This window comes from Heptranchias perlo, chromosome 13, assembly GCF_035084215.1.
Source record: "Heptranchias perlo isolate sHepPer1 chromosome 13, sHepPer1.hap1, whole genome shotgun sequence".
In the NCBI taxonomy this organism is placed as follows: domain Eukaryota; kingdom Metazoa; phylum Chordata; class Chondrichthyes; order Hexanchiformes; family Hexanchidae; genus Heptranchias; species Heptranchias perlo.
The window spans coordinates 68,569,121-68,641,209 of record NC_090337.1 but is presented as its reverse complement, the minus strand read 5'-3'; positions in this window follow the sequence as shown (position 1 = coordinate 68,641,209).

The window sequence follows — 72,089 nt, the reverse complement described above, 5'->3', positions numbered from 1 at the left end:
CTGCCTCTCTCTCTCACTCGTTGTCTTTCTCTGCCTCTCTCTCTCACTCGTTGTCTTTCTCTGCCTCTCTCTCTCACTCTTTGTCTTTCTCTGCCTCTCTCTCTCTCACTCTTTGTCTTTCTCTGCCTCTCTCTCTCGCTCATTGTATTTCTCTGCCGCTCTCTCTCTCACTCTTTGTCTTTCTCTGCCTCTCTCTCTTTCTCGTTGTCTTTCTCTGCCTCTCTCTCTCGCTCGCTCTTTTTCTTTCTCTGCCTCTCTCTCTCACTCTTTGTCTTTCTCTGCCTCTCTCTCTTTCTCGTTGTCTTTCTCTGCCTCTCTCTCATCTCTCGCTCTTTTTCTTTCTCTGCCTCTCTCTCTCGCTCGTTGTCTTTCTCTGCCTCTCTCTCTCACACTTTGTCTTTCTCTGCCTCTCCCTCTCTCACTCTTTGTCTTTCTCTGCCTCTCTCTCTCTCACTCTTTGTCTTTCTCTGCCTCTCTCTCTCGCTCATTGTCTTTTTCTGCCTTGCTCTCTCTCACTCTTTGTCTTTCTCTGCCTCTCTCTCTCGCTCGTTGTCTTTCTCTGCCTCTCTCTCTCGCTCGTTGTCTTTCTCTGCCTCTCTCTCGCTCTCTCTTTGTCTTTCTCTGCCACTCTCTCTCGCTCGTTGTCTCTCTCTGCCTCTCCCTCTCTCACTCTTTGTCTTTCTCTGCCTCTCTCTTTCACTCATTGACTTTATCTGCCTCTCTCTCTCACTCGTTGTCTTTCTTTGCCTCTCTTTCTCGCTCTTTGTCTTTCTCTGCCTCACTCTCTCACTCGTTGTCTTTCTCTGCCTCTCTCTCTCGCTCATTATCTTTCTCTGCCTCTCTCTCTCTCTCACTCTTTGTATTTTTCTCTGCCTCTCCCTCTCTCGCTCGTTGTCTTTCTCTGCCTCTCTCTCTCTCTTTGTCTTTCTCTGCCTCTCTCTCGCTAGTTGTCTTTCTCTGCCTCTCTCTCTCACTCGTTGTATTTCTCTGCCTCTCTCTCTCACTCTTTGTCTTTCTCTGCCTCTCTCTCTCTCTCACTCTTTGTATTTTTCTCTGCCTCTCCCTCTCTCGCTCGTTGTCTTTCTCTGCCTCTCTCTCTCTCTTTGTCTTTCTCTGCCTCTCTCTCGCTAGTTGTCTTTCTCTGCCTCTCTCTCTCTCACTCTTTGTCTTTCTCTGCCTCTCTCTCTCAATCGTTGTCTTTCTCTGCCTCTCTCTCTCACTCATTGTCTTTCTCTGCCTCTCTCTCTCTCACTCTTTGTCCTTCTCTGCCTCTCTCTCTCGCTCATTGTATTTCTCTGCCGCTCTCTCTCTCACTCTTTGTCTTTCTCTGCCTCTCTCTCTTTCTCGTTGTCTTTCTCTGCCTCTCTCTCTCGCTCGTTGTCTTTCTCTGCCTCTCTCTCTCTCGCTATTTTTCTTTCTCTGCCTCTCTCTCTCACACTTTGTCTTTCTCTGCCTCTCCCTCTCTCACTCTTTGTCTTTCTCTGCCTCTCTCTCTCACTCATTGTCTTTTTCTGCCTCTCTCTCTCTCACTCTTTGTCTTTCTCTGCCTCCCTCTCTCAATCTTTATCTTTCTCTGCCTCTCTCTCTCGCTCGTTGTCTCTCTCTGCCTCTCCCTCTCTCACTCTTTGTCTTTCTCTGCCTCTCACTCTCACTCGTTGTGTTTCTCTGCCTCTCTCTCTCGCTCGTTGTCTTTCTTTGCCTCTCTTTCTCGCTCTTTGTCTTTCTCTGCCTCTCTCTCTCACTCGTTGTCTTTCTCTGCCTCTCTCTCTCTCTCTTTGTCTTTCTCTGCCTCTCTCTCTCACTCTTTGTCTTTCTCTGCCTCTCTCTCTCGCTCATTGTCTTTCTCTGCCTCTCATTCACTCACTCTTTGTCTTTCTCTGCCTCTCCCTCTCTCACTCGTTGTCTTTCTCTGCCTCTCTCTCTTTCTCGTTGTCTTTCTCTGCCTCTCTCTCTCGCTCGTTGTCTTTCTCTGCCTCTCTCTCTCTCGCTCTTTTTCTTTCTCTGCCTCTCTCTCTCTCACTCTTTGTCTTTCTCTGCCTCTCTCTCTCGCTCATTGTATTTCTCTGCCGCTCTCTCTCTCACTCGTTGTCTTTCTCTGCCTCTCTCTCTTTCTCGTTGTCTTTCTCTGCCTCTCTCTCTCGCTCGTTGTCTTTCTCTGCCTCTCTCTCTCTCGCTCTTTTTCTTTCTCTGCCTCTCTCTCTCACTCGTTGTCTTTCTCTGCCTCTCTCTCTCTCTCTTTGTCTTTCTCTGCCTCTCTCTCTCACTCTTTGTCTTTCTCTGCCTCTCTCTCTCGCTCATTGTCTTTTTCTGCCTCGCTCTCTCTCACTCTTTGTCTTTCTCTGCCTCCCTCTCTCTCTTTGTCTTTCTCTGCCTCTCTCTCTCGCTCGTTGTCTTTCTATGCCTCTCTCTCTCGCTCGTTGTCTTTCTCTGCCACTCTCTCTCGCTCGTTGTCTCTCTCTGCCTCTCCCTCTCTCACTCTTTGTCTTTCTCTGCCTCTCTCTCTCACTCGTTGACTTTATCTGCCTCTCTCTCTCACTCGTTGTCTTTCTTTGCCTCTCTTTCTCGCTCTTTGTCTTTCTCTGCCTCTCTCTCTCGCTCGTTGTCTTTCTCTGCCTCTCTCTCGCTCTCTCTTTGTCTTTCTCTGCCTCTCTCTCTCGCTCGTTGTCTCTCTCTGCCTCTCCCTCTCTCACTCTTTGTCTTTCTCTGCCTCTCTCTCTCACTCGTTGACTTTATCTGCCTCTCTCTCTCACTCGTTGTCTTTCTTTGCCTCTCTTTCTCGCTCATTGTCTTTCTCTGCCTCTCTCTCTCACTCGTTGTCTTTCTTTGCCTCTCTTTCTCGCTCATTGTCTTTCTCTGCCTCTCTCTCTCACTCTTTGTCTTTCTCTGCCTCTCCCTCTCTCGCTCGTTGTCTTTCTCTGCCTCTCTGTCTCTCTCTTTGTCTTTCTCTGCCTCTCTCTCTCGCTTGTTGTCTTTCTCTGCCTCTCTCTCTCTCACTCTTTGTCTTTCTCTGCCTCTATCTCGCTAGTTGTCTTTCTCTTCCTCTCTCTCTCGCTCATTGTATTTCTCTGCCTCTCTCTCTCGCTCTTTGTCTTTCTCTGCCTCCCTCTCTCGCCCTTTGTCTTTCTCTGCCTCCCTCTCTCGCTCTTTGTCTTTCTCAGCCCCCCTCTCTCGCTCTTTGTTTTTCTCTTCCTCTCTCTCTCTCACTCGTTGTCTTTCTCTGCCTCTCTCTCTCACTCGTTGTCTTTCTCTGCCTCTCTCTCTCGCTCGTTGTTTTTCTCTGCATCTCGCTCTCGCTCGTTGTCTTTCTCTGCCTCTCCCTTTCTCTCTTTGTCTTTCTCTGCCTCTCTGTCTCGCTCGTTGTTTTTCTCAGCCTCTCTCTCTCTCACTCTTTGTCATTCTCTGCCTCTCTCTCTCACTCGTTGACTTTCTCTGCCTCTCTCTCTCACTCGTTGTCTTTCTCTGCCTCTCTCTCTCTCACTCTTTGTCTTTCTCTGCCTCTCTCTCTCACTCTTTGTCTTTCTCTGCCTCTCTCTCTCACTCATTGTCTTTCTCTGCCTCTCTCTCTCTCACTATTTGTCTTTCTCTGCCTCTCTCTCTCGCTCATTGTATTTCTCTGCCGCTCCCTCTCTCACTCTTTGTCTTTCTCTGCCTCTCTCTCTTTCTCGTTGTCTTTCTCTGCCTCTCTCTCTCGCTCGTTGTCTTTCTCTGCCTCTCTCTCTCTCTCGCTCTTTGTCTTTCTCTGCCTCTCTCTCTCGCTCGTTGTCTTTCTCTGCCTCTCTCTCTCACACTTTGTCTTTCTCTGCCTCTACCTCTCTCACTCTTTGTCTTTCTCTGCCTCTCTCTCTCACTCTTTGTCTTTCTCTGCCTCTCTCTCTCTCACTCTTTGTCTTTCTCTGCCTCTCTCTCTCTCACACTTTGTCTTTCTCTGCCTCTACCTCTCTCACTCTTTGTCTTTCTCTGCCTCTCTCTCTCACTCTTTGTCTTTCTCTGCCTCTCTCTCTCTCACTCTTTGTCTTTCTCTGCCTCTCTCTCTCACTCTTTGTCTTTCTCTGCCTCTCTCTCTCGCTCATTGTCTTTTTCTGCCTCTCTCTCTCTCACTCTTTATCTTTCTCAGCCTCACTCTCTCTCTTTGTCTTTCTCTGCCTCTCTCTCTCACTCTTTGTCTTTCTCTGCCTCTCTCTCTCTCACTCTTTGTCTTTCTCTGCCTCTCTCTCTCGCTCGTTGTCTTTCTCTGCCTCTCTCTCTCGCTCGTTGTCTTTCTCTGCCTCTCTCTCTCGCTCGTTGTCTTTCTCTGCCTCTCACTCGCTCTCTCTTTGTCTTTCTCTGCCACTCTCTCTCGCTCGTTGTCTCTCTCTGCCTCTCCCTCTCTCACTCTTTGTCTTTCTCTGCCTCTCTCTCTCACTCGTTGACTTTATCTGCCTCTCTCTCTCACTCGTTGTCTTTCTTTGCCTCTCTCTCTCACTCTTTGTATTTTTCTCTGCCTCTCCCTCTCTCGCTCGTTGTCTTTCTCTGCCTCTCTCTCTCTCTCTTTGTCTTTCTCTGCCTCTATCTCTCGCTTGTTGTCTTTCTCTGCCTCTCTCTCTCTCACTATTTGTCTTTCTCTGCCTCTCTCTCGCTAGTTGTCTTTCTCTGCCTCTCTCTCTCGCTCATTGTCTTTCTCTGCCTCTCTCTCTCTCATTCTTTGTATTTTTCTCTGCCTCTCCCTCTCTCGCTCGTTGTCTTTCTCTGCCTCTCTCTCTCTCTCTTTGTCTTTCTCTGCCTCTCTCTCTCACTCTTTGTCTTTCCCTGCCTCTCTCTCTCTCACTCTTTGTCTTTCTCTGCCTCTCTCTCTCACTCGTTGTCTTTCTCTGCCTCTCTCTCTCACTCTTTGTCTTTCTCTGCCTCTCTCTCACTCATTGTCTTTCTCTGCCTCTCTCTCTCTCACTCTTTGTCCTTCTCTGCCTCTCTCTCTCGCTCATTGTATTTCTCTGCCGCTCTCTCTCTCACTCTTTGTCTTTCTCTGCCTCTCTCTCTTTCTCGTTGTCTTTCTCTGCCTCTCTCTCTCGCTCGTTGTCTTTCTCTGCCTCTCTCTCGCTCATTGTCTTTTTCTGCCTCTCTCTCTCTCACTCTTTGTCTTTCTCTGCCTCCCTCTCTCAATCTTTGTCTTTCTCTGCCTCTCTCTCTCGCTCGTTGTCTCTCTCTGCCTCTCCCTCTCTCACTCTTTGTCTTTCTCTGCCTCTCTCTCTCACTCGTTGACTTTATCTGCCTCTCTCTCTCACTCGTTGTCTTTCTTTGCCTCTCTTTCTCGCTCTTTGTCTTTCTCTGCCTCTCTCTCTCACTCGTTGTCTTTCTCTGCCTCTCTCTCTCTCACTCTTTGTCTTTCTCTGCCTCTCCCTCTCTCGCTCGTTGTCTTTCTGTGCCTCCCTCTCTCTCTCTTTGTCTTTCTCTGTCTCTCTCTCGCGAGTTGTCTTTCTCTGCCTCTCTCTGTTGCTCGTTGTATTTCTCTGCCTCTCTCTCTCACTCTTTGTCTTTCCCTGCCTCTCTCTCTCTCACTCTTTGTTTTTCTCTGCCTCTCTCTCTCACTCGTTGTCTTTCTCTGCCTCTCTCTCTCTCGCTGATTGTCTTTCTCTGCCTCTCTCTCTCTCTCTCACTCTTTGTCTTTCTCTGCCTCTCTCTCTCGCTCGTTGTCTTTCTCTGCCTCTCTCTCTCTCACTCTTTGTCTTTCTCTGCCTCTCCCTCTCTCGCTCGTTGTCTTTCTCTGCCTCTCTCTCTTTGTCTTTCTCTGCCTCTCTCTCTCGCTTGTTGTCTTTCTCTGCCTCTCTCCCTCTCACTCTTTGTCTTTCTCTGCCTCTCTCTCGCTAGTTGTCTTTCTCTGCCTCTCTCTCTCGCTCTTTGTCTTTCCCTGCCTCTCTCTCTCACTCTTTGTTTTTCTCTGCCTCTCTCTCTCACTCGTTGTCTTTCTCTGCCTCTCTCTCTCGCTCATTGTCTTTCTCTGCCTCTCTCTCTCTCACTCTTTTTCTTTCTCTGCCTCTCTCTCTCGCTCGTTGTCTTTCTCTGCCTCTCTCTCTCGCTAGTTGTCTTTCTCTGCCTCTCTCTCTCTCGCTCGTTGTCTTTCTCTGCCTCTCTCTCTCTCACTCTTTGTCTTTCTCTGCCTCTCTCTCGCTAGTTGTCTTTCTCTGCCTCTCTCTCTCGCTCGTTGTATTTCTCTGCCTCTCTCTCTCGCTCGTTGTATTTCTCTGCCTCTCTCTCTCACTCTTTGTCTTTCTCTGCCTCCCTCTCTCACTCTTTGTCTTTCTGTGCCTCTCTCTCTCTCACTGTTTGTCTTTCTCTGCCTCTCTCTCTCGCTTGTTGTCTTTCTCTGCCTCTCTCTCTCGCTCGTTGTCTTTCTCTGCCTCTCTCTCGCTAGTTGTCTTTCTCTGCCTGTCTCTCTCTCACTCTTTGTCTTTCTCTTCCTCTCTCTCTCTCGCTCGTTGTCTTTCTCTGCCTCTCTCTCTCGCTCGTTGTCTTTCTCTGCCTCTCTCTCTCGCTCGTTGTCTTTCTCTGCCTGTCTCTCTCTCACTCTTTGTCTTTCTCTTCCTCTCTCTCTCTCTCTCTCGTTGTCTTTCTCTGCCTCTCTCTCTCTCACTCTTTGTCTTTCTCTGCCTCTCCCTCTCTCACTCTTTGTCTTTCTCTCCCTCCCTCTCTCTCACTCTTTGTCTTTCTCTGCCTATCTCTCTCGCTAGTTGTCTTTCTCTGCCTCTCTCTCTCGTTAGTTGTCTTTCTCTGCATCTGTCTCTTGCTCGTTGTCTTTTTTTCTTTTCAAAATTCCTATTTGAAATTGGCTTGGGGCAGTCTGAATTCCAGTACCTTGTGGACACTGGTCCACAGCACTAAGCTTCCCACAATTCAATACTAATTTGCTTTCTCGCTCGATGAAGTCATGAGAATGACTTGTGGGAGAGGGTAATGTTGCACTGATGCAGTCGGGGTTATTATTCTTGGCAGAAGCTAAAACACATTGTTGGGAGCTTTTGCCTGCATTGAAAAGTGCAAACAGAGCACTGTGGTTCATTTCTGCAGGAACAGAATTCAAATATAGTTATGTTAAACTTATATAGAACTTTGGTTAGACCACACTTGGATTACTGGGCACAGTTCTTGTCTCCATGTTACAAAAAGGATATAGAGGCACTGGACAAAGTGCAAAAAAGATATAAAGGAGGATACCAGAACTGAAAGGGTATAACTATCACAAAGGACTGAACAGACTGAGACTCCTCTGGAAAAGAGAAGTCTGAGGGTTACCAATTAGAGGTCTTTAAAATTATGAAGGGGTTTGATAGGGTAGACATAGAGATGTTTCCACTCATGCAGGAGTCCTAAACTAAGGGCCACAAATATAAGATAGTCACCAATAAATCCAATGAAGAATTCCGGAGAAACTTCTTTACCCAGGGAGAAGGTGGAACTCACTACCACATGGAATAGTTGAGGCGAATAGCAGAGATGCATTTCAGGCAAAGCTAGATAAATACATGAGGGAGAAATGAATAGAAAGAGATGGTGAATGGGTCGGAGAAGGCTCGTGTGGAGCATAAACACCGACATAGACCTGTCGGGCCGAATGGCCTGTTTCTGTGCTGTAAGATTCTATGCCATTGCTGTGCTAAGATTGCCCTGGGATCTCTTGATGCTGATGCAGTGTAAAAAGTGGATTAATATTCCATTTCCCAACGCTGAACTCAATTCACAGCATTTCACACTTCTATTTTTAATGGGGAAAAAAAGGAGCTGAGCCTAATTAAAAGAGACTGTACTACCTACCAACCTATTCCCTCACATCCAGTCCGGACCTCCCCCATAGCCTGGCAATTACACTGTACAATATCATCACCTGAATACCTAATGCATTGGCTTCAAATTCCTTCAAGTGCAATTTTTAATTGAAGCGTCAGCCTGCCAAAATAATGGACAAGTTGCTTGCTCTCCTCTCCCATGGCATCCCAGATCTTTCTCACTGCCATCTATCCCCACTGCTCCCCAATCTCCCACATGAGCTCACTTGCTGCTCGATACCTTATCATTCATCAGCAGCCACTCTATACCTTCTCAGCACGGATTTCTGAGACATCAGGAAAGAAAGAAAGGAGGGGGTGGCAGAAACTATTGTAGCATTGGAAAAGGATGATGTAGTTGAGGGGTCAAAGACAGAATCTATTTGATTAGAATTAAGGAACAGTAGAAGAACTATTACTTTACTGGATTTATACTATGGGCCACCAAATAGTGGGAAGGAGATAGAGGAGCAAATTAGCAGGCAAATTACAGAAAGGTGCAAGAACTATAGAGTAGTGATAATGAGGGATGTCAGTGATCCCAGTATAGACTGGGACAGTAACAGTGTAAAGGGCAAAGAGGGGGAGGAATTTCTGAAATGTAAACAAGGGAACTTTCTTGATCAGTGTGTTTCCAGCCCAACGAGGAAGGAAGCAGTGCTGGATCTAGTTCTGGGGAATGAAGTGGGGCAGATGGAGCATGTTTCAGTTACTTTTAGTGTAAACAATTTTACAACACCAAGTTATAGTCCAGCAATTTTATTTTAAATTCACAAGCTTTCGGAGGCTTCCTCCTTCGTCAGGTGAACGATGTGAAAAATGACGAAGGAGGAAGCCTCCGAAAGCTTGTGAATTTAAAATAAAATTGCTGGACTATAACTTGGTGTTGTAAAATTGTTTACAATTGTCAACCCCAGTCCATCACCGGCATCTCCACATCATTACTTTTCGTGATTTGTGTAGCTGTACCCCTCAATCTCTTTGAAAGAAAGTCTTGCATTTATATAGCGCCTTTCACAACGTCCCAAAGCACTTTACAGCCAATGAAGTACTTTGGAAGTCCAGTTGCTGTTGTAATGTAGGAAAAGTGGCAGCCAATTTGCCACAACAGCGATGAGATAAATGACCCAATAACCTGTTTTTTTTAGTGATGTTGGTTGAGGGAAAAAAATATATTGATCACGACACCGGGGAGAACTCCCCTGCTCTTCGAAATAGTGCCATGGGATCTTTTACATCCATCTGAGAGGGCAGGCAGGGAGTCAGTTTAACATCTCATCCGAAAGATTGCACCTCCAACAGTGCAGCACTCCCTCAGTACTAGATTATGTGCTCAAGTCTGTGGAATGGGACTTGAACCCACAAACTTCTGACTCGGTGGCAAAAATGCTCGTCTATCCCATTCTCCTTATTCTTCCTACCAAAACGCACCGCCTCACACTTATTTATATTGAAATTCATTTGCCGATTACACGCCCATTCTGCAAATTTATTAATATCCTCTTGCATTTTGACACATTCTTCCTTTGTATTAACTACACCACCCCCCCCCACCACAATTTGGTGTCGTCCGCAAATTTTGAAATTGTACTTTCAATTCCCAAATCATTGATGTAAATGGTGAACAACAGTGGTCCCAGCACCGATCCTTGTGGAACACCACTTCCCACCTTTTGCCAGTCTGAGTAACTACCTTTAACCCCTACGCTCTGTTTTCTGTTTTGTAGCCAGTTTGCTATCCATTCTGCTACTTGTCCTCTGACTCCACACGCTCTGACCATGGTCATGAGTCTGCTATGAGGTACCTTATGGAAGGTCTTTTGAAACTCCAAATATATTACATCTACTACATTATCCTTGTCTACTCTTTCTGTTACTTCTTCAAAGAATTCAATAGGTTCGTCAAGCATGACCTTCCCTTTTGAAATCCATGCTGACTATTCTTTATTTTTTTTTATTTTCTAGATGTTTTTCTATTACATCTTTGAGTAAAGATTCCAGTATCTTTCCTACCACCAACATTAAGCTAATCGATTTATAGTTTTTCTTTTATTCATTCATGGGATGTGGGCGTCGCTGGCAAGGCCAGTATTTATTGCCCATCCCTAATTGCCCTTGAGAAGGTGGTGGTGAGCCGCCTTCTTGAACCGCTGCAGTCCGTGTGGTGACGGTTCTCCCACAGTGCTGTTAGGTAGGGAGTTCCAGGATTTTGACCCAGCGACGATGAAGGAACGGCGATATATTTCCAAGTCGGGATGGTGCGTGACTTGGAGGGGAACGTGCAGGGGGTGTTGTTCCCATGTATCTGCTGCCCTTGTCCTTCTAGGTGGTGGAGGTCGCAGGTTTGGGAGGTGCTGTCGAAGAAGTCTTAGCGAGTTGCTGCAGTGCATCCTGCGGATGGTACACACTGCAGCCACGGTGTGCCGGTGGTGAAGGGAGTGAATGTTTAGGCTGGAGGATGGGGTTCCCTGGACTTGTTCTAGCTCCCTTTTTGAATCGGAATAACATTAGCTGCCCACCAGTCCTCTGGCACTATTCCCTTTACTAATGATTTTTTATATATATGTAATAACGCCTCTCCTATCTCTTCCCTAACTTCTTTTAATAGTCATGGATGCAATCCATCCAGACCAGGGGTTTTATCCTCCCTAAGTTTGATGAGTTTATCAATTATCTCCCCCCTTTTCTATCCTAAATGTTTTTATATTTTTTTTTAATCTCTCCTTCTAATGTCATGCCCACCTTGTTACTTTCCCTAGTAAATACTGAGGGAAAGTAACTATTCAATATTTCTGCCATTTCACTGACATTACCTGTGAGTTTATCTCGTGCATCCCTTAGTGGCCCTATCCCTATTGTCATTTTTCTTTTGTTATTTATATGTCTGTAGAATACTTCACTATTTATTATTATATTCCTTGATAATTCATGGTCTTTCATTATTGGCATTATTCATTATTCCTCCATTCTTTTTAGGGGAATATATTTCTCCTGAACTTCATTGATCACTATTTTAAATATTTCTGAATGCTGTTCGATCTCTTTCTCTGTCAAAATATTTTCCCCGTTTATGTTCCCTAGTTCCATTCTCATCCCCTCAAAATTAGTTTCTTTCCAATCTATTATTTTGCTCTTTGTCTTAATTATGACTATCCTATTCACTATTTTAAACCTCATTATGTTATGATCGCTATTGCCTAAATGTTCCCCTACGCTTACTTCTCTTATCTGCTCTGGTTCATTTCCCATTACTAGATCCAGCAGTGATTCCTCTCTTGTTGGGCTTCTCACATACTGGGTAGGAAAGGAGTCCTGTATCAACTGTAAAGACTCTATTCCCTTTCCCCTTTCCATATCTTTTCTTGTCAGTTTATTTGGGGGTAATTGAAATCTCCCATGATTATTATTTGATGTTTTTTATAGATTTATACATTTCATAGATTTGTCTATATACCACCCTTCCACTATAAGGTGGTCTGTGGAATACCCCTATTAACGTGATCGATCCCTTCTTATCCTTTGTCTCAATCCATATGGATTCTGTTTCTATCTTATTACTTATGTCCCTTTTTCTACTGTCTTTATGTTGTCTATAATTAGTACAGCTGCCCCATCCATCCCCCTTCTTCCTTCCCTATCCTTTCTAAATACATTATATCCTGAAACATTTAACTGCCAGTCCTGTCCTTTATGTAGCCATGTTTCAGTTATCCCTACCACATCTGGCTCCTTGCCATGAATTATTGCCTCCAGTTGCCCCGTTTTTTTTCAGGGGAACAGGAACAGAGAGTCCGGGGGGTAAATGTACGCAAACCTTTGAAGGTGGCAGGACAAGTTGAGAAGGCTGTTAAAATAGCATATGGGATCCTCGGCTTTATTAATAGAGGCATGGGGTAAATTTTAACCCCGAAGAACGGGTGGGTTGGGGACGGGCGGGGGCAGTAAAAATTTTAAAAGCTTGGAGCGGGAACAAATCCAGGTTCCAACCCGCCGAATTCCATGTTCCAGCCAAACGCATCCGGGTGCTCGCGCGCCTCTGAAACCCAAAAGTCCCACCGGCACTTAAACCCGGTGGGATGACATTTAAAGGGGCAATTAAGGTGTTTGAGGTAATTAAGGAAATTAAATTTCAGGGTATTGAGGCAGACAAACGATTTTAACTCTACCTGAACGTGTCTCCCGTGGCCTTTGAAACATACCATGGAAACGGAGGCGAGTTGCAGCCGGCCCATTTGAACCTTTAAACCAGTGATTGACATGAGAAGAAAAGGTGAGTTTCTGCAGCAGGACAATCAGTTCTCTCAGACAAACCTTTGGCTGGGAGTTCTTTCTGTTTAGACTGAGATTTCTTTGTTCACACTCAGAATTCTTGTATTCACACATATTCACTTACATTTTGGACCCCCTCAAACTGACACCATCACGATGTGGGGTGCAATGGACTTATTCTACAGTACATCTGAGGAGGAGGCACATCACCGTCTGTGGCAGGCACGGTGTGCAATTCTGGGAGTTGCAGCTCCACAAGATAGAGGTGCATCACAAGGACCTGGAGGAGAGCAGAGAGGGGACCAACAGTCGCAGGAGCTAGTATCCATGTGAGAGGGTCTACAGGCAGAGGCAGAGCTGCCTGGACCTTTCTAAGGAGCAGTGCCTACAAAGGCACAGATTGAGTCACCAAGTGGTCGCAGACATCTGCAGGCTCCTTCATGCAGAGCTGCTCCCGAATGGGCCTGGTGGCCATGCATTGCCCGTCTCAGTTAAAGTCACCACTGCCCTCAATTTCATCGCCTCCGGGTCCTTCCAGGGCACCACCGGTGACATCTCCAGGGTCTCTCAGTCATCTGTACATAAGTGTATACGACAGATCACAGATGGCTTGTTTGCCAGAGCATCCGACTACGTCAACTTCCCATTGATGACATCAGCCAGACTGAAAGGGCAGTGGGTTTCCAGTCTCTGGCTGGCTTCCCACAATTACAGGGCACAATTAATTGCACATACGTAGCAATCCGAGGACCTCCACATGAGCCAGGACTGTTCATTAACCAAAAAGGATATCACTCCATCAATGCGCAGCTGGTTTGCGACCACCAGAAGAGGTTTCTGCAGGTGTGTGCCAGAGTCCTCGGCAGCTGCCATGATGCGTTCATTCTGCGCAAATCCAACATCCCGGGCCTCTTCCACACACAAGACACACTTAAGGGCTGGTTCCTTGGAGATAAGGGAGACCCCCTGCAAACGCGGCTCATGACACCTGTGAGAAACCACACCAACGAGGAACAGCAGCGATACGACAGTCACATCCCCACCAGGTCTGTCATTGAAGAAGCCATTGGAATGTTGAAGATGAGCTTCAGGTGCCTGGATCGAACTGGGGAAGCCCTTCAGTACTCACCAGCGATGGTGTTTTTTTCTATTATTCGTGCATGGGGTGAGGGCATCGCTGGCGAGGCTGGCCTTTATTGCCCATCCCTAATTGCCCTTGAGAAGGAGGTGGTGAGCCGCCTTCTTGAACCACTGCAGTCCGAGTGGTGAAGGTTCTCCCACAGTGGTGTTAGGAAGGGAGTTCCAGAAATTTGACACAGCAACGATGAAGGAACGGCGATATATTTCCAAGTCGGGATGGTGTGTGACTTGGAGGGGAACATGCAGGTGGTGTTGTTCCCATCTGCCTGCTGCTCTTGTCCTTCTAGGTGGTGGAGGTCGCGGGTTTGGGAGGTGCTGTCAAAGAAGCCTTGGCGACTTGCTGCAGTGCATCCTGTGGATGGTACACACTGCAGCCACTGTGCGCCGGTGGTGAAGGGAGTGAATGTTTAGGGAGGTGGATGGGGTGCCAATCAAGGGCTGCTTTGTCCTGGATGGTATCGAGCTTCTTGAGTGTTGTTGGAGCTACACTCTCGAGGCAAGTGGAGAATATTCCAACACACTCCTGAATTGTGCCTTGTAGATGGTGGAAAGGCTTTGGGGAATCAGGAGGTGAGTCACTCGCCGCAGAATACCCAGCCTCTGACCTGCTTTTATAGCCACAATATTTATGTGGCTGGTCCAGTTAAGTTTCTGGTCAATGGTGACCCCCAGGACGTTGATGGTGGGAGATTTGGTGATGGTAATGCCGTTGAATGTAAAGGGGAGGTGGTTAGACTCTCTCTTGTTGGAGATGATGTGGAGATGCCGGTGATGGACTGGGGTTGACAATTGTAAACAATTTTACAACACCAAGTTATAGTCCAGCAATTTTATTTTAAATTCACAAGCTTTCGGAGGCTACCTCCTTCCTCAGGTGAACGATGTTCCACATCGTTCCACATCGTCCTGCATGTTGCTTTCGCTGTTTAGCGTGCATGTCGTCCTGAGTTGTAGCTTCACCAGGTTGGCACCTCATTTTTAGGTCCGCCTGGTGCTGCTCCTGGCATGCTCTTCTACACTCCTCATTGAACCAGGGTTGATCCCCTGGCTTGTTGGTAATGGTAGAGTGAGGAATATGCCGGGCCATGAGGTTACAGATTGTGCTGGAATACAATTCTGCTGCTGCTGATGACCCACAGCACCTCATGGATGCCCAGTTTTGAGCTGCTAATTCTGTTCTGAATCTATCCCATTTAGCAGGGTGGTAGTGCCACACAACACGTTGGATGGTGTCCTCAGTGCGAAGTCGGGACTTCGTCTCCACGAGGACTGTGCAGTGGTCACTCCTACCAATACTGTCGTGGACAGATGCATTTGCGACAGGTAGATTGGTGAGGACGAGGTCAAGTAGGTTTTTCCCTCGTGTTGGTTCACTCACCACCTGCCGCAGGCCCAGTCTGGCAGCTTCAGGACTCGGTCAGCTCGGTCAGTAGTGGTGCTACCGAGCCACTCTTGGTGATGGACATTGAAGTCCCCCACCCAGAGTAAATTCTGTGCCCTTGCTACCCTCAGTTGCTTCCTCCAAGTGGTGTTCAACATGGAGGAGGACTGATTCATCAGCTGAGGGAGGACGGTAGGTGGTAATCAGCAGGAGGTTTCCTTGCCCATGTTTGACCTGATGCCATGAGATTTCATGGGGTCCAGAGTCAACGTTGAGGACTCCCAGGGCCACTCCCTCCTGACTGTATATCACTGTACCGCCACCTCTGGTCGGTCTGTCCTGCCGGTGGGACAGGACATACCCAGGGATGGTGATGGAAGAGTCTGGGACATTGGCTGAAAGGTATGATTCTGTGAGTATGGCTTTGTCAGGCTGTTGCTTGACTAGTCTGTGGGACAGCTCTCCCAATTTTGGCACAATTCCCCAGATGTTAGTGAGGAGGACTTTGCAGGGTCGACTGGGCTTGGTTTGCCTTTGTCGTGTCCGGTTTTATTCTTATTATGACTTTTTTTAGTGAGATTTTACAACTGAGTTGCTTGCTCGGCCATTTCAGAGGGCAATTAAGAATCAACCACTTTGCTGTGGGTCTGGAGTCACATGTCGGCCAGACCGGGTAAGGACGGCAGGTTTTCCTAAAGGGCATTAGTGAACCAGATGGGTTTTTACGACAATACAGTAGTTTCATGGCCACAATTATTGACACTAGTATTTTAATTCCAGATTTTTTTATTTAATTAATTGAATTTAAATTTCCAGCTGCCATGGCGGGATTTGAACTCATGACTCCGGATTATTAGTCCAGGCCTCTGGATTACTAGTCCAGCAACATCACCACTATACTACCGTACCCGATGTACAGAGTAATAATCGTGTGTTATGTCCTGCACAACATCGCTCAACAGAGAGGGTTACAGGCAAATGAGGTCCCATGTGCTCATGAAGCATCCACACCTGCCATCAACATTGAAGAAGACGAGGGAGATGAGGAGGAGGAGGAGGAGGAGGATGGGTAACCCATCAGCAGAGCAGCCTTTCACCTGGCTGCTCATGATGCTAGGGAGTCACTCTCATCTGATAGGTTCTCATAGGGAGATCTGCAAAGTGAGGAGTCAAGTACTCAGACCACCTGGATCGAGCACCACCAGCACCACCCCCCACCAACCCTCCATTTGCACAAAACAGACCTACAAACACATACACCCATTGTAAACGCGCCCAATGGGTGGCATCAAGTCTCGCCGTTCATGATGAAACACATGAAAGGACACTTTCATAAAAGGGACTTAAGAATGGGCAAGATGTGACAGTGGTGGTGAGAATCATAACATTTAATGTGCATTTAATAAAAAAACAAATATAAATGAAAAACTTAACAGTCTGACAGACACCCTTGTACATATCCTTCGTGATCACAAAACCTTTACCTTTCTCTTCCTACCGCTTCTACGTGGTGCATCCCCTGTGGCTGCAGCAGAGGTCGTGGCAGGCTGCTCTTGTTCATGCCCTGACCAATTAGATGCTTTGGGCCTACGCCCTCTGGGTTTTGGAGCCCGTGAGGGCCCCTCCAAAGACTGCTCCACCTGCACCTGTGAAGGGGCAAACTCGGCCATTGGGAGAGGAGGCAGCATTGTGGGTACCGGTTGAGGCGGGGCACAGGTTGAGACGGGGCAGCACTTTGAGTGGAATCCCCATTTCCATGTCCCCTTTCACCATCATCCCTCCCCTGGACCAGGCCCACATCACTCCTACCACTCTGTAGGACGACAGTTTGGAGGACATGTGTGATGCCTTGTCGGCCACTTCTAATGTATCTGTCAACCTGTCTAAGGTGGCAGAATGTTGTTCACCCTGAGTCCACACGGATGTTGCCAGGGTCAGAATGGACTAATTTGTGAGCCGTGCTTCAAACGCAATGGAGGCGCCACCAGTCGACTAATGCTGCAGGTGGACGCCTCCGTCCTCTGCGTCAATGTGGAGACTGAGTATGGCAAGTCTTTCGCAAAGGTGCGTCTGTACCTCGATCGTTCTCCTTTTCAAGGATGGTCCCCCCCGAGGTTCAGCATCTGTGTCCAGCTGAGCAGAGCCTGGAGAGGAGTGCGCCCACTGACGCAGACTCTCCACAGCTGCCCCTGCCACCAGTGTCTGCTCGTGCTCACTCGTGAGTGGTGAATCACCAGGTGACAACCCAACTACCCCTTTAATAGGACCCACCAAGGTGTGAGTATCTGCACTGGTGCATAGCCCACTAAGATGTGACACTGCGCCCTCAGAGGCAGGGAGCTCCTCTGAGGAATCGCCCTTGTCCATGACCTCACTCCTTGAAGGCCCTGGAAGAGAACATACAGCAATATTAAGAATCATTGCAGAAGTGATGTTGCGATGAGCATACTGAGGTGTGCAATAGGTCAATCATTGATAACATCAGTTCATGTCATGTGTGAAGGATGTTAAAGTTCTGTCACCAGATATTTGAGGGGTGCCAGTCCCGGCATCCCCGACAACCAGGGACTCCTCCGTTCGGCTAATTTCCAAAGCCTACTCCTCCACCTCTGTCAGGGCTACAATTTGTTGAGGCCCCCCTTCCAGTCTGACTCCTCTCCCTTGTATTTTGCAAGGGGAGAAATTACAGACATGTGAGTGAGCGAGGGTGATGGTTGCCCGATGGATGTATTGCTCTGGGTTAGGCTGATGATGAAAGATGCATCAGAGGGTGAGTATCAGACAGACTGATCACATTGGATCGGGATTGGGGTGAGTGGGAGAGGTGGGTGCACAAATGGGGGTTGAGGAAGTGCACAGAAAGTGAAGGTAAATTGACACTGAGCCTCAGGTGGGTGTGAGGAGTGATGTGATGGAGGAGGCTTCGCAGGGCAGTGTGAGGGGGAGGGGGGTAATGTTCACCATAGAATGCAGGTGAATCAGTAACTGTACTTACTTTTCCTGACCTGGTTAGGTCATTAAATCGCTTCCTGCACTGTAGCCAAGACCTGGTCACCGTGCTCCTGCTGCTGACCTGTTCTGCCACCTCCAGCCACGCCTTCTTGGTGGCAGAACCAGGTTTCTTCCTCCTGTCACCTGGATATGACACCTCTGTCCTGCTTCTCACAGCAGTCAGCAGAATCTCCAGGCAGCGTCCGAGAACCTGGATGCAGGCTTTGCTTTAGGACGTTCCATTCTGATTTTTCCTCCTTTCGCCTTCAAAATCCATTGCTGCATTGGCCCTTTAAATAGTGGGGTTTAAATCGCATCACGCGGGTGCACAGTACGTCCACTGCGCAGCTTGGAGACGCGAAACCCAGAAGTTGAATTAACTGACTTCAATTGAGTCACAATCACTCGAGAACACACACACACACACAAAAAAATTTCTGTTTCCCACCCACTTATTGAGCCCCCCACTGAGGACCCGCCTCATTCTTAAAATTTACCCCATAGAATACAAAAGCAGGGAAGTTATTCTAAACCTTTATAAAACACTGGTTAGGCCTCAGCTGGAGTATTGTGTTCAATTCTGGGCACCACACTTTAGGAAGGATGTCAAGGCCTTAGAGAGGGTGCAGAAAAGATTTACTAGAATGGTGCCAGGGATGAGGGACTTCAGTTATGTGGAGAGACTGGAGAAGCTGGGATTGTTCTCCTTAGAACAGGGAAGGTCAAGAGGAAATTGATAGAGGTGTTCAAAATCATGAATGGTTTTGATAGAGTAAATAAGGAGAAACTGTTTCCAATGGCAGAAGGGTCAGTAACCAGAGGTCACAGATTTAAGGTGATTGGCAAAAGAACCAGAGGCAACATGAGGAAACATTTTTTGACACAGCGAGTTGTGATGATCTGGAATGCGCTGCCTGAAAGGGCGATGGAAGCAGATTCAACAGTAACTTTCAAAAAGGAATTGAATAAATACTTGAAGGGAAAAAATTTACAGGGCTATGAGTAAAGAGCAGGGGATGGGACTAATCAGATAGCTCTTTCAAAGAGCCGACACAGGCATGATGGGCCGAATGGCCTCCTTCTTTGTTGTATCATTCTATGATTCTATTTGCTGCATCAGTGTGACATAACTATTTCCCACAAGTCATTGTTATGTCTTCTACGAATGGAAAAGCCAATTAGTGTACTGAAAGACTGAACAGGCTGGGGGCTTTTTTCTCCAGAAATTAGAAGGCTGACGGGTGACCTGATGGAGGTCTATAAAGTTATGTAGGGGTTCGATAGAATAGACATAGAGATGTTTCCACTTGTGGGGGAGTCCAAATCTAATTGTACAATAGTCGCTAATAAATCTAATCGGGAATTCAGGAGAAACTTGTTTTCCCCAGAGAGTGATTAGAATGTGGAACTCGCTCCCACAAGGAGTAGTTGAGGTGAATAGCATTGATGCATTTAAGGGGAAACTGGATATTCACACGAGGGAGAAAGGAATAGAAGGATATGCTGATTGGGTGAGATGAAGTAGGGTGAGAGGAGGCTCGTGTGGAACATAAACACAGGCATAGACTAGTTGGGCCGAATGGCCTGTTTCTGTGCTGTACATTTGATATAATTCTATGTAACAGTAGTGTAGTGTTTTAATAATCCAGAGAAAAACATTTCAAATCCCACCCGGCAGTTTGAGAATTTGAATTTAGTTTTAAAGATCTGGGGGGGAGAGGAAGTTGGTATCAGGCAAAATCACCATGAAACTATCGGATTGTCGTAAAAACCCAACTGGTTCACTAGTGTCCTTTAGGGAAGGAAACCTGCCCTCCTTACTCGGTCTGGGTCCATATGTGATTCCAGTCCCACATTAAGGTGCCTTAATGTCTTAACTGCCCTCTGAAGTGGCCTAGCAAGCCCCTCAGTTGTATCACGGAGAAGGCCCACCACCTCAGGGCAACTAGGGATGGGCAATAAATGACAGCCTTGCCAATGGATGCCACGTCCTGGGAATGATTTTCTAAAACTGAAGAACTGAGACAGTTGCAATGTCTGAGTTTCTTCCAAAGCTGGTTCACTTGAAACCATGTCACGAGAAAGATCAGCTCCCTCTCCTGAGTAAGTTCCAGTTTCCCACTGTCGTGGCTGCACCAGATGGAGCTGAATTGTGTGTCAGTCAGCTAAAGTTAACTGCACATTCTGCTTTTACTGCAGACCCCTGTTGTTCTGGGAACTGCAATCCCAAATTGCGCGGCTGTCATTTGTGATTTCTTTTTCAAATTTTGCTTTCTACATCACTGAAAAGAAAAATAAGTTTCTTAATGAAGATGTGCCCTGAAACTGTTCCAACACCATCAACCATGGGCTGGATCTTTCATACGACAACAGGACCTGGGTGAGCGGATCAGCATTGGTTTGACAGACACAGAGCAATCAACGTGTCCAATAGTGCTGGACGGGGTTTTTAGTTAAACTATTATTATAATTAAGCTGGATTCGAGGGCCATTGCACTAAGGCAGAAAACAGAGCCAGATTAACACTGCAGAGGCTAGAACATAGGGATCACCAGGAACGATTTGACATTAAAGTTTCCTGTCTGAAGTGTCATGATTTGCTGCAATGTTCAGCCTGCCCATTAACTGGATGGTTCCGTTTTTCTATGGTGCAGGAATGGGGAGGGGAATGATCACACTGAAACAGATGTGCTCCATTTGGCCCATCGAGCCTGCTCAGTCATTTTGCCCTGTGGCAGTTCTTTAGTTTTTTAAATCCCCATTCCCCATTGTTTCTACACAACCCATAATACTCATATTCACAAGTTAGTCTCGAACTCCCTTTTATATCCCGATGTTGAAAATTCATGTAATTTGTCTGAAAATTCATTTTTAACCCATCTAGCTTGAATTCTAAAATTCTGTCCTCTTGTTCTGGATTCCTTTATGAGAGGGAGGAGTCATTTCTTATCGAGCCTGTCAATTGCCGTCTTTATTTTAAACAACTCCATCAGATCACTCCTTAATTTCATCATCTTCAGCGAATTTACTCCAAGATTTTTTTTTATTCGTTCATGGGATGTGGGCGTCGCTGGCAAGGCCAGCATTTATTGCCCATCACTAATGGCCCTTGAGAATCATAGAATCATAGAACCATAGAAGTTACAACATGGAAACAGGCCCTTCGGCCCAACATGTCCATGTCGCCCAGTTTATACCACTAAGCTAGTCCCAATTGCCTGCACTTGGCCCATATCCCTCTATACCCATCTTACCCATGTAACTGTCCAAATGCTTTTTAAAAGACAAAATTGTACCCGCCTCCACTACTGCCTCTGGCAGCTCGTTCCAGACACTCACCACCCTTTGACTGAAAAAATTGCCCCTCTGGACCCTTTTGTATCTCTCCCCTCTCACCTTAAATCTATGTCCCCTCGTTATAGACTCCCCTACCTTTGGGAAAAGATTTTGACTATCTACCTTATCTATGCCCCTCATTATTTTATAGACTTCTATAAGATCACCCCTTAACCTCCTACTCTCCAGGGAAAAAAGTCCCAGTCTGTCTAACCTCTCCCTGTAAGTCAAACCATCAAGTCCCGGTAGCATCCTAGTAAATCTTTTCTGCACTCTTTCTGGTTTAATAATATCCTTTCTATAATAGGGTGACCAGAACTGTACACAGTATTCCAAGTGTGGCCTTACTAATGTCTTGTACAACTTCAACAAGACATCCCAACTCCTGTATTCAATGTTCTGACCAATGAAACCAAGCATGCCGAATGCCTTCTTCACCACCCTATCCACCTGTGACTCCACTTTCAAGGAGCTATGAACCTGTACTCCTAGATCTCATTGCTCTATAACTCTCCCCAATGCCCTACCATTAACGGAGTAGGTCCTGGCCCGATTCGATCTACCAAAATGCATCACCTCACATTTATCTAAATTAAACTCCATCTGCCATTCATCGGCCCACTGGCCCAATTTATCAAGATCCCGTTGCAATCCTAGATAAGCTTCTTAACTGTCCACAATGCCAGCAATCTTGGTGTCATCTGCAAACTTACTAACCAGGCCTCCTAAATTCTCATCCAAATCATTAATATAAATAACAAATAACAGCGGACCCAGCACCGATCCCTGAGGCACACCGCTGGACACAGGCCTCCAGTTTGAAAAACAACCCTCTACACCCACCCTCTGTCTCCTGTCGTCAAGCCAATTTTGTATCCAATTGGCTACCTCACCTTGGATCCCGTGAGATTTAACCTTATGTAACAACCTACCATGCAGTACCTTGTCAAAGGCTTTGCTAAAGTCCATGTCGACTACGTCTACTGCACAGCCCTCATCTATCTTCTTGGTTACCCCTTCAAAAAACTCAATCAAATTCGTGAGACATGATTTTCCTCTCACAAAACCATGCTGACTGTTCCTAATCAGTCCCTGCCTCTCCAAATGCCTGTATATCCTGTCCCTCAGAATACCCTCTAACAACTTACCCACTACAGATGTCAGGCTCACTGGTCTGTAGTTCCCAGGCTTTTCCCTGCCGCCCTTCTTAAACAAAGGCACAACATTTGCTACCCTCCAATCTTCAGGCACCTCACCTGTAGCTGTCAATGATTCAAATATCTCTGCTAGGGGACCTGCAATTTCCTCCCTAACCTCCCATAACGTCCTGGGATACATTTCATCAGGTCCCGGAGATTTATCTACCTTGATGCGCGTTAAGACTTCCAGCACCTCCCTCTCTGTAATATGTACACTCCTCAAGACATTACTATTTATTTCCCCAAGTTCCCTAACATCCATGCCTTTCTCAACCGTAAATATCGATGTGAAATATTCATTCAGGATCTCACCCATCTCTTGTGGTTCCGCACATAGATGACCTTGTTGATCCTTAAGAGGCCCTACTCTCTCCCTAGTTACTCTTTTGCCCTTTATGTATTTGTAGAAGCTCTTTGGATTCTCCTTTGCCTTATCTGCCAAAGCAATCTCATGTCCCCTTTTTGCCCTCCTGATTTCTCTCTTAACTCTACTCCGGCAATCTCTATACTCTTCAAGGGATCCACTTGATCCCAGCTGCCTGAAGGTGGTGGTGAGCCGCCTTCTTGAACCGCTGCAGTCCGTGTGGTGAAGGTTCTCCCACAGTGCTGTTAGGAAGGGAGTTCCAGGATTTTGACCCAGCGGCGATGAAGGAACGGCGATATATTTCCAAGTCAGGATGGTGTGTGACTTGGAGGGGAACGTGCAGGTGGTGTTGTTCCCATGTGCCTGCTGCTCTTGTCCTTCTAGGTGGTAGAGGTCACGGGTTTGGGAGGTGCTGTTGAAGAAGCCTTGGTGAGTTGCTGCAGTGAATCCTGTGGATGGTTCACACTACAGCCAAGTGGACAGTATTCCATCACACTCCTGTCTTGTGCCTTGTAGATGGTGGAAAGGCTTTGGGGAGTCAGGAGGTGAGTCACTCGCCGCAGAATACCCAGTCTCTCACCTGCTCTTGTAGCCACAGTATTTATATGGCTGGTCCAGTTAAGTTTCTGGTCAATGGTGACCCCCTGGATGTTGATGGTGGGGTTTTGGCGATGGTAATGCCGTTGAATGTCAAGGGGAGGTGGTTAGATTCTCTCTTGTTGGAGATGGTCATTGCTTGGCACTTATCTGGCATGAATGTTACTTGCCACTTATGAGCCCAAGCCTGGATGTTGTCCAGGTCTTGCTGCATGCGGGCACGGACTGCTTCATTATCTGAGGGGTTCTGAATGGAACAGAACACTGTGCAGTCATCAGCGAACATCCCAATTTCTGACCTTATCCTCCTTATCGCACCTCGTCCAATCTACACGCCAGACCTCACCAATCTGCTGATCTGAGTTTGTACCAGGCCTACAAGAGTGCATGCACCAAGATTCTCTGCTGATGCACCAGAGGCCTTGGTGCAAGAGGTGGACAGAAGGAGGCACATCCTATATCTGCGATCTGAGGGGTCAGGGGGGGTGGTGGCAAGAGGCCCTCCAGACATATATCCAAAAGGCAGTGGGAGGCAGTGGGGGATGAAGTCAATACCAGGAGCACAGCATCATGAACATGGATGCAGTGCAGGAAGAAGTTCAATGCTTTGACATGAGTGGTCAAGGTGAGTGAGGTCAACTGTCAAGTGGCATCTCCCACCAACTGCTCCACACACTACACCCCCATCACCCACATACCAGCAAACTCTTTCCATCAGTACTCAACTCTTCCAACCAGATGCTTCCTCTCACCCTTACAAATTACCACTGTTGCAAGCCGCCCACCCACAACTCACAGGCCACACACACTGGCAGCTATTCAACCATAACAGGCACATCACCCAGACATACATCGCCCTTTCTTGCAGGAGAAGGTGGCGCATATCAGGAGGCGGCAAGTGGCAGTGGCATTTAGCCCCTCAAGCCTGTTCCGCCATTCAATGAGATCATGGTGGACCTGTGACCTAACTCCATATACCTGTCTTAGTCCCATATCCCTTAATACCCTTGGTTCACAGAAATCTATTCAATCTCAGATTTAGAATTTACAATTGAGCTAGCATCAATTGCTGTCTGCAGAAGAGCTTTCCAAACTTCTCACACCCTTTGCTTGTAGAAGCATTTCCTAACTTCACTCCTGCACATCCTGGCTCTAAATGTTAGGCTATGTCCCCATGTCCTAGTATTGAAGTATAGGAGACCTCCAAAAACAGTTACAAATGTCTCAGCAGCCAGAAGCAATAATCCAGCCAATAACCTGTAAGTCCTGCATGGTCCCTTTAAATAGCGCTGGTGGGGGGTCCTCCAGGTACCCTAAGACACGTTCAGATGGTCGGGGTTAAGACTGTCCGTTGAGTTGAGCGTTAGACACCATTTTGGGACTTATCACTTTAAATCAGTGTTGCACACTGATTGTATCCATTTTCTCCCCACTTTACATGCTTCCAGCGTTCCTTATCTGCGCCTGCGCTAACTCCTATACCAAGATGGCGTCTGGCACACATCACACTGGAAACATGTGTGCACAGCCAAGGTGCCATTTTGGATGTTCGAGACGCCGTGTAGCGTCTTCACCAGATACCACTGTTGCTCTGTAGATTTACCAGTTTTGCCCTACCTTATTTTAGTCAATTCCATTCTCAAACCTTCAAAGTTGAGTCCTGCTTTAGTCGAAATCTTGGTGTGTGAACCTTCCCTTCAGATATAGGCCAGGATTCCACCCAAAGATGTGGGCAGTGAGGCCAACCACCACCTCACCAGCCAACATGCATTTCCCTCCCCTCTCCTCCGCTGGAATTGCTGCTGGCCCTTCCTTCCCTCCATGTGGATGTTTGTGGGGTGCAAGGCCCGGGTCTCCAGGGAATTTCCCCCTCATTTGCTTGCCTTACTCTCGAGGAAAGTGGCTGTCATCTTTGGGGAGTAGCAGTGAAGGTCCGGAGGCCTTGCAATGGATGGAGAAGACATCATAGTGACCTCTTCTTCCTCCATTCCAGCCTCCACTTACACTCCCAACCACTCACCCCATCCGTGGTTATTGCAGCAAGCTCCATTTATACCAGGTAACTAACGTTAGCCATTTGCTATTCCTTTCGATGTCAATGACAAAGGCACCAGACGGATTAAATGCTCCGGCTATCTTGGGCAGATTCTGCTGTTCACTGTTCGCACCATGTGAAGGTGCGATTACCTTGGCTACTTAATCTGTGGTCATTAATGTGGGGTTACAGCTTGCACTAAGAGCACAAAAACAGATTATCTGGTTATTTACCTAATTGCAATATTGGGAACTTGCTGTGTGCAAATTGGCTGCCCCGTTTCCTACATTACAACAGTGACTACACTCAAAGTGCTTCATTGTCTGTGAAGCGCTTTGGGACATCCTGTGGTTGTGAAAGGCGCTGTATAAATGGAAGCTCTTTCTATATCAGCGAAGGTACCCAGCAGTGGTAGAGATAGGTTTGGAGGGGCGGTGGGGGAGTTAAACTTGAATCTTTGCAGGAAGAGGACTGAGCTGGGAACTGGGGGGAATGCCAACACACCTGGACCGTAGGCCAAGCCAGGAACCACACAGACTTGCAGACGGAACCTGGAGGTCAAAAACGGGTGACGGAGGTTCCTGGGAGCATATTGGCCGACCTCTGTGATTGGGGGTGAGGGTTTATGACCCATTGACCTCCAGCCCCACCCCCCACTCCCCCCAACCACCACTGATTCACTGCGAGAATGGCAAAGTCATCAATGCATAGATCCTGCTTGTGTGGAGCTGTCCCTGTGCTGCCCTGGGTCTCCAGATCTGTTCACAGTATATATGTGGAGTCAATTTTGGCCCTTGCATCAACTCCTCACTGTCAGCAGCTCCGTGATATGAATGGCCATGTGGCACATGGAACTGGTGCACTAAGGGAGTTTCCAAAACTTGGATTCTTAGGCCAGAGGAGAGGAGTCTTCATCTGGCAGCTAACCTATCCTATAGCTGATGTGAAAGTGCTTGATGCTAACCTTGGTTATCACCAGTGAAGGCTGTTCCATTTCTCAGCACTGACGTACATAAAATTCATCAAAGCCTTTATTGCTGTAGGCTAAGACTTCTTCCTCACTAAACAGAACGGCAATCTCAAAGTTAATGATCAATGCAAAATTATCTCAACATGACAAACATATGGTTCTCGCTATTTATCTGAATTAGCAGAGATCTGCTCGTAGACAGCAACATTTCCTCCTTGCTGCTCCGCCTTTCCTTTCCATCCCTCTCCCTGGCCACTGTCTGAGGCTGAACCAGACCGATCGCAACCTTGGCGTCCAATTTGACCCTGAGATCAGCTTCCAACCACATATCCAGTCCATCACCAAGACTGCCTACTTCCACCTCCATAACATCGCCCGTCTCCACCCCTGCCTCAGCTCATCTGCCGCTGAAACCCTCATCCATGCCTTTATTACCTCCAGGCTGGACTATTCCAATGCTCTCCTCGATGGCCTCCCATCTTCCACCCTCTGTAAACTTCAGCTCATCCAAAATCCCGTCCCATTCACCCATCACCCCTGTGCTCGCTGATCTACATTACTTCCCAGTCTGGGAAGGCCTCGATTTTAAAATTCTCATCCTTGTTTTCAATTCCCTCCATGTCCTCGGCCCTCCCTTTCTCTGTAACCTCCTCCAGTCCTACAACCCTCCAAGATCTCTGTGCTCCTCCAATTCTGGCCTCTTGTGCATCCCCAATTTTAATCACTCCACCATTGACGCCGTGCCATTTGCTGCCTAGGCCCTAAGCTCTGGAATTCCCTCCCTAAACCTCTCCCCCTCTCTACCTCTCTCTCCTCCTTTAAGACGCTCCTTAAAACCTACCTCTTTGACCAAGCTTTTGGTCACCTGTCCTAATATCTCCTTATGTGGCTCGGTGTCAAATTTTGTTTCATAACGGTGCTGTGAAGCACCTTGGAATGTTTTACTATGTTAAAGGTGCTATATAAATGCGAGTTGTTGTTGTTGTTGTTGTTGTTGTTTCCTCCCCGATGTTTGCTGAGGACAGCTGGGTGGGTTCCTGCCTCTTTCCAGTGTCTCACCCCCAACTAGTAACTTTGAAGAAAGATTTTCATTTATACAGCACCTTTCACAACCTCAGAGCGTCTCAAATCACTTCACAGCTTTTTTTTTGAAGTATAGTCACTGTTGTAACGTAGGAAACACAACAGCAACGAGATAAATGACCAGATAATCTGTGGATTCCCCTGCTCTTCTTCGAAATAGTGCCGTGGGATCTTTTATGTCCACCGGAGAGGGCAGATGGACCCTCGGTTTAATGTCTCACCTGAAAGACAGCACCCTCCGACAGTGCAGCACTCCCTCAGTACTGCCCCTCCGACAGTGCAATACTCCCTCAGTACTGCACTGGGAGTGTCAGCCTGGATTATATGCTCAAGTCTCTGGAGTGAGACTTGAACTCACGACCTTCTAAAATCTTATGTGAGAGTGCCATCAACTGAGCCTCAGGTCTGAGCCTAGTCAAACCAGTGTTGTCGGGCTATTCGTCTACAGAGGGCACCTCACTGCCAAGCCTAACCCTGTCCTGACACAAGTCCCCAGACAACAGCAGGGGTCTATGGGGAGCATACAGGAATAAGGTCCCTGGCTGTTTTTTTTTGTGTTTTGTTTTTGTTTCATTCCCACCCCGAGCCCAGGGATGCTGAGGGAGAAATGTTGCACTCCTATCAGGGTCAAGCAGCTCAGAACAGGCCAGGGATTTGAACTCGGGCCCTTGCTGCTCTGTGCAGCTCAGTACAGGCCAGGGGTTTGAACTCGGGCCCTTGCTGCTCTGTGCAGCTCAGTACAGGCCAGGGGTTTGAACTCGGGCCCTCGCTGCTCTGTGCAGCTCAGTACAGGCCAGGGGTTTGAACTCGGGCCCTCGCTGCTCTGTGCAGCTCAGTACAGGCCAGGGGTTTGAACTCGGGCCCTCGCTGCTCTGTGCAGCTCAGTACAGGCCAGGGATTTGAACTCGGGCCCTTGCTGCTCTGTGCAGCTCAGTACAGGCCAGGGATTTGAACTCGGGCCCTTGCTGCTCTGTGCAGCTCAGTACAGGCCAGGGATTTGAACTCGGGCCCTTGCTGCTCTGTGCAGCTCAGTACAGGCCAGGGGTTTGAACTCGAGCCCTTGCTGCTCTGTGCAGCTCAGTACAGGCCAGGGATTTGAACTCGGGCCCTTGCTGCTCTGTGCAGCTCAGTACAGGCCAGGGATTTGAACTCGGGCCCTTGCTGCTCTGTGCAGCTCAGTACAGGCCAGGGGTTTGAACTCGAGCCCTTGCTGCTCTGTGCAGCTCAGTACAGGCCAGGGGTTTGAACTCGGGCCCTCGCTGCTCTGTGCAGCTCAGTACAGGCCAGGGGTTTGAACTCGGGCCCTCGCTGCTCTGTGCAGCTCAGTACAGGCCAGGGATTTGAACTCGGGCCCTCGCTGCTCTGTGCAGCTCAGTACAGGCCAGGGATTTGAACTCGGGCCCTCGCTGCTCTGTGCAGCTCAGTACAGGCCAGGGGTTTGAACTCGGGCCCTCGCTGCTCTGTGCAGCTCAGTACAGGCCAGGGGTTTGAACTCGAGGCCCTCGCTGCTCTGTGCAGCTCAGTACAGGCCAGGGGTTTGAACTCGAGGCCTTGCTGCTCTGTGCGGCTCAGTTCCACACGAGCAGTGCACCACGAACTGAAATGTTAGTGAAACCCATGATGATCACAAGGCTGGCGCTGGAATTCAACACCATCACTTTAACTGTCAGCGGGAAAACTTTAAAGTAATTAGCACAGTGCCCGCCTTGCAAATATTATTCTTTCAAACAGATTGTTCTCTATATTTATTCAGAATGATTCGCTGCAATGTAATTCCCACTGTGGAATCAATTTGCCCCAAACGCATTCTGACTGCGGCTGCTATCCTGGGTGGCAGATGGGCAGCAGAGAATGCCTGGGTTAGGACAGCAGCGTCGAGCAGGCACCGACAGACCATAATTAACACTTTCAGCTCATCACCGGACTTTTTATTGTGCACAGTGAATGGCCTGTAGTTTACTGTAATTATTTAACAATCATTGTGTAGGCAGCAGGCTAGAGTGAGCTAGGCCATGTCCTGTAAGTGAAAGGCTGATGAATGTGACAGATGGATTGAAGGTATTTACTGTCAGAGCGCTGACACTGTAGAGAGTTTACTGCCTTTATTCACTAATGTTCTCTCCCACTCTTCCCCATCTTTCATCCCCTCCCAAAGCCATTGACTCCTTACTGGGGTGCCGTTTTATGGGGTCAGACACCACCTGGAACCGCATCCATTTTTTAATGAGTCTGCTCTCCAGCTAGTCTACTGGCTAGTCTACCACAAGGGTCATCTCAGCAGAGACCGATTCTGTTCTCAACCAATATCCATGCACACACACACACACACACACACACACACTCTCTCTCTCACTGTCTCACCCCTTCTCGCTCATTCATTCTTTCTCTCACACTCTCTCTCATTCTCCCTATCTCACATTCTCACTCTCACTTTCTCATTCTCTCTCTCTCACTCCTCACTCTCTCACACTCTCAGACCTTTCCTGCAGGAAGCACAGCAATCAGGTCCAAGAACCCAACCCAATTCTCCCCTCCACAACCTATGGACCAGTAGTAGCAGCCCTACTGCCATACTCACCATGGATGAAATCAAGTAACTCAACACAGATTGGCAATTGAAGGTATATCAACTTTTTAATAACAGCAAAATATTCTACAATAAAACCCCCTATTTCCTCCTCTAAGTCATTCTTTCCCAGGACCTCAAAACTGTGGGGTTCCTCCTGTCCCTCAGACTTTCTTCTCTTTCTCCCCCCCTCCCACCCCCGCCATTACTGTTCATCCCATCTTTTCTCCTGCTCTAAAGCTGGTGTCTGTGCTGTGGGCCTTGGCCTTTCACCTAGATTCCTGAAATAACAAACAACATTAGCCATGAAAAAGGAAGAACTTGTATTTATATAGCACCTTTCACAACCTCAGGATGTCCCAAAATGCTTTACAGCCAATGAAGTACTTTTGAAGTGTAGTCACTGTTGTAATGTAGGAAACGCAGCAGCCAATTTGTGCACAGCAAGATCCCACAAACAGCAATGTCATAAATAACCAGATAATCTGTTTTTGGTGATGTTAGTTGAAGGATAAATAATGGCCAGGACACCGGGGAGAACTCCCCACTCTTCTTTCTTTCATTTTCATGGCTAATTTTGTTTTATTGGTATGTGTAGCTGTGGTGGTGCTCGGTGAGAGCGTTGGAGGGGGTTACTTTGCTCAGCAACTCTGGATGTGTTGCCATTCTGTTCTCCAGGCCGACATATGTCAGAAAGCTGCCTCAACGAAGCTTCTTCAAATCCTCCTTGCATTGCTCTATACTGTGTGGGGCCTTTTTGTATGCGGTGGTGAGTAGCAGAATAAAACATAACAAGACCAGGATGGTGCTAGCCCTGACCTTGGGGAGGCCTCAATCTTTCTGATAACAACTGCTGACCTGCCCAGTGATGTCCAGGCTGGGCTCCTTAAATGGGACCCCAGCCACTTGGCTCTGCTCAGGGTCAGTGTTGGGACCCTGCAACCCATGCAATTGTATGAGAGCCCCGAGCGTTTCTGGCCGGTGGGACTCATTGCAAGGTTCAGACTGCGGCCCACCCAGAATCTTCAAACCATGCAGCCCGAGGGGGTGAATCCACAATCCAGGTCATACACGCCACACCCCACCATACACGCCACACCCCACCATACACGCCACACCCCACCATACACGCCACACCCCGTCATACACGCCACACCCCGTCATACACGCCACACCCCTCCATACACGCCACACCCCACCATACACGCCACAACCCGTCATACACGACACACCCCGTCATACACGCCACACCCCACCATACACGCCACACCCCGCCATACACGCCACACCCCACCATACACGCCACACCCCGCAATACACGCCACACCCCACCATACACGCCACACCCCACCATACACGCCACACCCCGCAATACACGCCACACCCCACCATACACGCCACACCCCGTCATACACGCCACACCCCACCATACACGCCACACCCCACCATACACGCCACACCCCACCATACACGCCACACCCCGCAATACACGCCACACCCCACCATACACGCCACACCCCGTCATACACGCCACACCCCACCATACACGCCACACCCCGCAATACACGCCACACCCCACCATACACGCCACACCCCGTCATACACGCCACACCCCACCATACACGCCACACCCCGTCATACACGCCACACCCCACCATACACGCCACACCCCGCAATACACGCCACACCCCGTCATACACGCCACACCCCACCATACACGCCACACTCCGTCATACACGCCACACCCCACCATACACGCCACACCCCGTCATACACGCCACACCCCGCAATACACGCCACATCCCGCAATACACGCCACACCCCGTAATACACGCCACACCCCGCAATACACGCCACACCCCGCAATACACGCCACACCCCGTCATACACGCCACACCCCGTCATACACGCCACACCCCACCATACACGCCACACCCCGTCATACACGCCACACCCCGCAATACACGCCACACCCCGCAATACACGCCACACCCCACCATACACGCCACACCCCGCAATACACGCCACACCCCGTCATACACGCCACACCCCGTCATACACGCCACACCCCACCATACACGCCACACCCCGTCATACACGCCACACCCCGTCATACACGCCACACCCCGCAATACACGACAAACCCCACCATACACGCCACACCCCGTCATACACGCCACACCCCATCATACACGCCACACCCCGTCATACACGCCACACCCCACCATACACGCCACACCCCGTCATACACGCCACACCCCGTCATACACGCCACACCCCGTCATACACGCCACATCCCTCATACATGCCACACCCCGTCATACACGCCACACCCCACCATACACGCCACACCCCGTCATACACGCCACACCCCGTCATACACGCCACACCCCGCAATACACGCCACACCCCGTCATACACGCCACACCCCACCATACACGCCACACCCCGCAATACACGCCACACCCCACCATACACGCCACACCCCGCAATACACGCCACACCCCGTCATACACGCCACACCCCGTCATACACGCCACACCCCGTCATACACGCCACACCCCACCATACACGCCACACCCCGCCATACACGACACACCCCGCAATACACGCCACACCCCACCATACACGCCACACCCCACCATACACGCCACACCCCGTCATACACGCCACACCCCACCATACACGCCACACCCCACCATACACGCCACACCCCGTCATACACGCCACACCCCGTCATACACGCCACACCCCGCAATACACGCCACACCCCGCAATACACGCCACACCCCGTCATACACGCCACACCCCGTCATACACACCACACCCCGCAATACACGCCACACCCCGTCATACACGCCACACCCCGTCATACACGCCACACCCCGCAATACACGCCACACCCCGTCATACACGCCACACCCCGTAATACACGCCACACCCCGCAATACACGACACACCCCACCATACACGACACACCCCGCCATACACGACACACCCCGTCATACACGCCACACCCCGTCATACACGCCACACCCCGTCATACACGCCACACCCCGCAATACACGCCACACCCCACCATACACGCCACACCCCACCATACACGCCACACCCCGTCATACACGCCACACCCCGCAATACACGACAAACCACACCATACACGCCACACCCCGTCATACACGCCACACCCCATCATACACGCCACACCCCACCATACACGCCACACCCCGTCATACACGCCACACCCCGTCATACACGCCACACCCCACCATAAACGCCACACCCCGTCATACACGCCACACCCCACCATAAACGCCACACCCCGCAATACACGCCACACCCCACCATACACGCCACACCCCACCATACAGGACACACCCCGCAATACACGCCACACCCCGTCATACACGCCACACCCCGTCATACACGCCACACCCCGTCATACACGCCACACCCCACCATACACGCCACACCCCGTCATACACGCCACACCCCACCATACACGCCCCACCCCGTCATACACGACACACCCCACCATACACGCCACACCCCGTCATACACGCCACACCCCACCATACACGCCACACCCCGTCATACACGCCAAACCCCACCATACACGCCACACCCCGCAATACACGCCACACCCCGCAATACATGCCACACCCCGCAATACACGCCACACCCCACCATACACGCCACACCCCGTCATACACACCACACCCCACCATACACGCCACACCCCGTCATACACGCCACACCCCACCATACACGCGACACCCCGCAATACACGCCACACCCCACCATACACGACACACCCCGTCATACACGCCACACCCCGCAATACACGCCACACCCCGCAATACACGCCACACCCAGTCATACATGCCACACCCCACCATACACGCCACACCCCACAATACACGCCACACCCCGTCATACACGCCACACCCCGTCATATACGCCACACCCCACCATACACGCCACACCCCACCATACACGCCACACCCCACAATACACGCCACACCCCGTCATACACGCCACACCCCGTCATACACGCCACACCCCGTCATATACGCCACACCCCACCATACACGCCACACCCCACCATACACGCCACACCCCGTCATACACGCCACACCCCACCATACACGCCACACCCCACCATACACGCCACACCCCACAATACACGCCACACCCCGTCATACACGCCACACCCCGTCATACACGCCACACCCCACCATACACGCCACACCCCACCATACACGCCACACCCCGTCATACACGCCACACCCCGTCATATACGCCACACCCCGTCATACACGCCACACCCCACCATACACGCCACACCCCGTCATACACGCCACACCCCACCATACACGCCACACCCCACCATACACGCCACACCCCGTCATACACGCCACACCCCACCATACACGCCACACCCCACCATACACGCCACACCCCGTCATATACGCCACACCCCGTCATACACGCCACACCCCACCATACACGCCACACCCCACCATACACGCCACACCCCGTCATACACGCCACACCCCGTCATATACGCCACACCCCAACATACACGCCACACCCCACAATACACGCCACACCCCGTCATACACGCCACACCCCGTCATACACGCCACACCCCACCATACACGCCACACCCCACCATACACGCCACACCCCGTCATACACGCCACACCCCACCATACACGCCACACCCCACAATAAACGCCACACCCCGTCATACACGCCACACCCCGTCATACACGCCACACCCCGCAATTCACGCCACACCCCGCAAAACACGCCACACCCCGTCATACACGCCACACCCCGTCATACACGCCACACCCCACCATACACGCCACACCCCGTCATACACGCCACACCCCACCATACACGCCACACCCCGCAATACACGCCACACCCCGTCATACACGCCACACCCCGTCATACACGCCACACCCCGTCATACACGCCACACCCCACCATACACGCCACACCCCGTCATACACGCCACACACCACCATACACGCCACACCCCGTCATACACGCCACACCCCACCATACACGACACACCCCACCATACACGACACACCCCACCATACACGACACACCCCACCATACACGACACACCCCACCATACACGACACACCCCACCATACACGACACACCCCGTCATACACGCCACACCCCGCAATACACGACACACCCCGCAACACACGCCACACCCCGCAACACACGCCACACCCCGCAATACACGCCACACCCCGCAATACACGCCACACCCCGTCATACACGCCACACCACGCAATACACGCCACACCCCGCAATACACGCCACACCCCGTCATACACGCCACACCCCGCAATACACGCCACACCCCACCATACACGACACACCCCACCATACACGCCACACCCCACCATACACGACACACCCCGCAATACACGACACACCCCGCAATACACGCCACACCCCGTCATACACGCCACACCCCGTCATACACGACACACCCCGCAATACACGACACACCCCGTCATACACGCCACACCCCGTCATCCACGCCACACCCCGTCATACACGCCACACCCCGCAATACACGCCACACCCCGTCATACACGCCACACCCCGTCATACACGCCACACCCCGCAATACACGACACACACCGTCATACACGCCACACCCCGTCATACACGCCACACCCCGTCATACACGCCACACCACGTCATACACGCCACACCCCGCAATACACGACACACCCCGTCATACACGACACACCCCGTCATACACGCCACACCCCGCAATACACGCCACACCCCACCATACACGACACACCGCACCATACACGCCACACCCCGCAATACACGCCACACCCCACCATACACGACACACCCCACCATACACGCCACACCCCGCAATACACGCCACACCCCACCATACACGCCACACCCCGCAATACACACCACACCCCACCATACACAACACACCCCGCCATACACGCCACACCCCGCAATACACGCCACACCCCGCAATACACGACACACCCCACCATACACGCCGCACCCCGTCATACACGACACACCCCGCAATACACGCCACACCCCACGATACACGCCACACCCCGCAATACACACCACACCCCACCATACACGACACACCCCGCCATACACGCCACACCCCGCAATACACGCCACACCCCGCAATACACGACACACCCCATCATACACGCCACACCCCGTCATACACGACACACCCCGCAATACACGCCACACCCCACCATACAAGCCACACCCCGCAATACACGCCACACCCCACCATACACGACACACCCCACCATACACGCCACACCCCGCAATACACGCCACACCCCACCATACAAGCCACACCCCGCAATACACGCCACACCCCGTCATACACGCCACACCCCACCATACACGCCACACCCCGCAATACACGCCACACCCCACAATACACGCCACACCCCGCAATACACGCCACACCCCACCATACACGCCACACCCCGCAATACACGCCTCTCCCCGTCATACACGACACACCCCGCAATACACGCCACACCCCACCATACACGCCACACCCCGCAATACACGCCACACCCCGTCATACACGCCACACCCCACCATACACGCCATACCCCGCAATACACGACACACCCCGTCATACACGCCACACCCCGCAATACACGACACACCCCGCAATACACGACACACCCCACCATATACGCCACACCCCACCATACACGCCACACCCCGCAATACACGCCACACCCCACCATACACGACACACCGCACCATACACGCCACACCCCGCAATACACGCCACACCCCACCATACACGACACACCCCACCATACACGCCACACCCCGCAATACACGCCACACCCCACCATACACGCCACACCCCGCAATACACACCACACCCCACCATACACGACACACCCCGCCATACACGCCACACCCCGCAATACACGCCACACCCCGCAATACACGCCACACCCCACCATACACGCCACACCCCACCATACACGCCACACCCCGCAATACACGCCACACCCCGTCATACACGACACACCCCGCAATACACGCCACACCCCACCATACACGACACACCCCACCATACACGCCACACCCCACCATACACGACACACCCCACAATACACGCCACACACCGCAATACACGCCACACCCCACCATACACGACACACCCCGCAATACATGCCACACCCCGCAATACACGCCACATCCCACCATACACGCCACACCCCGCAATACACGACACACCCCACCATACACGACACACCCCGTCATACACGCCACACCCCACCATACACGACACACCCCACCATACACGCCACACCCCACCATACACGCCACACCCCACCATACACGCCACACCCCGCAATACACGCCACACCCCACCATACACGACACACCCCGTCATACACGCCACACCCCACAATACACGCCACACCCCACAATACACGCCACACCCCGCAATACACGCCACGCCCCGCAATACACGCCACACCCCGCAATACACGCCACACCCCGCCATACACGCCACACCCCGTCATACACGCCACACCACGCAATACACGCCACACCCCACCATACACGCCACACCCCGCAATACACGCCACACCCCGCAATACACGCCACACCCCGTCATACACGCCACACCCCGCAATACACGCCACACCCCGTCATAAACGCCACACCCCACCATACACGCCACACCCCACCATACACGCCACAACCCGCAATACACGCCACACCCCACCATACACGCCACACCCCACCATACACGCCACACCCCGCAATACACGCCACACCCCACCATACACGCCACACCGCACCATACACGCCACACCCCGTCATACACGCCACACCCCGCAATACACGCCACACCCCGTCATACACGCCACACCCCACCATACACGCCACACCCCACCATACACGCCACACCCCGCAATACACGCCACACCCCGTCATACACGCCACACCCCACCATACACGCCACACCCCGTCATACACGCCACACCCCACCATACACGCCACACCCCGTCATACACGCCACACCCCGCAATACACGCCACACCCCATCATACACGCCACACCCCGTCATACACGCCACACCCCACCATACACGCCACACCCCACCATACACGCCACACCCCACCATACACGCCACACCCCACCATACACGCCACACCCCGCAATACACGACACAACCCACCATACACGACACACCCCGCAATACACGACACACCCCACCATACACGCCACACCCCGCCATACACGCCACACCCCACCATATACGCCACACCCCGTCATACACGACACACCCCGCCATACACGCCACACCCCGCAATACACGCCACACCCCGTCATACACGACACACCCCACCATACACGACACACCCCACCATACACGCCACACCCCGCAATACACGCCACACCCCGTCATACACGCCACACCCCGTCATACACGACACACCCCACCATACACGCCACACCCCGCAATACACGCCACACCGCACCATACACGCCACACCCCACCATACACGCCACACCCCGCAATACACGACACAACCCACCATACACGCCACACCCCACCATACACGACACACCCCACCATACACGCCACACCCCGTCATACACGCCACACCCCGTCATACACGCCACACCCCGCAATACACGACACACCCCGCCAAACACGCCACACCCCACCATACACGCCACACCCCGTCATACACGACACACCCCGCCATACACGCCACACCCCGTCATACACGCCACACCCCGCAATACACGCCACACCCCGTCATACACGACACACCCCACCATACACGACACACCCCACCATACACGCCACACCCCGCAATACACGCCACACCCCGTCATACACGCCACACCCCGTCATACACGCCACACCCCACCATACACGACACACCCCACCATACACGCCACACCCCGCAATACACGCCACACCCCGCAATACACGCCACACCCCGTCATACACGCCACACCCCACAATACACGCCACACACCCCCATACACGACACACCCCGTCATACACGCCACACCCCGTCATACACGCCACACCCCGTCATACACGCCACACCCCGCAATACACGCCACACCCCGTCATACACGACACACCCCGTCATACACGCCACACCCCGTCATACACGACACACCCCACCATACACGCCACACCCCGCCATACACGACACACCCCGCCATACACGCCACACCCCGTCATACACGACACACCCCGCAATACACGCCACACCCCACCATACACGCCACACCCCGTCATACACGCCACACCCCACAATACACGCCACACCCCACCATACACGACACACCCCGCAATACACGACACACCCCGCAATACACGCCACACCCCACCATACACGCCACACCCCACCATACATGCCACACCCCACCATACACACCACACCCCACCATACACGCCACACCCCGCCATACAGGACACACCCCGCCATACACGCCACACCCCGTCATACACGCCACACCCCGTCATACACGCCACACCCCGTCATACACGCCACACCCCGTCATACACGCCACACCCCGTCATACACGCCACACCCCGCAATACACGACACACCCCGCAATACACGACACACCCCGTCATACACGCCACACCCCACCATACACGCCACACCCCACCATACACGACACACCCCGCAATACATGCCACACCCCGCAATACACGCCACATCCCACCATACACGCCACACCCCGCAATACACGACACACCCCACCATACACGACACACCCCGTCATACACGCCACACCCCACCATACACGACACACCCCACCATACACGCCACACCCCACCATACACGCCACACCCCACCATACACGCCACACCCCGCAATACACGCCACACCCCACCATACACGACACACCCCGTCATACACGCCACACCCCACAATACACGCCACACCCCACAATACACGCCACACCCCGCAATACACGCCACGCCCCGCAATACACGCCACACCCCGCAATACACGCCACACCCCGCCATACACGCCACACCCCGTCATACACGCCACACCACGCAATACACGCCACACCCCACCATACACGCCACACCCCGCAATACACGCCACACCCCGCAATACACGCCACACCCCGTCATACACGCCACACCCCGCAATACACGCCACACCCCGTCATACACGCCACACCCCACCATACACGCCACACCCCACCATACACGCCACAACCCGCAATACACGCCACACCCCACCATACACGCCACACCCCACCATACACGCCACACCCCGCAATACACGCCACACCCCACCATACACGCCACACCGCACCATACACGCCACACCCCGTCATACACGCCACACCCCGCAATACACGCCACACCCCGTCATACACGCCACACCCCACCATACACGCCACACCCCACCATACACGCCACACCCCACCATACACGCCACACCCCGCAATACACGCCACACCCCGTCATACACGCCACACCCCACCATACACGCCACACCCCGTCATACACGCCACACCCCACCATACACGCCACACCCCGTCATACACGCCACACCCCGCAATACACGCCACACCCCGTCATACACGCCACACCCCACCATACACGCCACACCCCACCATACACGCCACACCCCACCATACACGCCACACCCCACCATACACGCCACAACCCGCAATACACGCCACACCCCACCATACACGCCACACCCCGCAATACACGACACAACCCACCATACACGACACACCCCGCAATACACGCCACACCCCGCAATACACGACACAACCCACCATACACGCCACACCCCACCATACACGCCACAACCCGCAATACACGACACAACCCACCATACACGACACACCCCACCATACACGCCACACCCCGCAATACACGCCACACCCCACCATACACGCCACACCGCACCATACACGCCACACCCCGTCATACACGCCACACCCCGCAATACACGCCACACCCCACCATACACGACACACCCCGCAATACACGCCACACCCCACCATACACGACACACCCCGCAATACACGCCACACCCCACCATACACGACACACCCCGCAATACACGCCACACCCCGTCATACACGACACACCCCGCCATACACGCCACACCCCGTCATACACGCCACACCCCGCAATACACGCCACACCCCGTCATACACGACACACCCCACCATACACGACACACCCCACCATACACGCCACACCCCGCAATACACGCCACACCCCGTCATACACGCCACACCCCGTCATACACGACACACCCCACCATACACGCCACACCCCGCAATACACGCCACACCGCACCATACACGCCACACCCCACCATACACGCCACACCCCGCAATACACGACACAACCCACCATACACGCCACACCCCACCATACACGACACACCCCACCATACACGCCACACCCCGTCATACACGCCACACCCCGTCATACACGCCACACCCCGCAATACACGACACACCCCGCCAAACACGCCTCACCCCACCATACACGCCACACCCCGTCATACACGACACACCCCGCCATACACGCCACACCCCGTCATACACGCCACACCCCGCAATACACGCCACACCCCGTCATACACGACACACCCCACCATACACGACACACCCCACCATACACGCCACACCCCGCAATACACGCCACACCCCGTCATACACGCCACACCCCATCATACACGCCACACCCCACCATACACGACACACCCCACCATACACGCCACACCCCGCAATACACGCCACACCCCGCAATACACGCCACACCCCGTCATACACGCCACACCCCACAATACACGCCACACACCCCCATACACGACACACCCCGTCATACACGCCACACCCCGTCATACACGCCACACCCCGTCATACACGCCACACCCCGTCATACACGACACACCCCGTCATACACGCCACACCCCGTCATACACGACACACCCCACCATACACGCCACACCCCGCAATACACGACACACCCCGTCATACACGCCACACCCCGCCATACACGACACACCCCGCCATACACGCCACACCCCGTCATACACGACACACCCCGCAATACACGCCACACCCCACCATACACGCCACACCCCGTCATACACGCCACACCCCACAATACACGCCACACCCCACCATACACGACACACCCCGCAATACACGACACACCCCGCAATACACGCCACACCCCACCATACACGCCACACCCCACCATACATGCCACACCCCACCATACACACCACACCCCACCATACACGCCACACCCCGCCATACAGGACACACCCCGCCATACACGCCACACCCCGTCATACACGCCACACCCCGTCATACACGCCACACCCCGTCATACACGCCACACCCCGTCATACACGACACACCCCGCCATACACGCCACACCCCGTCATACACGCCACACCCCGCAATACACGCCACACCCCGTCATACACGACACACCCCACCATACACGACACACCCCACCATACACGCCACACCCCGCAATACACGCCACACCCCGTCATACACGCCACACCCCGTCATACACGCCACACCCCACCATACACGACACACCCCACCATACACGCCACACCCCGCAATACACGCCACACCGCACCATACACGCCACACCCCACCATACACGCCACACCCCGCAATACACGACACAACCCACCATACACGCCACACCCCACCATACACGACACACCCCACCATACACGTCACACCCCGTCATACACGCCACACCCCGTCATACACGCCACACCCCGCAATACACGACACACCCCGCCAAACACGCCACACCCCACCATACACGCCACACCCCGTCATACACGACACACCCCGCCATACACGCCACACCCCGTCATACACGCCACACCCCGCAATACACGCCACACCCCGTCATACACGACACACCCCACCATACACGACACACCCCACCATACACGCCACACCCCGCAATACACGCCACACCCCGTCATACACGCCACACCCCATCATACACGCCACACCCCACCATACACGACACACCCCACCATACACGCCACACCCCGCAATACACGCCACACCCCGCAATACACGCCACACCCCGTCATACACGCCACACCCCACAATACACGCCACACACCCCCATACACGACACACCCCGTCATACACGCCACACCCCGTCATACACGCCACACCCCGTCATACACGCCACACCCCGCAATACACGCCACACCCCGTCATACACGACACACCCCGTCATACACGCCACACCCCGTCATACACGACACACCCCACCATACACGCCACACCCCGCAATACACGACACACCCCGTCATACACGCCACACCCCGCCATACACGACACACCCCGCCATACACGCCACACCCCGTCATACACGACACACCCCGCAATACACGCCACACCCCACCATACACGCCACACCCCGTCATACACGCCACACCCCACAATACACGCCACACCCCACCATACACGACACACCCCGCAATACACGACACACCCCGCAATACACGCCACACCCCACCATACACGCCACACCCCACCATACATGCCACACCCCACCATACACACCACACCCCACCATACACGCCACACCCCGCCATACAGGACACACCCCGCCATACACGCCACACCCCGTCATACACGCCACACCCCGTCATACACGCCACACCCCGTCATACACGCCACACCCCGTCATACACGCCACACCCCACAATACACGACACACCCCGCAATACACGACACACCCCGTCATACACGCCACACCCCGTCATACACGCCACACCCCACCATACACGCCACACCCCGTCATACACGCCACACCCCGCAATACACGCCACACCCCACAATACACGACACACCCCGTCATACACGCCACACCCCACCATACACGCCACACCCCACAATACACGACACACCCCACCATACACGCCACACCCCACAATACACGACACACCCCACAATACACGACACACCCCACAATACACGACACACCCCGTCATACACGACACACCCCGCCATACACGACACACCCCACCATACACGCCACACCCCGCAATACACGCCACACCCCGCAATACACGCCACACCCCGCAATACACGCCACACCCCACCATACAAGCCACACCCCGCAATACACGCCACACCCCACCATACACGCCACACCCCACAATACACGACACACCCCACAATACACGACACACCCCACCATACACGACACACCCCACCATACACGCCACACCCCACCATACACGCCACACCCCACAATACACGACACACCCCACAATACACGACACACCCCACCATACACGACACACCCCACCATACACGACACACCCCACAATACACGACACACCCCACAATACACGCCACACCCCACAATACACGACACACCCCACCATACACGACACACCCCACAATACACGACACACCCCGTCATACACGACACACCCCGCCATACACGACACACCCCGCCATACACGACACACCCCGCCATACACGACACACCCCACCATACACGACACACCCCGTCATACACAACACACCCCACCATACACGACACACCCCGCCATACACGCCACACCCCGCAATACACGCCACACCCCACCATACACGCCACACCCCGTCATACACGACACACCCCACAATACACGACACACCCCGCCATACACGCCACACCCCACCATACACGACACACCCCGCAATACACGACACACCCCACCATACACGCCACACCCCACCATACACGACACACCCCGCCATACACGACACACCCCACAATACACGCCACACCCCACAATACACGACACACCCCGCAATACACGCCACACCCCGCCATACACGACACACCCCGCAATACACGACACACCCCACCATACACGCCACACCCCACCATACACGACACACCCCGCCATACACGACACACCCCACAATACACGACACACCCCGTCATACACGACACACCCCGTCATACACGACACACCCCGCCATACACGACACACCCCACAATACACGCCACACCCCACAATACACGACACACCCCACCATACACGACACACCCCACCATACACGACACACCCCACCATACACGACACACCCCACAATACACGACACACCCCACAATACACGCCACACCCCACCATACACGACACACCCCACCATACACGACACACCCCACCATACACGACACACCCCACAATACACGACACACCCCACAATACACGACACACCCCACCATACACGACACACCCCACAATACACGCCACACCCCACAATACACGACACACCCCACCATACACGACACACCCCGCCATACACGACACACCCCGCCATACACGACACACCCCACAATAAACGACACACCCCACCATACACGACACACCCCACCATACACGACACACCCCGCCATACACGCCACACCCCACAATACACGACACACCCCACCATACACGACACACCCCACAATACACGACACACCCCGTCATACACGACACACCCCGCCATACACGACACACCCCGCCATACACGCCACACCCCGCAATACACGCCACACCCCGCAATACACGACACACCCCGTCATACACGACACACCCCGCCATACACGCCACACCCCGCAATACACGCCACACCCCACCATACACGCCACACCCCGTCATACACGACACACCCCACAATACACGACACACCCCACCATACACGCCACACCCCACCATACACGACACACCCCGCAATACACGACACACCCCGCAATACACGACACACCCCACCATACACGCCACACCCCACCATTAACCCCACACCCCGCCATACACGACACACCCCGTCATACACGACACACCCCGCAATACACGCCACACCCCGCAATACACGCCACACCCCGCAATACACGACACACCCCACCATACACGACACACCCCGCAATACACGCCACACCCCGCAATACACGCCACACCCCGCAATACACGACACACCCCACCATACACGACACACCCCGCAATACACGCCACACCCCGTCATACACGACACACCCCGCAATACACGCCACACCCCGCAATACACGCCACACCCCGTCATACACGCCACACCCCACCATACACGCCACACCCCACCATACACGCCACACCCCACCATACACGCCACACCCCACCATACACGCCACACCCCGTCATACACGCCACACCCCGCAATACACGCCACACCCCGTCATACACGCCACACCCCACCATACACGCCACACCCCGTCATACACGCCACACCCCACCATACACTCCACACCCCACCATACACGCCACACCCCGCCATACACGCCACACCCCGCAATACACGCCACACCCAGCAATACATGCCACACCCAGCAATACATGTCACGCAGCACCGCGGGGGCTCTCCCCACTGACAGTTATGCAAAGGGCGAGCCCTACTGCTTGTACGTTTGTGTGACTTGTCATTATATCTAACACAATGTAGGGGTCCAAAACCCAACCTTTGCACAGGTACCTCTCAAGACAAACGGCGCCCCTGACTCTGCTCTCTTTTGTTAGATGCCATCTTGCACCCCAGTCCTAAAGTGGTCTTGAAATGTTGCCGATTTGAGCAGCACATACATTGAGGTGCAGCCATCCATGCTCCAACTCACCCGAGATTTAACTGTGTCAAGCCCATATAAGATTTTGGGCTTTTACATCCACCTGAGAGGGCAAACATCTCATCCAAAACACTCTCTCAGTACTGCACTAAAGTGTCAGCCTAAATCATGTGGTCAAATCTCTAGAATGGGGCTTGAATCCATGACCTTGTGACTCGGAAGCAAGAGGCTTCTAGGCTGATACCTTGCCCTCTCCCAATTCATCTTGTCCACGAGACACACCTCCTGCTTCCTTGACCCCATTCTTATTAAACTGCTGACCACCCAGCTTCCCTTCCTGGCCCCCATGCCAGCTGATGTTGTAAAGGGTTCCCTGTCCTCGGGTATTGTCCACCCTCCCTTTCCAATCTGCCGATATCGCCCCCCTCCTTAAAAAAGCTACCCTCGTTCCTTCTGTCCTGGCACACCACAGCCCCATCTTCAACCTCCTCCCAGATCCGTGCCCATTTTTCCTGCAATTCCATGTTTCAATCTCTCCAATCAATTTTCTTCCCCTGCCACAGCACTGAAACGGCCCTGAACAAAGTCTCTGTGACTGTGACCGTGGTGCACTATCCCTCCTTGTCCTACAATCAGTGTAGGATCCTGATTTCCATGGGCAGTTAGGCTCCCACATGTTTCGAGTTGGCCCAGCCTCAGGCACCCAATGGGCAAGTGATTTTTTTTTTTATTTCCCAATTTTCCCTATTTCCCAATTCTCCAACACTGGAAAACAGAGCAGGTATCAGTTGAAAATCACCCGCAGAGAGTTGAGAGACAGAAAGGAGCTCTATCAGGTAAAGAGAGAGGGCGAGGGGACAGAGAGGGCAAGCAATGTAAGTTAATTCATTTTTTTCCCTGTAAACTCTTGGTGACCTTTCTGTATGTTGTTTCCTTCACTTTCCACAGTAGGTTTGTGTAGAAATGCAGCCGGGAAAATTAAGTGCAAAATACAGGAGTGAAAACTGCAGGGAAAGTCAGTTCCTGAAATGGGAATATTGTAAAACAGCCACCAATGCAGCATAAACTAACACTTGACTGAATAGTTAAATAGTGACGGTCATTAAGTTAATGGGAGGATGAAAAAACACTTGACCAAATTGCACAATAAATTGCAGCTTGCACAAAGCCAACGATAACATTACCTTTTATTTCTGGGTGGCCTGATTGGTAACGGTTCATGATTGCTTCTAAGTTTGAGAGGTCCCAAATCCCTCATGCTGCAAATGTTCCACTCAATTGGCAACTGGTCTGACAAAGTGCCCTAATGAAAGAAATCTGTGTATGAAACATTAGCTCTTCCATAAAAGGCAGCTTCAGTTTAAGGCATTGACTTCTCCAAAAATCTCCTTTGTATCATGCGTCAGCCATGACTCAGTGGGTAGCACCCTTGTCTCTGAGTCAGAAAGGTCGTTGGCTCAAGTTCCACTTCAGGGACCTGAGCACAAAATCCAGGCTGACACCCTCAGTGCAGTACTGAGGGCGGGATGCATTGTCAGAGGTGCTGTCTTGGGTGAGATGTTAAACCAAGGCCCCATCTGCCCTCTCAGGTGGACATAGAAAATAGGAGCAGGAGCAGGCCATTCGGCCCTTCGAGCCTGCTCTGCCATTCAATATGATCGTGGCTGATCCTTTATCTCAATACTATATTCCTGGTCTCCCCCCATACCCCTTGATGCCTTTTGTGTCTAGAAATCTATCTAGCTCCTTCTTAAATATATTCAGTGACTTGGCCTCCACAGCCTTCTGTGGTAGAGAATTCCACAGGTTCACCACCCTCTGAGTGAAGAAATTTCTCCTCATCTCAGTCCTAAATGTCCTACCCCATATCCTGAGACTGTGACCCCTTGTTCTGGACCCTCCAGCCAGGGGAAACTTCCTCCCTGCATCCAGTCTGTCTAGCCCTGTCAGAATTTTATATGTTTCAATGAGATCCCCTCTCATTCTTCTAACCTCTAGAGAATACAGACCTAGTCAACCCAATCTCTCTTCACACGACAGTCCTGCCATCCCAGGAATCAGTCTGGTGAACCTTCGCTGCACTCCCTCCATAACAAGTATATCCTTTCTTAGGTAAGGAGACCAAAACTACACACAATACTCCTGGTGTGGTCTCAACAAGGCCCTGTATAACTGCAGTAAGACATCCTTGCTCCTATACTCAAATCCTCTTGCAATGAAGGCCAACATACCATTTGCCTTCCTAACTGCTTGCTGCACCTTCATGTTTGCTTTCAGTGACTGGTGTACAAGGACACCCAGGTCCCTTTGCACATCAACATTTCCCAACCTATCACCATTTAAATAATACTCTGCCTTTCTGTTTTTCCTTCCAAAGTGGATAACTTCACATTTATCCACGTTTATACTGCATCTACCATGTATTTGCCCACTCACTCAACTTGACTAAATCGCCTTGAAGCCTCTTTGCATCCCCCTCACAACTCACCATCCCACCTAGTTTTGTGTCATCAGCAAACTTGGAAATATTACGTTTGGTTCCCTCATCCAAATCATTGATATATATTGTGGATAGAATATTGTGAATATATTTTGATCAACTTTGCCTACCAAAGACACTCAATGGAACTTATGCTAGCTCTCAGATGGGTCGACTTCTCCTAAGGCCTACAGAGGGCGTAAGGGGCAGAATTCCATGGGTACCCTGGGCACACGCCCAGACATGCCCCTGCTAATGTAAGGGAGGCCGCTGGCAGAAGATGTGCCCATGTCCTCCCTCCCCAGCAGCATTTGAATGGCCAGTGCAGATGGTTAGAAAGCCTGGTGTAACTGGGTTCTGGCCCAGATTTGGGGCCAGTGCCTTTTTCCCAAGATACATTACACATTCAGGTTAAGCATTTGCAAACTTTGAGACTGTCAAAGCAGGAAAGTGATATTCACTATTAGCGAGTATAAATTTGTCTTTCTTGAAATCTTTAGACAGGATTTCTTTAGGTTCTAGAGGGTGTCCTGTGGAATTCCTCATGGATGTGTTCTATGGATAGAAGCCTTATTGCCAGCTAACGCACGGTGTATTATTCTGCTGCTAAGGTGAAGTTGCATCCATTTAAGACCACAATGTCTAATTGCAGTTGAGTAAACACTGATGGAGGTCATTCAGAGTTTAATTGCTTCTCAGAACCCTGGCTCTGTGTTTTTGTTTAATTGGTCAGGTCAATAAGAGGTTGCAGAAATCCCAACTCTGGTATTTTCTGCTTTTGGAGAGTCTCTGTACTCTACCAAAAAATTTGCTTTTGTTTCTGCAAACTTTTTTTTAAAGTGTAAGATAAATTTAAGTATGATGCTTAAAGTGATGGATGGGAGTTACATGCTTGAGGTACCACTTTTATTATATTATTAAAAGTACACATGAGCAGAGTTAATTGTATAACCTCATAGGACTCTTAAAACCCAAGCATATCTTGTGTTGATGGGCAGTGATTTTGGCCACACATTGGCCCCGATATTAGCGGGGAGGTGGGATGGCAGCGGGGGGGCTGGTTGGGCATATGGGTAACCCGCCCAATAAAATCTATCCGTTCCCCACGCGATCATCGGTAAATTGGAGCCACTTAACGTAGGTTCCAGGTTTGCCGTCCGAAAGCTGCGCAGCGGGCGGACTGCGCACCCGCATCAAGGCTGTCAGCTGGAGGAGCTCAATTTAAAGGGACAGTCCTCCAATGGCTGCTCCTGGAGCAAAAACACAAACATCACAATGGAGCAGCCCACGGGAAAGGCTGCTCCTAGATTTAGTGATGCCTCACTCCAGGTGCTACTGGGTGGGGTGAGGAGGAGGAGGGATGTGTTCTCCCCGGCGGATGGGAGGGAGTGACCTGCCTCTGCCACCAAGAAGGCCTGGCTCGAAGTGGCAGAGGAGGTCACCAGCAGCGGCAACATCTCCCGCACTTGTGCAGGAAGCGCTTCAGTGATCTAACTAGGTCAGCCAAAGTGAGTACACTTACTCATTCTCCTACACTCCGTCTTCCACATCACTGCCCCCACCCCACATCTCCTTCGGCACTGCCAACACTACTCTGTCACATCACCCCTCATGCCCACTCAAACCTCATCCTCATCTTACCTCCACCTACTCACCTCGCCAGTACTCATCCCGCCACTACCACGCAACCCAATCCTCATACAATCTCATGGCTCTATCTCATACTCACCCTCTCGTGCATCTCTTTCACAGTCAGCCTCATTCAACCTGCCAATACCTGTGCTGCAGCCACAGGGCATGCATCACATATGTGCAGTAGGCAGCGTAAGGCAAACGTGTCGTGAGCATGAAGGGGATGCACAAGGGTGTTTGAGGGTTTGTCATGGTTGTTACTTATATTGAATTTCAGAACAACTCGCATCACACATTGTATTGGCACCACTACTGCCATGTCTTCGCGAATCCTGTCCGGTTTGTGCAATAATGCCCGCTCCTGGGTATCACTATGAGGACCCACCACTGATGCCACCCATTGTGTCACTGCAGAGTGGGTGTAGGTGTATTTGCAGGGCTCTTCTGCGCAGACGACTGAGAGACATCAGCGATGTCCCCGGTTGCACCCTGGAAGGCTGCGGAGGAGAGGTTCGGGAGGGCAGTGGTGACTTTGACAGCGACAGGTAGGAACGTGGTGCACGGGCCAGCCGGGAGCAGCTCGGCATGAAAGAGGCTGCAGCTGTCCACGACTACATGTCGAGTGACTCTGAGCCTCCGTGTGCATTGCTGCTCAGAGAGGTCCAGGAGGCTGAGCCTCGGTCTGTGGACCCTGTGGCGAGGGTAGTGCCCTCTGCGACGCATCTCTCTCTGCGGTAGCCCTCCCTCCTGCTGTACAGGTGGATGTGTCACAGCGCTCTGTTGTGGAGCTCCACGTGTCAGAGGTGGACGGCGTGGATGGCGAGGCTGGTGAGGCTGGTGATGCTGTTCGCCCTCCGAGGAGGTCATGACTGCAGCTACGGCGGCCCCCATCCGCAAGATGTACATCTGAGGGGATCCGCAAGGTAGGTACATGTCTCCGGACCCCGGGGTAAGTGTGCAGGTTGGTGACTTTGACCATCAGAAGGAGGGTGGTGGAGGCCAAACTTTGTCCCAAGTGACAGAGTGGCCTCCTGCAATGGGTTAGGGTCTCCCCCCCCACCTGTCACATGGACCTTTGCAGCTGTCTCAGGCTGACAGCTGCAACACGTCCATTCAAGCTTGGAGTGTTTCCCCCAGTGTGGGAAACAGTCCCATGTTGTTCCAAAATCCCACATAGTCCCTTAATCAGGTCAGTTAATGACCTGAAATACCTAACTAAATATTGTCAAGTGGCATCCCGCTGGCTTTATTTGCCTGCGGGATTCCCACCAGCGGGGGCTGCGCGCGCACGCCGGCGCGTCAGCGGGGAACCCGGAAGTGGGCGGGATCGAGGCGGGATCCGGTCCCGCTCCTGGATTTCGCAATTTTCGGGGCCCCCCCGCTGAGAACGCACCCGATAGCGGGTGGTAAAATCGAGCCCAAGTTGTCTGTACGAACCCAGACACACTGCGATTGATAAGTATATGCATTAACTGATGTGACTAATTATCTGTTTGCCTTTAGGAATTGGAAGGCGATCAAAGGAAATGTGTTTCGTATAGACAAGGGAAAATAAAGAGAGAGAGACGCGCGACAGATTACTCGATGTTGTCAGCTGCGGTGGTGTAGTAACGGGCTGAGAGAGCAATAACGGAGTAGATCTGTGGTACCGGTGATACTAGACTGAAGTTGAGGTTGCTGTAAGAACCAACAGACTGTCAGCTGCTAGTGGATAAAGGCGCCAGGAAAAGAGGTAACCAGTTTGCAGACTTGTTTAAAAAAAAATTCTTAGTGTGAAGTTGTAATTTGGACAAGAGCAGACTAGATGTTGCGTAATTCGGAAAAGTGTGAAATTACAAGTCTGAAGTGGTGACAAACGCAGACTGATGTGGATGTCGCGGATTCGGAAAAGTGTGAAATTCTGGTTTACCTGAATTAAGTGTTTGGATAGAAACACTAATAGTGTTCCCCCTGCTCAAAAGGAGAAGCACTTTAAAAAAAAATCTTGCGCAAGTCAGCTGATTCAACTTAGTGCAGACGTTTCTCTCACACACCTAGCCTGAGCTGGTTAGTGGGGCCAGGACCCTGGAGTGGGTGTGGAGAACACATGACGTCTTGTCCAATCAGCTGAATTATCAAGTATAGAAATGTGATAGTTAAGATAGGTCTTGATTGTTGTGTGATTACAGTGTGGAGGATTGTATAAACTATAAGCAAAATCCCTCCAAAGGGAACACCTGCTGCTTACATGTACAGAAACTTTGGGAAAGAAACAACTGACGAGTTGATAGTTTGGTCCAAATGGACCAGGACTAAGAAATATCCCTTTCCCGAAGACGGTACATTTAATATGGATAGAATTAAGTGACTAGAAAAATGTTTAAAAGACAGAGACCCGAAAAAGAAATGTTCTTTTGTTTCAGTGTACTGTCTCTTTAAAAAGCCTGTCCTTATTGTGAGTGTTTTCTGTCGGTGTTGTGGGCCACGCCCACTTCTTACTGCGTCTTATGTGTTTTCTTCTTTTGTGTGATGTATCTGTTTTGTCTTGTGTTCAATTCTGAGATTGCTGAATTAAAATTGGAGTTATTGAGGTTAAGTGACCTATTAAATTCTGGTTCTTATAAAATGTGAGCATGTCAAATTCCAGACATGGGATCTTCTAAAAAATTGTCATTTTCAATTTTTATCTTGTGATTGGCTGTGGTTAAAAAAAAGAGGTTAAAGAAAAATTAACGGGACAGATAAAAAAAAAGCTATCTGGTATCACCGTAATAGGAAAAGTCGGAAAGCTGGAACAGCTCGGAGAGTTGGTTATATTCATACCCATGAAAAGTATGTAAAAAAAAATTAATTGGACAGCAAATTATAAAACTTACGAAGCAATGTGAAAATTGAGGGGTACCTAAAACAAAAGTTGATATAAACTAAGATATTATTCCCCGGTATGAATTTTTTTTGAAAAGGAATTTATGTGAAAATTACGTTGACGTATGCTGAGAACGCTGCGTGAATCTGATATCTGGCTCCGTCGTTTCGTTACTGGGAAAAAAAGTTAACCCCTTCCAAGGACACCAACACCTGTTTTCAATTCACCGAGACAAAATGAGGTTTAATTGTAAAAGAAAAGATAAAGTGCAGATTTAAAAGAATTACAAGTTACAGTTGCACGATGATCTCTAGTTATAAATTAAACTGATCTTCGAAGCATTTTGTGCTATTGTGATTGATTAAACACTATGATTAAAATAAATCTCAAAAATAGTGTGCAAAATATATAGTGTAAAGCAATCCACAAATGTGAGAAGTGAAAAAAAAAATCAGTCAAACCTGTGTGAAGAGAAATTTTGAAGGTGGAATGTGGAAACTTAATCTCAAAGGGAGAAGTATCAAATAGAGCCAATTTATATTAACCCCTTCCATCCCAAGAAGCCAGACTGTCATGCCAAGAGCAGTTCAAACAGATAGAAATGACCCAGTCGGTTGAGAACTGTCTGAGGCTTGCCCAGAACACAGGTGAACATGAGGTAAAAATTGGTATAGGTTATATTATTAAAATTGACCCAATTACTCGGAAATGCCAAAGGCTAAAATTGACTGAGATATAAGTTTCCACACAGACAATGCTACAAAAAAAATTGATAAGAAAGGTGAATGTAAAACAAATCGTATGAAGAGAAAGCACAGGTTGGACAATTGGAAGTCCATTACTTGAGCTATGTACTGACACAGGGTACTAAACGCCTGTCAGTTTTACCCAGCCACAGTATGATAAGGAAGTTCAACAAGTTCTGGGGCTATTCAATTTTATTTGAAACTATTCACGAATAGTAGCTCCAATACAAGATCTGACCAAAGAGGGGAGACCTTCCCTGACAAATTATATAACTAAGAAAACTCAACAATTATATCAACACCTCCTAACTCAAGTGTTAAGACAAAGCGCGACATGGAATGGAGGTGGACATCGTAAAAGAGATAGACAAATATGGAGACGTAAAGATCTGTGATAAGTGATATAGCAACTGCCTTTAATACGGGTGCTTCAGTTGTTAACACCATTGATTTGGACATCTTGAAAACACGGAGATTAGGACTTGGAGTTGGAAATTCCAGTCTGCAGTCCTACGTACATCTGTATGTGAGAGAGACAAGGTTTATTTCAGAAAGGTTGCGAGCTCCAGAGAGAGAGAGAGAGAGAGGGACTAGGCAATTTCTCTCTCCTGTTTTGTTTTCTGGATTTGTTTCGGGTAAAAGGATTATTCCTTTGGACAAAATAAATAATAAATGATGATTTGACAAATTAACCCCTTGGGCTCTCAAGAAGAGCCGCAATGGATTTTCTGTGTTTCTTTTAAAACAGGTGACCCTGGTTTTTGGGACCACATGAGTGTTGATGGTGCAGGATTACCAAGAGTAGTTCTTTGACATAAAATGGCTTTACAAAGTTACGGTGCAACCTTTGCTGGAGAAATTTGGTGCAGGAAACGATCCAGTGGTGTTAAAAATTTAAGACTTTAGCTGCAGACATCAGCAGATACCAAATGTCACAGCGTGGTGATATCAACCTGATTCTCTTCTTTTGAAAACACTTTGATTTGTTTTGTTTTAACCCATTTATTGTCTTCCGAGACAGAGTGCTCGAGGTGGGGAGATATGGGAGTTACATCCAAAAGTAATTACGAGCACTTCATCTCTACTATAAAACCACAAAGCCTGAACATAATTTGTTTCTGAAATTGGAATTGATAAGAAAAATTTATGAGTTAGATAGAAAATTTACTTGTAATTTAAGGGGATAATCAAATTATATTTTAAAATAAAGGAAGTCCAGTCTAAATGGTTCCTATTGAATTCTGTGTATCAAGGATGAATTCTTTTCGAGAGGGAAGAAAATTTTACATTGACAAGTCCTGTCAGTTCAACAATACTGCTCTCAAGTTGGGATAATTGTGAAATGATAGAAGGGACTCGGGCACAATGTAGTGGGATATTTTGGGAAATGAAAAGCGTCAAGAAGAAATTACGTAAAATAAACAAATTTTGGGATATTGGAGCTGACTGTAAATATTCTATCGGACAGTAACATTGAGTTGGCAACATTAGATCAAAAGGTCAGAGATTTAGGGTCTCGCATTAAAGATATATTTAAAAATAAATGAAAATACAGATAAGGAATTGTCTGAGGATCAAATGCTGACCATACATTTGCAAAAGATAGCTACAGTGCTAGAAACACATGCCCAAACCATTAATAAATTAATAAAAGAGGAATATAACGTATCTTAGCAGGCGGCTGCTAATGACATCTACAGTACATATGGTAACTGGATTGTGGAACAGACACGAGAGAACCTAGCCCAGATACAGGCAGGGGAAGTACCCTTATGAATAACGAATCAACAAACTGAGGGTGAGCCTGACCTGTGGGCATGATGGAGGTGGTACCTCCAACCGGCTGTTAGCAAACAAGAACATCGCCCCTTGCCAATTCAGGGCAATGGTGCGGGTGTACCCCACTCAAGTGGAGTGTAAACCTGACGGAGGAGGGCTCCTAGGGTTGGTACTAGTAATACTGGTGATGGCACCCGAAACCCAGGGACGAGAGGTGTACCAAGTACAGAATATTGGGGTAGTGAAGGACAGAATGCACATATCCCATCACAATATGTTACCACATGCTGAAAAAAAAATTAAAGGGAATTGGCTGAAACAAAATTAGAGGGATGTGTTACTAGACATGCTGTCACTATATGTCCACATAGTGTTGGACACAGCCCAGAAGCACAGTGTGGGTTTAACAATACCGGTACCAATCAGGATATTAACTGTACCATGGAGGCCCTAGAGGCGGATCTAAAACCCACTCAAGTGGCATATGCCGGAGAGGGCGAATACTGTGTTACAACTAATTTGAAAACATTTAAATATGCCAATCTGACTTGTGATATTTTAAGTCCAGAATTCTACTCCATTCCTGAAGTCCCGGTTCGGATTGGACCCGAGGAACTGGTAGAGATACACCGGCATAACCTCACCACCTTACAAGTTTCTGAGAATGTCAAAAAAGGACTTAAAAGAATATCAGGACACATTTGGGTATCTGACACTCCTCTTGCCTAAATACTTGAAAGCATTGCGAATGGAGATACGCCTCTCGCAGAAGGTTTATTATAACCTACAGCAGAACAATAAAAATATTAAGCATGACATTGACCAAATTAAAGTCACCACCTGGTGAGATGACCTCTGGAATTTGGGACTGAATATACAGATCCATCCTTGGATTAGATTAATTTCATATGTATTAGTCGTAGTGCAGTTTGTTGCAATATAATTCTTGGTTTTCATGGCATGTAATAAATGTAAGTAGAGGATGAAGGGTTTGGCAAAGATAGTAAAACAGAGCCTGGGTGAGAATGTCCCCATTGTCTCTGTGATTTCAACTAAGAACACATCTTAATGGTACCGGGAGTAGCACCCGCTGGGGTAAGGTGCATGTAAAAGGGAAGACAATTATAGTTTGATAGGATTATCAGATGCTCTGCCTCTCTTCCACCCGGACTGGTGGCCAACACGAAGGGAACCTGGTTAAGATGAGGTACAGCATCTAACGGGATATTGTAGGGATAAAATTTGGATTAAGGGATATAAAGGGGTGGGTCCCAATCTCGAGTTCAAAGGTCAGGCGTAGTAGTTGATTAATTAACCCATAAATCCCCATACAAGGACCCCGGCAGTGGCGTACCAGAAAAAAAAAACTGACTGATTAATTAAACTGTTATAAGAGACTGTTGCAGCATGGCATGTCCTAAACTTTAAATCATATGAGAATAATTGGCTCGGCATGCCTGATCGTGTGGGTGGGAACTGGCATAAAACCTGCTACAACCCCTGCTGCAAGCAGACTCAATCGTGTTTCAAGGGAACTGCATGTCAATACTTTTTTACACATGTCATATATGTATGCAAAGCGTCAAGGTATCTCTAGTTGCTGGGTGTGCTCACATATCCCAATTCAATCCAAGGGAGGCATTCCACTCAGACCATTCCCCCTAACTTCCCAAGAAATAGCAGAGTGGGTAATAAATCAAATTGAAATTAATGGGAACAGAATGCGAGATAGTGGCTGGATGAGTGCGAGAACAAATAAGACAATGTTTGTGAGAAAGCAATGGAAGGAGTACACAATCACAACAAAATGTGAAACCAGATTTCGGGGGTGGTACCAACCTAATTACGATCAGACCCATAAACCTCCTTTTCTAATCCTTAAGAATTCAGTAGGGGGTGATGTAATGGGATGGAGTAATTGCACTCAATATATAAATATGGCAGAAACCAGCATCAGTAGTACCATCAGGTGGAAGCCTTGCACAGGTGGCCAAATTTATAGAATAAATATAAAGAATTCCCCTGCAATTACTGCGTAAAATGAAACCTACTTTATTTGTGGCCACAAGGCAGACCCATGGTTGCCTCAAAGATGGACAGGATCATGTTACTTGGGATATGTGATCCCATATATCCGACACTCATCATCCCTGCCTCAATATCCTGCTGGGCAACGAGTAAAGAGGGTAATTACTGAGGCTGACCGATTCTGGGCCATTGCTTTCCCTAGGTGGGGAGTGAGCATGGCCACCAGAGAAATTATTAAATTAGCCAATATCTGGGAAATAGTTGCTAATGATACAGCAGAAGCCTTAAAGGAAATAAGCGCAGAAATGATAGCCATTCGTACGGTCACCTTACAAAACCATATGGCCCTTGATTACCTATTGGCAGAGAAAGGAGGAACATGCGCACTAATTGGATCTGAATGTTGTACCTACATACCTGATAGTTCAGAGAATATTACTGATTTGGCCGATCACATCCAAAGGGAAGTTGAGAAATTCAAGCAGCCCCCTTCATTCACTCTTTGGGGCTGGGCAACAGGATGGCTGGGTTCTATTGGGACTTCTCTAGTTCAGGGACTAGTCATATCTATTGTTATAATTCTTATAGCCTATTGCTATGTCAAATGCTGCTGTGTTATGATGTCCAATCTGGGTACACATATATTGCCCATAAATTTGATGGTGCAAGTAGGGGTGACACAGGATGAGGTGCAGGAGGAGTTTGAACGTCTGGGTGGAATAATGCTCTATTAGAGTATTGTCCTTTATACATATATATATATATATATATATATATATATAGGACAAAAGGGGGGAATGTGGAAAACCATAAAGAAATGCCTGACCAAATTAACTTTCTAATACAGCTAAACCATAAAGCTGACCATATTAATGTAGAAATACTGAACAGTTACTTGACCATAAAAGAAGCAAAGCATGATGGATAAGTTGACCCTGTTAGCTGACCAGCTGAATATAATAGAAAGCTTATGTTTTAAGTTCTCACCAAAGACACACAGTAGAGCTATTGTCTGCTTATAAGATAACTGTCTGACTTAACAAAAATGAATGACCATATAACCTTGAGACTGAGTACAGAACTGATAATAAAGACAGTTTCTTAGGGGAAAGGCACTTTCTCAGACATTGTCTCGTGATGTTGAACAGGCATGGGAAACTAAAGGGTGGGTTCCCTATTTTTGATTGACTAACCACTTGAACCAATGAGAGTGTACATGTACGCCCATATTCAATGAAAGACAGACATTACTAATTGAACTGTATAAAAGTTAACTGTTTCCTCTGCTCAGTGAAGAGGTGGTTCTAACCATTGTCTTAGAACACAGCTTCCACTTGAGCTCAAGTTTCTCTTGAATAAAATTCTTACTTGTCTGAAAATAAGTGTTTGGAGTTAATGCATTGTGTATAATAGGTAATTAAGTTTTCGACAGTACGCCATGCCTGGTGAGGCTGGTGATGTTGCTCGTTCTTGGATGAAGTGATGAATGCAGCCATGGCGCCCCCCCATCCTGATGGTGTGGGTTTGAGGGGGTCCGCAAAGTAGGTAAATATGTTTGCATAGCAGAGTTTTGGGTGGAAAATAAGAATTTTGATGAAAACACAAAGATCTTGCAGCCAAAACTTTGTCTGAAGTGAGAGAGTGCCCTGCTGCAATAAATGATGTTTTCTCCCCACCTGTCAAATAATTATTTGCATCTCCCACTAGCTGCTGGCTGAAACACGTCTGTTGCAACAGGGAGTGTTTCCCACAGCACGGGAAACACACTGAGGAAGCTTCAAGATTGCACCGCTGCCAAAATGTCTACTCAATCAAGTAGTTCAAGTACTTCAACTATTGGACAAACTATGCAAATTATCATCTCACCAGCTTTAATTGCGGGTGGGACTCCCGCAACCAGATGCGTCACTGGGGAACCCAAAAGACAGCAGGTTGGAGCCGGGCTCCGAACCCGCTCTGGATTTTAGCGATTTTCGGAACCTCCCCACCCCCAGCCCCTAACGTACCCGCTCCGTCATGTGAAAATCGGCCCCATTGTAATTCATTTGTGAAGTCAAGCAAATCCCATTCAGGCAAGTGCTGTGAGGCCAACTCCAGGAGGAAACCTCACAAGATCCCAGCTTCACACCCACTGCAGTACAACTACAGCTGATGTAGAACGCATATTACAATGTTCCCCAGGCAGAACACTGCCCACCTGAAAACCTTTTCATAGAATCATATGAGGAGGCTATTCGGCCCATCGTACCTGTGCCAGCTCTTTGCAAGATCTATCCAATTAGTCCCACTCCCCCACTCTTTCCCCCTAGCCCTTCAAGTATTTATCCAATTGCCTTTTGAAAATGATTATTGAACCTGCTTCCACTGCCCTTTCAGGCAGTGCATTTCATCAAACTTTCAATTTGATTTGTAATTTTTCAATGTTGGTAGAATGAGGCCGTGGGCCCTCTGCTGATATTAAAACTTACTTGGCATTTGCATGCGAGAACTCCCCATTTTCTTTGGCTAAAGAGTGATGCAGGAGTTCACAGTGTACCCTGGGTCTGCCTGCCCCATAACTTTCTGAGCAGTCATCAGTCAGAGTATGCGATCTGTAATATAATGACTCCCTTTTATTGCCTGTGTGCATTGGAGAGGATGTAATCGGATCAGATTCAATGGGGTAAATGGCACAATTATTAATTGATGATTTTATAAATGACTGCAACTGGATCTATACAAAATTCTTGGATGTATGGTTGTGTTTTTTGTTGCAAATGTCTATAGCCTGGCGCATTTATCAAGAGAGGCTGAGAGCAGTGTTCTAATGAGCAATCAACAAAATCAATCATCACAACCAATAAGGCCACAGTGAGCAGCTATTGACCAGCACCAGGTTGATTATCTAAGGACAGTCCTGAAGAAAAAGTATTGAAGTGAGAAAGTGAATCGAGGCCATTCTGTCCATGATTCTGACACTATGGATTAAACCACACAAAGGACGAGTATAGTTTCCGCAATTTGTAACGCCAGCCTTTGACTAGACTTCTAGGCTTCTGCTCTGCTGTCAATTATTTTCAGTGCTGTTGGACATTATTTTCAAATGAGGATTTGGGGTGTTGTATTCTGCTTTGCTGGGACTAACACAGTAAATAGGACGATCAGAAATGAATTAATTACAGTCAGGTGCATTGAAACTCTCGTTTATAAATTGCTTCATGGGCACTTTACCAGAACTAGACTTGTGAAGATAACAAGGAAAGTGGCAACTGGGAAATAAATATTTGTCTGGTATAACTATTAATAGTCAGTAATTTGGAATTGTTCAATTTTCTCATTTAGTTAAAGAAGCAGTGTCCTTATTATAAAGTGCTAGTCAAACGTTTATTTTGGGAGAGCTGGAAGATCACAGTGTTATTTTGTTCTGATTGTGTCATGTTTAACTGATAAAAAGATGGGTTTGTGTCATGTGAGACAATAGGCTGTTGGGCACTTTTTAATGAAGATGGTGCCCGTTATATTTTCTATTTCTCCTTCTATCTTTTTCATCTCCCCTGTTGCTCTCTCTAAGGTGTCGGCCGTGCTTCAGTTAATAGCACTTCTACTCCTGAGTCAGTAGGTCACGGGTTGAAGCCCCATTCCAGAAACTTAAGCACAAAATCTAAACTGATACAGTGCTGAGGGAATGCTGCACTGTCAGAGGGGCCGTCTTTCAGATGAGATGTTAAACTGAGGCTCTGTCTGCCCTCTCAGGTGAATGTAAAAGATCCCATAACACTATTTTGAAGAAGAGCAGGGAAGTTAAGGGGAGTTCTCCCCAGTGTCCTGGTCAATATTTACCCTTCAACCAACATCACTAAATCATTATGTGGTCATTTATCTCAGTGCTGTTTGTGAGAACTTGCTGTGCACAAATTGGCTGCCGTGTATCCTACATTTCAACAGTGACTACACTTCAATAGTACTTCATTGGCTGTGAAGCGCTTTGGGATATCCTGAGGTTATGAAAGGCACTGCATAAATACAAGCCTTTCTTTCTGTCTAACTGATTAAAGGCAATGAAGGACCTTCTCATGGGTGTCCAGGTAGCATTGTATAAGCCAGCAATCTAAATACAGATCGAATCCTCTCTCCTAGGAGGAGAAACATGGCTCATTCCATGTGTTGCCTTCTCTTTTGTTCCAGTTGTCAAACAATAATACTGGGTAGTCAACATAAGAAAACGTGGAATAAGAAAATGGTATTTGGGCTACCAATCCCTTTCCTTCCACTGACTGGGTACAAATCCATGCCACAGGTTCATGGTGATCTCCATTTGTTGCCTCCTTCAAAATTCTGGCTGACTTGAGAATTTGGAGTCAGGTGGGAGATGAGTATCTTATATTTTGACTAAGCTTGGGGATCATGGAGAAATACATAGAATCATATAGCTGTACTAGAGCTATCTACTCTAATCTCACTTCCCTGCTCTTTCCCCATATCCCATTCACTTCCACTTCAAATATTTATCCAATTCCCTTTTGTTTGAAGTTATGGTCTCTGCCCCTGTAAAGCATTCCATGTTCTGATAAGCCTCTATATGAAAAAAAGCTCTTCTAACTTTCCCTTCATCCTCAGTCTGTGTCCCTTGTTGTCAATTTGTCCTATTGAGACTATTCCTCGTCTCAAAACCTTTCAGAATTTTTAATCTCAATTAGATCCTATAAAGAAAGACTTGCATTTATATAGCAAATAAATCGGGGCCTCGATTTAACTTCTCATCTTAAAGACGGCACCTCCGACAGTGCAGCACTTCCTCAGGACTGCACTGGTGTGTCGGCCTAGATTATGTTCTCAAGTCTCTGGAGTGGGACTTGAACCCACAACCTACTGACAGAGGCAAGAGTGTTACCACTAAGCCATTGCTGACATTTTAACTTCTCTGTTTCAGGACAGAAAATTGCCTCCCTTGTGGGGGCGGGGGGGGGGAGCAGCTCACTTCCTTTTCATGTCTGTTGTCTCAGCCAGTCTTGAGATGATAAAGAGGGAGAAGGGACTTTAGCCCACTTGAGCTTTTTCACAGTGGAGTAAATCAATGGAACTGGACTCTAAAGAGTTTCTAAATTCAGCAATATAAATTCACAATTGAATGCTCTTTTTATGCATTTCTGTAATTCTATGCATTTGGACAAAATTTTGCTTCTGTAAGAAATGAAAAAGGTTGACTTATTTAATTTGTTCTCAGGATGTGGGTGATGCTGCCAGCCAGTATCTATTGACCATCCCTAGTTACTCTGAGGGCATTAAGTGTCGACCACATAGTGCGGGATTGAAGTCACATGTAAACTAGGTCAAGGGGACAAGTTCATTTCCCTGAAGGACAGTCATGAATCAGTTGGGCTTTAATAACAATCCAGCAGGTTTTGGTCATTTTTTCCAGTGCAAACCCACAAATGACCAAATCTCGTGGGTTCAATTTTACAACTTGCCGTGGTGGGATTTGAACTTAAGACCTTGGAGTTGCTAGTCCAATACCAGAACCGCCAGGCTACTGTACTCTCTGTAATTTTACAAATGTACAGAAATATGAAAACAAGGGCAATTTAAAAAATCCACAGACCTCAGTGTTAACTGCACAGTGCAACCTCATGCAGCATCCACCTAAACCAATAGTGATGCTAACTTGGGAGGGAAGGGGCAGGAAAACTGGGAAAAGTCCGTAGCCAATTTCAGGAAAAATGTCAGGTTAAATTCCTCACCAATTCCACAAGGTAATTAAGCAAGTGGCTAGAGTCAATGATGTATTACCTGTTTAACCAACCCACACACCTTGATACATCTCAATGTCTTTCTTCCCCCAAGAATTTGTCAAGTCTTTTCTTAAAGGAGCCATGCTCGCCACATTCACCACTAACCGACTGAATGGGATTAATAGATCATTACTCACAGATAATACTGTATTTTTAAGACGTGTTGGCTGTCTTGTCTTATTTCTTGGTAAAATGGTTTCCTTAAAAAATCTGAATAAACAGTCTGTTTAAATGCATGGTGTTTATTTTTGAGCTCCTTAATGCAAGGGATGTCATTAGTGGATAGTGGGAGATGTTGCTACTATTCTTGAACTATCGCTACCATTAAGCAATCACAGATTAAGTATTGGGTATGTTAGATGCTCTCTCCACCAAGAATGGGGCTCTACTCCAAATTTAGAAGAATTATTCCCTATAAACCTGTGTTACTGGGACCATGGAACTATCAATTCATGGTGCAAAGTCAACGTAGCTTGTAGGATTTGGATGGATAGTCTGGAGTTTTACTCTCATCTTTTGGAGGGTCAGGAAAAGACTTTGAAAAACCTTTCTTCATATGATTGAATAGTTTGGCTGATGTCTGCTGTTGGAAGATTTGAACACGGTCTACAGAAGGGACAGGCCAGATGGGCTAAATGGCCTTTCTCGTGTTCTTTACATTTTAATTTTATTGTTGCACCAACGATCTCTTTAACTCATAAGAAAGCAAAGAATGAGAAAAGGTCATTTGATAAATCAAGCCCACTCCTCCCAATACACATAGAATCTACACTATTGTGGATTCTACCTCTCCCATCCCGCCCGCTGAAGGGAATGTCTGCATAGATGCTCCCTGATCCCCAAAGTTCATCCAGCAACACTCCATCCATCCTTAGACTTCCAAACTTCTATGCTGACAGTCGGAGTGACATCAGCCTGTTTAACAGCTCGGAGCATCTTTGTAAACAATCATGTACAAAAGAAAAACCATAACAGCAGTCATCGCAGAGGATCGCAGTGTGATGTTAACACATGCAAGTGAAAGTCTGAATATTGCTTCCGTGGATAGTGCTTGCATTGTTGAATTTTTGGCCGAATACCCATCACAGTCTCTAAGGACAGAGGCAATATTCTATCTGAACCATCTCCATAAACCAATAGTTTCACCGTTGCATTTTACAGAGATGAGCTAAAGCTGAGGCCGATGTTTCCTTTTAAAGGGATGACCTCTTTACCAGGGTACGCTTTGATAACTTGCCATGGTGGGATTTGAACTTACAACGGGGTTTCACAATGTCCATCGAAGTTCTGCGTTTGAAACAAAGGCAAAATAAAAACAAGGCAGGGCATCCAAATCAATTAAAAACATCAGTCTATTGCGATGTGACATTGTGAAGGTTAGAACGGGGATTTACTGTTACGTTATTAACTTTCATCTTCTGCATGTAATTTCGACCAATGTGCTTAATGTAATCCTGTGGGAGTGCAGCTGTTGGTCTTACAATTATGCGACACATTCCCTGGAATATGATATAAATTCATGATCGACACAATATTACACAACTCTAACAGTTCTTTTTCCCTTAGGGATTACGCTGCCATCTGTGCTCAGTTTTTTCAGATGAATCGCTCGTGAGACTTGGCTCTCTCTGAGATTAGGGTGAAAACTGGGTACGACAACGTAGTAGGACTGTTACTGGACCAGTAATCCAGAGGCCTGGGCTAATAAAACATGGCAGTTTGAGAATTTAAATTCATTTTTTTAAATCTGGAAGTAAAAACCAGTATCAGTAAAAGTGACCATGAACCAGTTGCATTGATATAAAAATCTAACTGGTTCTCTAATGTCCTTTAGGGAAGGAAACCTGCCGGTCTGGGCCTATATGTGACTCCAGCCCCACAACAATGTGGTTGACTCTTAACTGCCCTCTGAAGTGGCCTAGCAAGCAACTCAGCCGTATCAAACTGCTTCAGGGCATCTAGAGATAGGCAACAAATGCCGGCCTTGCCAGCGATGCCCACATCCTGAGTATAATTTTAAAAAACTTGTCCTTTCTATTAAATCTGTAAAACGTTTGGCTCAGTAGTAGCAGTCTCACCTCTGAGTCAGAAGGTTATGGGTCCAGGACTTGAGCACATTGTCTGTGACTGACACTCCAGTGTAGTACTATGCCATCCTTTGGGTCTTAAAACGAGGTCCCGTCAGCCTGTTCAGGTAGACGGTAAAGCTCCGGGAGCAGGACGCGATGAAGAGCAGGGAATTTCCCGGTATCCATGCTGACATTCCACCATCAACCAATAGAGCCAAAATCAGGTGCACATTTTAATGGTGATACAGTTGCCGATGTAACAATGGTCACTGCAGTCCAAAATTAATTAATTATGCAAAATTACACATAATTTATTGCACAGAAACAGGCCATTCGGCCCAACTGATCCATGCTGGTGGTTATGCTCCACACGGGCCTCCTCCCACCTTACTTCATCTCACCATATCCTTCTATTCCTTTCTCCCTCATGTGCTTATCTAGCTTCCCCTTAAATGCATCTATGTTATTCGCCTCAACCACTCCATGTGGTAGGTAGTGCCACATTCTAACCACTCTCTGGGTAAATTCCTTATTGGATTTCTTAGTGGCTATCTCATATTTATGGCCCCTGGTTTTGGACTCTCCTATAATTTGAGACATCGAGGGAAAATTGGATATGGCCGATTATTGGGTGCGGGTAGTGTAATCCGCTGTTAACCCATGCCCGATGGCCCCTGCGCAGGCAGGACGAGACTTTCGTGAGACCTGAGGAATTAACAGCAAGCAGCATTGGAACTCAATGTAGACACGAGGATTTAAAGCAATTCACACTTTTGGGAAGCCCCAATCTCTTAAAGGGAGGATGTCTCTTAAAATCTCTTAAAGGTAACCAGTACCTGTTATTTGATAAAAATAACAGTCTGCTACCTGCATGGAGTCTGAACGGAGATCAGACATCGCACACGTAAAACACAGATGCACGTCCCATCCTGATGTTTACACACTGTTGAGTTATGTTAAAACATCGAATAAAGGTTGCACACTACTAAATCCCACATCCTCCAATCTGCACGCCAGACCTCACCAATCTGCCAATCTGAGTTGGCACCAGGCCTGCGAGAGAGCGTGTACCAATGTTCTCTGCTGAGGCACCAGAGGACTTGGTGCAAGAGGTGGACAGAAGGAGTGACATCCTATATCCGTGGTGGGGTGGTTGGGGGCCAAGAGGCCCTCCAGATATATACCCAAAAGGCAGTGGGAGGCAGTGGGGGACGAAGTCAATGCCAGGAGCACAGCATCATGAACGTGGATGCAGTACAGGAAGAAGTTCAATGCTTTGACATGAGTGGTCAAGGTGAGTGAGGTCAACTGTCAAGTGGCGTCTCCTACCAACTGCACCACACACTACACCCTCATCACCCACATACCAATAAACTCTTTCCATCAGTACTCAACTCTTCCAATCAAATGCTTCATCTGACTCTTACACATTACCACTGTTGCAAGCCGCCCACCCACAACTCACAGGCCACACACACTGGCAGCTATTCAACCATGACAGGCACATCACCCAGACACACGTCCTGCTTTCTTGCAGGAGAAGGTGGTGCATATCAGGAGGCAGCCAGTGGCAGTGGTATTTAGCCCCTCAAGCCTGTTCCGCGGTTCAATGAGATAATGGCGGACCTGTGACCTAACTCCATATACCTGTCTTAGTCCCATATACCTTAATACCCTTGGTTCACAGAAATCTATCAATCTCAGATTTAACATTCACAATTGAGCTAGCATCAACTGCCATCTGCAGAAGAGCGTTCCAAACTTCTCCCACCTTTTGCGTGTAGAAGCATTTCCTAACTTCACTCCTGCACGTCCTGGCTCTAAATGTTAGGCTATGTCCCCTCGTCCTAGTATTCAAGTATAGGAGACCTCCAAAAACAGTTACAAGTGTCTCGGCAGCCAGAAGCAATAATCCAGCAACTAACTTGTAAATCCTGCATGGTCCCTTTAAATAGCGCTGGTGGGGGGTCCTTCAGGCACTCTAAGAGATGTTTAGATGTGAAGACTGTGCGTTGAGTTGAGCATTAAGTGTCAAAATGGTGTCTATCACTTTAAATCAGCGTTGCACACTGATTGTATCCATTTTCTCCTTACTTTACATACTTTCGGCGTTCGGTATTTGTGTATGCGCTAATAACTATACCAAGATGGGCGTCTGGCGCACATCACACTGGATGTTCGAGATGCTGCGTAGCGCCAAAACAAAGGGCCAATTTAGTGCCCATCTTATCCCCGTCTGCCTTATCGAACCCCTTCATAATTTTAAAGACCTCTATTAGGTCACCCCTCAGTCTTCTCTTTTCTACAGAAAAGAGCCCCAGCCTGTTCAGTCTTTCCTGATAGCTGCATCCTCTCAGTTCTGGTATTTAGAGAAATAGGATCTATTGGAGTAAAGATGAGCAGCAAAGTAAAATGTTAGCTTTTCTAGTATTGCGGAGTGTATAAATAGTTAAGCTGATAATATTACAGGCTGCGGGGGGTGCCTGCCGAGTGGTGAGAGTCAGCACACTAAGCTATAGTACAGACTCCACATTGCTCTGCATCTACAGGCTTCGCACAGCTTGACTCGTGCTGTTGGCGAGACCATTCCAGTTAGTTCCCAAGGGCTGCCGGCACTCGGAACCATTCCCCATCATGAGTCATCACATGATGGGGAGAAGCAGAGCGGCCAAACGTCAAATATCCAGAGAGTGAAGCATCGCACCAACTTATTCCTAATTCACCTCACAATTAACCACCAAACCATAAATGGTGGGACAACGTATACTTCAGTTCTGGATGTTTCTTTCAAAAGCCCTCAATATTCTTGGAATTTTATTTAATACATTCATGCAAAACCAACTGATTATTGAAGACTGATCTTCACAGATATAAAGAATCTCACATTGCAGCTAATGGCAAGCTCTTATTGTTTGAAATTAGATCCATGACCATCAATCCCAATACCAGGTGAATGAGTTCCATCTCCATTTATTTGCTCCCTGTGTTTAAGTACGTCTGGTTTCTCATGCTGAGTCCTAAGGCCAGTTTTATATATTCTAGTGTTTTCGGCTTTGGCCTAGATCAAAAATGGAGGGAGCAAACAGAGCAAGGACATGCAGGGGGTGTGGTCATCGAGTGTGTTGTACATTCATTGAGATCCTTAATAACCTCAATAATTAATATTTCCACATTATGAGACACAGAAGTTAGTGCAACAATTAGGGTACGGTAGCCTAGTGACTCTGGTACTAAACAAGCAACCCAGAGATGGTGAATTTGAATCCCATTGTGAAAGTTTTGAAATTGAATTCAAAAAATTTGGTAATTTGTTGGCTGGCACCAGAAAAATTACCATAAAAGCTGCCGGATTGTTGTAAAAGAAAATCTATTGGTTCACTTGTGCCTTCAGGGAAGGGAACCAACCATCCTATTTGGTGTGGCCTACATGTGCCTCCAGCCCTGCACGAGGTGGTTGTCTCTTAATGCCTTCAGTGCAATCAGGGATGGGCTGATATGTGTCACCCACATCCCAAGAATGAACTAAAAACATGGCTCTTAATTTGAAAATGTAACTCTTGCCAACTATTTTACACCTTGTAAGTTTCCAGACACACCACCTGAAGAACTAACAGTCTGGACCAAAGCCAGACAAGTGACAACTTTATCATTGGACGTTTAGAAATGATTGTGTTCTGAAAAGACATCTGTAGCATCACAGTGGAAAAAAAAAGAGACATATTCACCAGGCCAGAGAAACGTGGCATGGAGTAATTACCAATGAGTTTATCAGCCTCTGTCATGTTTATGTAAATAGACCTGCCACATGTGCCACATGTATAGTTACTGTGTAAAATTCTGCATTGTCCTGAATTACATGGGCTGTCAATTTGAATTAAGGCCATTCACATAGTACATGATTGCAATTCATGTTGATCATCCATGCCCATCATCCATGTACAAGCCATGAGACCTAGGTGACAGACCAAGGCCCATAGAGCAAGATAAATAAATCAAGGTGGAGAACATCAAAAGTAAAGACAAGGTAACCAAGAGTTTGTGGTTAGGTGATGCTAATCTTGGCTTGTCAGGGTTGCAGATTGTAGGAGGAAGGGAAGGCTGAGGGAGGAAAGGAGGTTTACACACTTGAGGTCCAAGGAAAAGACAAGTTGGAGACAGTGTGAAGAGCAGTAATTTGAACATAGTAGGGATGTAGGGAGGAGAAATGGTGGAGAAGACAGTGCATTTGGAGCTTATGAAAACAAGAGAGGAGAGTTGGGAGGAACAATGATCTCAGTAGCATTGATAAAATAGAGAAGAGAGTTTGCAATAATAGCAAATGAGAGGTTTGAGGTTGGAGGTGAGAGACATTGTTCCATGTGATCCAGGACTGTGAGAGATGTCACATGTGTGGAACTATGTTTAACTTGCATTCATGACTTGTACTGTGTTCAGAATGGCCAAGTGGACCCAGCTCAGAGTCAACCCTGGTCATCTTGGAAAAGGTCACACATGGACACGGCTCAGACAACAGCTCCTGAAATGCAGAGCTCACAGCATAAAGCACAGCGATGGTGAGACACTGGTAGAAACACAGTGATCACCTGATAGGTCAATGAACCCAGACAACAGTATTTGCAAATTGAGAAATAACCTTAAAAATCAACAAACAGCACTGAGTAAAATAATTCTCCCAATAAATTGCCTGAACATTAGATCTAGGGTAGGTACAAAATAATTGTGGGTGCACAGTTTGCAATGTGACTTAACTACGAGTTTGGAAATGAATGCAGAGAATAGTTCTGTTCCTTTGGGTAAGGGGAAGCTAGATAAACACGAGGGAGAAAGGAATAGAAGGTTATGTTGATAGGGTTAGATGAAATAGAGAGGGAGGAGGCTCGTGTGGAGCATAAACAGCGGCATAGACCAGTTGGGCTGAATGGCCTGTTTCTGTGCTATTACATAGAATGTAATATGTAATTCTATGCAATATCTGGACTTGAATTAGATGAAGGAGCAGTGCTGCTGGGGACGGCACTGACTGAAGTGCTTCTATTTGTATTCATTTCATTTTGTTTGGACAATTCTTTCTTCCTTGCTGATAAGAATCACACAATCTGAGTAAAGAGCCTATCTCTGGTTTCTGGAAAATGACTGCAATATAGTCAGTGTAAAAGATAATGTACACTGTGCAGCACAAAATACTTAAAGGAAGAACAGCTTTTCTCTACAGGAAAGGAGACACATAGTCAACTGTTTGAACAGATGCTGTGCGTATTTAAAGTGAGAGACAGACGAATACCAGCTCCGCCATCACCGACACACAGTCTGTCCCACTCTCAGATACCAGCTCCTCCATCACCCCCACACAGTCTGTCCCACTCTCAGATACCAGCTCCGCCATCACCCACACACAGTCTGTCCCACTCTCAGATACCAGCTCCTCCATCACCCCCACACAGTCTGTCCCACTCTCAGATACCAGCTCCTCCATCACCGACACACAGTCTGTCCCACTCTCAGATACCAGCTCCTCCATCACCCCCACACAGTCTGTCCCACTCTCAGATACCAGCTCCTCCATCACCGACACACAGTCTGTCCCACTCTCAGATACCAGCTCCGCCATCACCGACACACAGTCTGTCCCACTCTCAGATACCAGCTCCTCCATCACCCACACACAGTCTGTCCCACTCTCAGATACCAGCTCCTCCATCACCCACACACACAGTCTGTCCCACTCTCAGATACCAGCTCCTCCATCACCCCCACACAGTCTGTCCCACTCTCAGATACCAGCTCCTCCATCACCCACACACACAGTCTGTCCCACTCTCAGATACCAGCTCCGCCATCACCCACACACAGTCTGTCCCACTCTCAGATACCAGCTCCTCCATCACCTACACACAGTCTGTCCCACTCTCAGATACCAGCTCCTCCATCACCCACACACAGTCTGTCCCACTCTCAGATACCAGCTCCTCCATCACCTACACACAGTCTGTCCCACTCTCAGATACCAGCTCCTCCATCACCTACACACAGTCTGTCCCACTCTCAGATACCAGCTCCGCCATCACCCACACACAGTCTGTCCCACTCTCAGATACCAGCTCCTCCATCACCCACACACAGTCTGTCCCACTCTCAGATACCAGCTCCTCCATCACCCACACACAGTCTGTCCCACTCTCAGATACCAGCTCCTCCATCACCCACACACAGTCTGTCCCACTCTCAGATACCAGCTCCTCCATCACCCACACACAGTCTGTCCCACTCTCAGATACCAGCTCCGCCATCACCGACACACAGTCTGTCCCACTCTCAGATACCAGCTCCTCCATCAC